The following is a 66,794-nucleotide window of genomic DNA, read 5'->3' as shown; positions in this document are numbered from 1 at the left end:
TAAATGTGTGATTTATATGAAGAACAGAATAATGCCTCTTGTGTGTGTGAAAGGATCAAAAAGTATACTAAATGTATTACTATAGTCTATATTTATTATCCCATTTACATTTTGAGAGTGACAATTAAGGGATAACCTAAAGTTTAGCCCATTTTCCACATGGCCAAAATTTATGAAAGAGACATGAATATGCATGTGTTTTTCCTTTTCTATTGGAAATGTATTAATGTTGTAATTACAACCTTAATTCAGAAAAAAAAAATTATGAAAAAATAAGTTTCTTATTTCATACACAAATACTCTTTTTAGTTCTGTAATTACCAAATAAATTAAAAGGAATTGTTTTTTTTTGTTTTCTAAAAAAGGAAAGTAAACGAATTTTAATTGTCTGTGAGTCATCAAATTAACCCAAAAGACAAATTTGCACATAATTTACATGGCATAATGAAGAATAATATTGAAGGCTAAATTGTCCTTAACCCATATATAATTACCTAATAAGACTACTCCTCAACAACCTCTAATTACGGACCTTTTTAAAATTAAATCAATCAAAGGAATTCTTGCTGGAATTCCTATTCTGTGAAAACCATAATAATATGAATATCATTATTAGCATTTAAAGGCTTAAATAAATTGCCAGATTCTTTATGGATTTTTACCCCTTTTTCTCTCTATAATTATCCAATTTCCTTTTTATTTTTTTAATTACAATCAGTTGACCATTATTAGCATATTCAATTTTAATATTTTATTCATAAGTAAAAAATAATAAATAAAATGTAATGTCAAACAGAGTGATCAGTATTTCAGTACCCATCAGAACTTAATGAATCTGCTCCTTATATCACCGTACAATTTTTTTAAATTTTTGTTACATCAAATGATTATCACCGTACAATTTTTCATTTATCGTTACACCAATTAGAAACAATCATTAATTGACAAAACTTTTCTGGGCCATCATTCTTTTAAGTACATAATGGACGGTCAAGATTATATGATCAAGAAAAATGAACAACTAAATGAGTGGGTATGGCACATCCACAGACTTTGCACATCATAAACACATTATCATTGCTTGAAGAAGTCTAAAAAAAAAAAAGATAATTAAAAAATAAAAAGGTTTCCATTATCATATATAAAATCATAATAAACAATGTGAGAAAAGAAAGAAAAAGGCTTTTGTGTTCTGTGAAGGAGAAGGGGAAAAAAGAGAGAGAAAAGCTAAAGACAAATACAGAGTGTACAGAGAAGGAGAGAGAGAGAGAGAGAGAGAGATTGTGTGTTGTGTGTGTTGAAATAAAAAAGAAAATAATAATAATAATAGATTTCTGTTTTGTTGGGGTTGAAGAAACCTTTTACTCTCTTCTGGCTATCACTATCATTGTCCCATTTTATATTGTACAGCTTTTTCTTTTCTTTGTTTTTTTTTTTTCTTCCTCTGTTCTCTCTGTTTCTGCTTTTGATCCACACCCATTTGAAAAGTTTGAATCTTTTTCTTTTTTGGTCATTTGGGTTTTGTTGGAAAGCCTCAAATAACACGAGTTTCAATTTCATATTCAAGAAAAATCTTTAATTTTTTAAACATTTTTTTTAACTCTGTGACCTCTGTTTTGAGTTCCCTGTTTCATTTTCATTTCTGGGTGTTTTGAGTTCTTTTGATTCAAAAATGACTGTGGAGGACAAAAGGAGTAGTAGTGAAGACAAGTTTCCAGTGGGTATGCGTGTTCTAGCGGTTGACGATGACCCAATTTGCCTTAAAGTCTTGGATACTTTGCTCAAGAAATGCCAGTATCAGGGTATTTTTCTTTTTAACCAAACTTTCCATATGCGTGCGTGTTTCTATCTATTTTTCAAGTATTACACTAAATACTGTGTTAAGGTGGTTTGTGATTATGGGGTTTTCAGTAATTTCAATTTTTGTATAGTTTGGACATTGTAGATATATCTGGCTCCTGCCAGCGATTATTAGATTGTGTTGTTATTGATTTTTTTTAGTTTTGATCTGTAGTTATAGAGTTATGAACGCCTTTTCAAGTTTGGTTCCTTTTCTTACATGTCATTAATGATTGTGCAGTTACAACAACCAATCAAGCAATCCAGGCTTTGAAAATGCTTAGAGAAAACAGAAACAAGTATGACCTGGTTATCAGTGATGTTAACATGCCTGACATGGATGGCTTTAAGCTACTTGAGCTTGTAGGGCTTGAGATGGACCTACCAGTCATCAGTAAGCAAAGGCTCTCTTTCTTTCTTATAATGAATGATCTTGACTTTCCCTTTTACAATTTATGGTTATTGTTGTACAATCTGAAAGGATTTAATTAAGATCAGATGTCTTTTCTTGGGATTTCATAGAATTTCTATTTATGTATAAAAATTTTAAACAACTTTTGTACCATTGTTACTCCAGGATTCTAGTTTAAAGACTGCTTTAAATTTCTTTGAAAACATTGGGTAGACTAGGTTTAAATATAATTGTTCCCTGTAATATTTGCTACAGTGTTATCAGCACATAGTGATAAGGAGCTTGTGTATAAGGGGGTTACACATGGTGCTGTTGATTACTTGCTGAAGCCTGTGAGAATTGAGGAACTCAAGAACATATGGCAACATGTTATTAGGAGAAAAAAGTTGCAACCCAAGGACCAAAGCAGGTCCCAAAATCAAGACAAGCCTCTTGATGGGGCCGGAGAAGGTGGACAAGGAATGTCGTCAAGTGGCAGTGAGGATCAGAATGGAAAAGTGAATCGGAAACGAAAGGACCAAGATGAAGACGAGGAAGAAGAGGGTGAAGACAATTTAAATGATACTGATGAACCTGGGGCTCAGAAGAAGCCGCGGGTTGTTTGGTCTGTGGAGTTGCATAGGAAATTTGTTGCAGCTGTTAATCAATTGGGTCTTGACAGTGAGTTCCTTTACATGAAGTGACGTTTTACATTTATTTTGGTAATTCAAAGTTTTAGTTCCTTTTTGTTATTCCTTAACTTTTATGTGATTAATTGCAGAAGCTGTTCCAAAGAAAATTCTTGACCTGATGAATGTTGAAGGGCTTACAAGGGAAAATGTGGCAAGCCATCTACAGGTTTTAAATTTTCCATTTGCTTCCTAAAACCTTATAATGTCAAGGATGTGACTGTATAGTCTAGAATACATTACGTTTTTGACTGGAATGACAAACAATATGGGAATATATGGGGTTAGAAATGTGTTAATTGGTATTTAGAAATATTTGGCATGATGTCCAGGTGTTCTGTGAAACAAATGATGGTGGAACCAAGTTAGTATTAAATTCATATTTCAATATATATAGCTCATGACTAGTCTGGTTGTGAATCTGACAATCTGAGTATTTGTGTCTGATGAAATTCACATTAAAAGCATGAATCATGAAAATTTAATAAATTTGGGTTTCATGGTGCCTTCAAGTTTCAAGGCTCATGATTTGCACTTTATGGCAGAAATACAGGCTTTACCTGAAAAGAATCAGTACTACAGCTTCCCAGCAAGCCAATATGGTTGCTGCATTTGGGATAAAAGATTCCTCTTACTTGCGAATGGCGTCTTTGGATGGATTTGGAGAGTTTCGAACTTTGAGTGGACCAGGAAGGCTGTCCAGCACATCTATATCATCATACCATCCAAGCGGCATGCTTGGTAGATTAAACTCCCCTTCTGGTTTAACATTGCGGGGTATAGCTTCTTCAGGTCTTCTTCAGCCAGGTCAGTCACAAAGCTTGAGTAGTTCTGTTAACACTCTTGGAAAGCTTCAGCCAACTCTTTTGCATTCAAGCCAAGGTGTGAATCTGTTTCAAGGTATTCCATCGTCATTGGAGCCCAACCAGCTGCAGAGCAAGTCCAGTGCCCACTTTGGAGAGTTTAACCGCAATGATGATTCATCAGGCTTTTCACTTACAAATAGCTTCTCAGATGCCAGAGTAACTATAGGTAGTCTAAGCAATACGGCGACTGGTCCCTCAAGCAACCCTATGATGCTACAAGCGCACCCCCAACAAAATCAAAATACTGGAGTATTTGCAACTCAATCTTCTCTTAGCGTGCCTTCGTTGAACCAGGAGTCTTTTGATGTTGGTGTTCGTGGTTCTTCAAATTTTCTGGATCATAGTAGATGTAATGAAAGCTGGCAGGGCGCAGTTCAGTTATCTAAATTTTCCACAACTTTGCCTTTGAGTGAACCCTTCAGTCATGATGCTTTATCCACTAGTAACTTCAGAGACAATATGTCATCCACAAACTCTCGGATGGTTAACAGCCCAACTGATTATTCTTCTTCCGCTGTGCTTGCATCACCTTTAGACACCAGAGTAGACATGCAAGGGCAAACAGGCTTTGCTGGTAATGTTGTTCAGAGTACAAGTTACAATTCAAGGCAGAGGTGGGAAGAACATGGCCAGGATTATAACCCCAACCTTAGTAACTCATTTAGCACCATTAATCCTCTGGTTTCTGGCAATGGTGTTTTGGGTTCATTAAGCCATTGTATAGATCGGAGTAAGAAGTTTGATGCACCTTTGGTTGGCCAGTCTCCTTCATCTTTTCAGCAAGCTGAGGTTGAAACGTCTCCATTGGAACCAAAAATGAGGTCCAATGAGGACTACCTCTTGGAGCAAACAAAGTCTCAGAATGGTTACGAGTCTTTAGACGACATAATGAATGCAATGATCAAACGGGTATGGTCGAATGTTTTTCTTTGCTATCTCATTTAAATTCTTTAATGTTTTTGTCCTAGTCAAAAAAATCTTAACTGGTTTTAGAATGTTGGATGGATTGAACTACAATATTTTTTATTCTAGGTTTAATGTCAAACATAGATAAGGTGGGTTTGCTGTTGCATGGCATGTTAAGCATATAACTTGCAGTCTCTCAGTTCATGTGCAAAGTCCAAACACTTCACTTAATCCTTTTGTAGTCACTTATCATGGCATAGCTTGTGAAGGAGTTTTGGTTTTAAAGAGCATTGTTTAAATGAACCATAAATGTGAATGAAATCATTGAGAAAGTGGCATGAAACCTATACCCGCTTTAAAGTGACGTAATCTTAAACCTGTAGATTCAGTCTTTAAATCTGCTCAAATACTTTTGTGAATTTGAGGTTATATATAATTCTACATGGCATTTACAATTCGTTCTCGTTATTCTTTTGTTATTTTTAACATAAGAGTATTGGTCATCTCTTGAACAAAGCCTAAAAAACCTTTCTGACCTCAGGATGACTTGTTTTTGAAATGTATTTTGCTAGTCTGCGCCTCTTGAAATGTCATACAAATTATTAGTTCTTCTGGGACCTGCATGCGAGAATTTACTTCAGTTTTTGGTGACTCTGCTAGCTTAAATATGGAAAGTCATCTTAATGTTGAGTCTCAGAGAATTATCACATGAATGTTGACAGGAAAAGTAGAAATTCTTTTTTTGATTCAATGCTTGTGATGTGAAGTCAGATCAAAAAAGTAAATGCATGATTAAAGCTGGTTTTTCCTACACAGCTGTTATGCTATAGGACTCTCAGCTCTTTCGACTATCTTTGAGCAATTAAAATCTACCTACATATACATTGAGAAATTTCATAATCCGGGTCAAATAGTGAGGGTTTTAAGTGAAGGAACTCTGATGCTTTGTATGTCGCAAGTTAAGTCATCAAAATTGCAGTTATTTGCATTATTGAAAATCAACTGCAAGTGTCTTGGCAATATTTGGTACCTTAACCATTACATGTAGGTGTTTGCACAAATTTATTTTGATGTTTTATTCTGAAAAGCTTGAGCTTGTTTGAGCTTCTTGACATATTTTTGACATTGGCTAATGTAACTGAAGCAGGAGCAAAATGAAGCAATGCTAATGGACGGAGAGTTCAGTTTTGATCCTTACTCCCTTGGATCATGCTTATGATAGATTGCTGCAGCTGATTTGTAGAGAAGCAGAACCACTTCAGCAAATCCAAGTCTATTCCTCTACTGGAGGAATTTGTATCTTCTCGTAATTGATTCTACAATTTCTGTCTTGTTTTTCTTCCTCTCCACCACCCCTTCTATTTCTTCGCCCAGAATGTACTTTCTTATTCTCCTTTCTTTTATTATTCTGTTACTATAGTTAGTTGGTGCTTTACATTGTTAGCAGAAATCCTAGTTGCTCAATTCTTTTTCAGCTCATCAATTCCCGCTGATAAATGGAGTCCTTTATAACCTTTCTCATAATAGTAGTAGGTATTCTATTTTCTGTTCCATTGTGTTTCCTCTTTGTAAATTGTTTACCCCATTGCTGTTTGTATACCTTTTACCTGGAGTTACCTTCCAGTGTTGCTGCTGTTAGTTTTCCTTGTACATGGAAGTTAGTGTTTATACAGAAACCTAAATATTGCACAGGGAATGTGATGGGAATTTGCTTTGGAGAGGTTGGAATGCACATAATGCATATTCACTCCCTATAATAACTTTTTAGGGGTCCAATCCAATGGAAGTGATTCAGGAAAATCTCGAAGATCTCATTTCTACCAACTTATATATTTGAAGTGTATATATAAATTGTTAAACTTTGAATCTTTTGTGTTAAGAAATAAGTTATTGAAATAAATAAAAAAATTTATTGAAAATACAAGTTTGATGGAATTAAATTTCAGTTTTAGTACAAGAATCTCATTAGGTTTCTGTCTTCCACAATTCTGAATGATTCATATCTTTTAATGTAATAGCAGTTTTGCCATGTGATCGACCAGTTGTTAACATTATTGCATATAATTTCATACTTCCTTGATTATTGCCATAAACAAAGTTTAGCAAATGTGATTTGGATTAATTGATTTCCATCAAAACAAATTTAATTATCTTTCAGATAAACATATTCTAAGATGAAACTGTTTATATGTGGTCAATAAGAAAAACCCATTTATCAATATATATTATGAAAAATACTTGATCAATCATTATATATAATTTGTTTCTTAATTACTTCTGGTCTCTTATTTAATTTGTATAATACATTAAAGAGATAATCAGTATATGGAAAGCTATACTATTTTTGGTGGTTATTTTATCTGACTCACAATTAATAATGATTAGCAATAGTTAACCAAATGATTAGCATTCACTAGTTACCACTTACTACATACAAACTATTATATCAACCAAACATGCCTTCTCCTTTTTGTTTTTTCTTCTGTTTTTTCTCTTTTTTTTTTTAACAGCAATCAAACAAACTTTATAAATTATAATGAATCAGAATTTTTAAAAATAAATGTAAGAGAGAGTTGGAAACAAAATTAGTCTTGTGCTCGGTGCAAAAGGAGTACTTCTTTCTTTGCTCTTGTTCTTCACCTTTGCTTTGCTTGGCCTACGAGGAAATGTAGGCAAGGAAACAAAAAACTTGGAATAATACAATATCTTTTTCAGTTTTACATCTACATAACTTGAAAGATTCATCCTCGTCTTCTGAACAGTCAAAAGGAGCATTTATAAAGAATCCAAATGCACCTAAACAAATACAACCTCAGTAATTCAGGTTAAATTAGATTGTAACATTCAACTCAATCAAGCTCAACAAGTTGAGCTCTTCTTTCTGCAGCTTTTTTCCTTATAAATATCCCCCACCGCAAAGCTGCTTTAAGCTTAAGCCATCCCACAACAGCCTTCCCTGATCCCCTTCCGCGTCCCTGTGTGTATGCTTGATCAATCTGAGGCTCATATGCTTGAATGCTGTAAGAGTAACATGCCTCATCAGAATGACCAAAACCACTTCCAATGCCAAATGATTTTAGCAGTCTTTGCATGTCATCGTGCTCTAACATCTCTGAACTCCTAAGACGGATTTCTTCAGTGAAGAAGTCTTCTACTCCCTGCCCATTTCTCGGCCGAGACCAGTCACCTGAAAAATAACTACCCCCAACTCCAGGAGTTCCAACAGACATGTGATCCATGCCTCCAGCTAATCCTCCTTGTGGATTATTTACTGTCATGATTGCATTATTATCTGACCTCACAAACGGGAATTCAATCAACTGAGGAACTGATGGGTGGTTATTTACAGCTTGGCTTTGTGGACCTGGTTCAGATGAGATATACGGCTGCTGCCTGTTTTGGTTAGAACTAATGTAGTGATTTGTCTCGTAGTTGTCAACTATAGGTGCAACCAAAGCTCTTTTTCCATTCTTAGCATTAGTTAGGGAGTTCAGGACTTTGCCATCATACTCTATGACTTGATGCCAGTTTTCATACGCTCGCTTAACCGAAGAATCCACTAAAACCTGCAAGAAAATTCAACATGAATGAGTCACATTCCTGTAGTGGCAAAAGGTATAATTCTTCAATTACTATGTTGTGGAGCGGATGACACTTGACGCATGTTTCAACATGCAAAGTAAAGGAAAATGACAATATGGCAACTGAACTGCTACTACTTGGTGTCTGATTTAGGACATCTTATGAGAAAAGTAGCTGACTGAGCATTCAGTATTAAAGATTAGTGATGGTCTTGTCAATCAAAAGTAATAGCAAAACTGCAGCATCATTCTTCACTGCATTATACAAATTGATCAGGCTACATTTCTGTTTTTTGTTGTAGTTGTAGATTTTATGTCTCAGGTGTTTCTACATATCTAATTTCAAAGATTTTAAGATAGGTTGTGGACCAAAACATCAAGTTAGTCAAAATTTTAACAACTTTATTTATTCTGAAACTCCCTTGTATTCCTTTAAAAATTCCCATCGCAAGATGAATAAACAAGTGAAAACTAAAGTTTTCAAATACTGAATTATATATATTGTGGCTGGAATCACTGAATGCTGACAACTAACCTTTTGACTGTGAGTAAGAGATTCCAAAGGGAAGAATTGTCCATCGGTTATAAGGCCTCTGAGTTCATAAATATGATTGAAAACGACACCAGTGCTATGAATTGCATCTGTGTAGTAAACATAAAGCCTCCCTCCCAACACGCAGGTCTTAGCATGCTCCACAGTATTCTCCCACATCCTATTGGACATTCCACTTCCAAGGATCTATTGTGAACATTGAAGCAGAAATAGAAAATTATTAACGTACATACAGAAATAAGGAATGTGAAGTGAAAGGAAAATATGTTTCTAATGACATTATCTATGGGAAAGCAAAAAATATGCTTGAGTAAAGATAATCTTACATTTCTCAGCTTCTGTGGATCCCTGACAAGAAGCCGAAGGAAATCTTCGACCGTTACAATTTGAGCCTTCACCAATTTTTTATGCAGAGCTCCATCCTTGGCTATTCTGTCCAATCTCCAAACTTCATCATGTAAAGCAGGCGGATAATGCTTCTTGTATACTGCAAATAACAAGTGCTGGGTTAGAAGAGAACATCTTGTTTAAGACAAGGTCATCTGAATTTTATTAAAATGTGGAGTTAGATAAGGTAGCACGGCAACTCAAATTCTAATGCAAACACACGAGGCAAAAAAAAAAGTGGAGACTGCACCAATCTATGTAACTTGTTGGTCTTTAAAGTTTATCCACTGCATATTTTAGGTACCTGAGAGATTGACTGGATAAACTAAAAGTCATCGTTATTTACCTCAAAGAAAGAACACAACAAAAAATTTTCATATCATATAGTAGCATGTGCATGTAAATTATTGAATGAAATTCCTTTCAATGACTTGAAATCCATATGCACAGAATGCATATGGATTCCTATTATCCGAATATTCCCACAAGTATGCCTTGCAATTGGATGTTTACGTGAAAACCCATTACATTAAATCTGTACTCTCACTGAAGTTGATAGTACCATTTAAATTTGACAGTGAACTACATTCAGTCAGGCCAAGTATTAGTGTCTAGAGGATTGCAAAGGGAACAACTCTCCATCTAATATTACAAGTTCACAACCAAAATCAATCAACAGTCGCAACATTTATGCAGTAGAAAACAACTACTTTTCACCAAGGTTATACTTTCTCAACAAAACAACAAAGAAGCAACTGAGGACCTCATTTCAGTACCAGTCCATATTTTCAGTCCAGGTAGAAAAAGGTGCCCCGTAGGTATTACCAATTTAAATTTGTTTCAACTATAGCTATATTCAATTTTCGTGTGTGTACTCTTATAATCATTCTATCCAGTGAATGTTGTTAAGTTGATCAACTATAAACAAGAAAACATTGAAAACTCACATTCTCCTCTGTGATCTTTAACAGCAAATGCCTCTGTTTTAGCCTCACGAACACGGATACCTTCACAATAACCAGGAACAACCTTAAGACCAAGCCTGAACTTTCTGCTCCTTATCCAGCTAGAATTATCGGTGAAAGTAAGATCACCAAGAGTTCCTACCCCTTCCTTGAGAGTCACCTGTAGATCGCCAGTCAGTAGAGGCCTTTTCCCTTCTCGCTCCTTTACTTCATGGCTTTCAAAGTGTTCCAGGGTCCAATCTTCCTCGGCTTCCTCATTGAAATCACCCTCAAGAACCACAATATTCAGTTTGGCTCCTGATTCTGGTCCAGTTTGCACAACACTGCCTGTGCTAGCATCTATCAGGACAACATGGATAGCTGCTCCTTGTTCCCCCTCAACCTTCCCGCCTGTGAATAGATGAGGAGGCATCCTTGTTCTGAAATGAAGCTGTAGGTTTTTTCCTTCTGGCCCTTGTATTTTTGGTGGTGACCTGCCATACGTATATTAAATTTGTGATGTTAAGCGATTCAGAAGTTTGCAAACTTTATTTCTAAAATTTCATCAAGCACCCTAGTTTCATAACTTGCTTCGCTAACAATTAGCTTTAGACCAACAAGTGCTTCGACTAGAAATATATAATATCCTTTTTACATAGAAATATATTCATTTTAACATCTAAAGTTGATAGAGGAGCTTACATTGCAGCCAATTGAGCATGGCCCATTCTTGTCAAAGCGCGCTCCACTTCTTCACTAACCTGTATATTCATTCAAAATTATAAATTTAACAATACCAGAACCTTCCAGAATTTAAATTAGAGAGAAGGAAATCCAGCCAGAAGGATGCGTTGACAAAGTGAACCAACAACAACAAGAACTGAGGATGACAAGAAAACGGCTCAAATTTCATCAAAGATTTACTAATCAAAATGAAATCAAGGGTTTCCGCATGTGTCTTCCTTGCATCTAATTTAATTGTAATCATAGGTAAGGTCTAATAGGTGACTTCAGTAATGGCTTTCTTTCAACTTGGTAGATAACAGCAGCACAATTACTTCTAAAGTTAGTATAATGTCATTTGTTTTTCATCTATATAAATTTGCACCAAGTTAGGACACATATTATTGCACAGTAAGAATATATAGAAAAAGAAAATTGCGACTCACAATTCTGCGGAACAAAGGCTCCAAAGATGAGCAAAGCCTTTGCAAACTATCCACCTTCAAAGCTTCCACAATCACACTGCATATTGAATAGCTTATATATCATGGAATGGACACACAAAGTTGACACATGACACTAGTACAAGGGTAGATAAGGCTAACAAACTGAAGAAAGTAAGCATCAAGACATTGACCAAACATCAATAAAACTAGATACAAGTTTACATAAGGTAGTTAAAACAAACTAGATACAAGTTTTATCATTTGACACAAAATATTAGTTTTTGCAGCACTGTGTCAATGCAATCCACCGCCATTGCCAACCAAGTTAACACCTAATCTATTAGCAAAATATAGTTCTTCCCGATTCAGTCAAGTCCTTAAAGTTGCAATTCTTATAAACATTACATGATTCCACATGAGACAGCCATGTTTGAAGATCGAATGAGATCCAGAGAACATAAGCCATCAGAGTCAAATGATTAGTCCCCTATGGATGGATAAGGCATCCAATTAAAAGTCACTTTTGCAACTATAAGTTAATAATTACAAGTTTAATATGAAGAAACTGAGCCAGGTAATTTCAAGTCAAAACCCCGTTTGGATTCAAATTAACAAAGTCCAGTCTACCAGATTTCTTGTAACGATCGTAAGTAATCTTTCAACCCAAGAAACATTATCAACATCAAACTATATGTTGCATAAACCATAAGCATACATAAATAACAAGAATACAAGCAAGGAACAGTCATCAAGAAGTTAATAACAAGAAGGTCAATGAATTGCACAGAAACAAACCTTGCTAAAGCAGGCATCTTTGCCTTTTTTGGATCAGGCAAGTGGTTATCTTCATCTTCAACACTCTGCTCATAACCTCTTTTATCCACTCTCCTTCCTCTTGAATTTTCCATTTATAGGACCTCAAAAAAAATAATCCTAAGAAACTTTTCCAAATATGGAATTGCCAAGCTTGTCGTAAAAGATCCACCTAATACTCAATCAGAGAAACTTGAAGCAGACAACGAGCACTGCCATTTCATTTCCAAGATCTTTATGAATAAAGAGTCAAGACTAAAAATTTCTCAGACGCCAAAGAAACAGAAAACAGCTTTTCAAGACAAGTTCTGGATCTGGGTTATTGTAATAATGATCTGTTTCATTGAAGTTAGTGGATTAGATCCAATCAAAGTTGGTATCTTTTATATTACTTTATTATTATTATTAAGATCTAAAGAAAAAACTATATAATATAAAGTTTCTTGCTTTCTTTTCTCTTTTTTTTTTTTTTTTTGGCCCTTCTTTGTTACACTATATTATACAATTGAAAAAGAATTCATATTTCAAACACAGCTGTATTAGAGCATGCATGAACTTTGAAAGTCTTGAAAAGAAAGCGCGTGAAACCAACAAAAAGATATCATATTTATGGGTTGTTTGTGGTGGATGATGGTATTATTGGTGCAGTGGCATTTGAATTTGACCGCCTTTTGCCTCCGAGTATAAGGAAGAGCAGCGGATGGCAAAGTCAAATGGTGGCGGTGGCAAAATTTGGGACTCATCCCAGGTAAGTAAGGAGGTAAGACTTGACCCACTCTTGTATCTGGTTTTTGTCATGTGTGTGACAGATTTTCTTTTTCCTTTTTTTTTTTTTTTGTATAAATATTTTTGTATTTCACTATTTTTCAGGTTGAGATTTTGTTGTCTCTTTTGCTAAAATGTTTGAGGTTGATAATATCATATTAATAAAAAGAATTAGCTGTAATTTTTCCCCTCTTTATTCTTTTTATTTTATTGTATATAATAAAACCTAATAAGACTTTATCAGAAATTCTATATATATAAATGGGTATTTTGCAAAATATTTAATTCTAATGAAAAATAACAAATAAAATTAAGAATATTAACCAAGTAAAGAATAATGATGGCTAAAAATGATAGCATGTTTCTATACCTACTAATTAACATGAAAAAAGAACTTTCTTATATGTCATGTGAGAAGAATGTATTTATACTTGGTTTGGAAGTGCTATATTGTATTCTTAAAGCTTATCTTATTTCTAACCTTAAAGTACTAAAATATAAGGTTCATTTGAATTAGAACAAGAGAGTAGTGTTCTTAGTTAAAATAAGTAAATAAAAAAGAGGTGCAGTGTTCAACTTAAATGTGAATTTTTGGAGCAGCAAGCAACAATGACATAAGGATTATTTAATTTAAGTATAGCTTTTAGGCAAAATCCCTTGATAATAGTTAAATAATGGCTGTTCTATCTAGTATTATTTTAAGTAAAGTTTTGAGAATCTTCATTCATTATTATCATAATTGAAATAATCAATCACATAAAGAATTAGAACCGATTGGTTTAAATTATTTAATTTATAAATTAATTATAAAATAAAAGATCTCAAATTTAAATTTAATATTTATCATATAAAATTTATTATTTCTGTATGAGAGATATAAAATTAAAAATAACTATTCATATTATATAACTAATACATAGATAATGAAATTTCAATATATTGTTTCTCCTCAAAGGAATTAGTTGGCTTGACAACTCTTTTAATATTTTAAGAAAATTTACTCAATTAAGATTAGTGTTAGAATTTGGAAAAATTGAGGACAGATAGGACCATGTGCCCATGGATCTGATTAAAAACCTTGATTGTACTATTATAAAGAACTTAAAAAAAAATGTTATTAAGAAAAGCTTTTACATTGTATTTGTAGGGTTTCTTTTATTGTCTCTGCTTCAACAGAACATGAGGCATTGCAGGTGATTTTTTCAATTAATGATAATGATTAATAATGTTAAGACCATAGAAGAATTAATTAACCCTAGAATATGTTGGAGATGCAAATTGGAATATCATTTCCCCAAACTGGCCTTGTTGCATGAAGATTGTCAGCAGCAGACACTTTCATATAGCTAGGATGCAACGTGAGGCCACCCACTGTCCATGATCTTGCCTCAAGACAAGAAATGGGTTCCAGGATCTGTGAGCACAGAATTGTTTACATGACAAGATGACCAAAAATAAAGCTTGCAAGACCATGTCAAAAGCACTTAATGAAGCAGTAAACTAAGAGACATGTATTTAAAGCTAACTGTGTTGACAGATATAGAACATGTTGATTACAAGTAAAAGGATGACTACATATATGATTTGCTTGCCTTCACAAGATAACTAAACAATCTCAGAGAGAGCCAGAGAGAGAGTATATTGCTTTTGCAAAACAACACAAGCAATTTGCTTGCCTCCTATATAAATACTAAGCATAGTTCACTAGTTCAGCTCAAAGGAAAAACTTTGCACTAGTTATACAAATAATTATTCTCCTTCCCAACCCAATTGGCGGGCCCGTCGCTCCCACAGAAATGTAACTTTCCTCTCCTTGATCAGCAACGCCTCAGCCCGCTCTCTAGCTTCTTCGCACGTTTCAGTTGCAGCATTACATTTTTCTGCTTCTCTTTGGTATTGAGAAGCCACCCTTTTTGCTTCAGCAAATGTGATGTTCATGTGGTGAATGTGCTCTTCTGCGACAGCCTCTTGTAATTTCAATTCCTCGGTTAGAAGGTCAACAAACTGCTTCTCCATCTCCCTTTTGAGATCAGGGTCATTATTTCCACAATCTGCGATATCACCATATTAATTATCACATCAGTGAGATCATGAATTCACTAGTCTTACTTTGAAGATGAGCAGTACAAAACACAGTAGGAAGTTTTTTATGGCCAACTCTTTTTTTCCCGAGAGATCCTAAATTCTACCTTCTATACCGGAGTATCCAGTTATCCACTGCCAACTCATTGGTGTAAGCACGCTAGCCTACTCTGAGGAAGTTTGGCAGCACTGGTGCGTAAAAGCCCAAAAATGCAAACTATTGAAAAAGCTATGAAACTAAGCTTTCTCCAAGCAGAATTTAGCGTTCTTGCATTATGTGCGCAGCTCTATCAATCTAGGCCTCTAAAGTTGAAGAAATAAATGAAGAAACCCAGCAATATAGAAGGGACCCAGTTCCTATTCCCAATCTGGAAAAGCCCATGTATAAATATAAAAATGAAATCAGCATAACTATTTCCAATGTTTATAGTATGAGCCACTCGTGTATGTGTCTGTGAAAGATAACTGAAAGACAATAAATCTGTTGTGATCTTAGCATAGTAAATGAAGTTATTCAATTGAAGCAAGTTGCTAGGAGTTGTAACCTGTGACTGAGAGATTGGCCAACCCTGCAAGGAATAAAACAGAAGCCATATCAGAAACAAAAAAAATTAGTAGAAGAAATTTTAATTTCCTCAAAACTTAAAACTCAATATCAAAAGTTCATTAAGCAAGCATAAAGAAATATGTATAAAAGAATGTATTAGGAAGACATTCAGCTCCCTTTTTGCAATTTTAAATTCAATTGGAGATTTGTCTATTATCAGATATAAAAGTTGTATGCTGCTTTAACATAGAGCTATGCCTGGTAGAATGTGCACAAGAAAGAAATAGAAACCAATAATTAAACTAGCAATAAAACCAGTAGTTCTCTCTTCAGAGAGATGATCTTCATTTGACATCAAATTCAACAATTGAGAGATCAAAGCATCCATAATCAACTTTGCATATACAAAAGAGGAAACCTAATTCACCTATCATTTCAGCAACTGATATTTCGAAACCACAAGGAATTTTTGAAAAGGATTCACAAAGTCGTCTGGTGCATATGGACAAAGAAACAAATGATCTTATGAATGCATAATGCTTACCATAGAACAAAGGAAAAAGCAACCGTATAAGAGAAAATTGCAGGGCAAATCAGTAAACAGATGGACTATTGCCATCAATTTTGTTACAAATAGGTTCTAGAGATGATAAACATTATTCTTGCACATTCTTTTAGTTATTGCTAAAATTTGGCTCTAAAAAGTATAACTTTAATTAGAAACAAATGTCCTATAGACATTGCATAGAGCTCTTGAGTTTCTGAAACTTTTGAGCAATGAGAGATCTCAGCCTCCAAGAGGCTAGAGAGTTTCAACTGAACAAATAATTAAGTTCCCTGAAGAGAGTTTCCTATTGCAATCTTCTGTTTCTCATCAGCTCTTTGCCTAAGGGAGATACTTTAACGGAAATGTTATTTTCAAGAGGACACTAAAGAGAGGAAAAATATAAAATCATCTCGAACAGAAGAGAATAATTAGAGCATTGTAGCACTACCAGGTGGCAGTTATAAGAACTGCTAATTGACAAAAACTAAATATTCTACTTTTGACATAATATACTAAAACTAAGAGAAGATTAACTAAAAAGATTATTCCCAATATTCTGCTAGTTACAGATTGGAAATTTTAAGTGCTGTGACCAAATGAGGATGCATGATCCAAGTTTAAAACAAGAAATCCATTTCAGGAAGATTAGTGTCCGACTACATAACATTCTTGAAAATGAAACCTCCTATATCAATTTCTCAAGGAAATAACCAATTGTGTTAAGACTTGTTATCCCAAGTTTAACCATTCTGGCATAAACTACAAACACGAAGTGGACAGAATTCTTCTTAGCATCAAAGTGATATTAAGTGGTAAAAATTTCTTTTGTATTAACTGGAAAAGTAAGAAGAGCATCAGCAATTTATTTCTTTGGATCTGTTATTTAAGGTGCTTTAACATACTGTGGCAGCAGTTTGCTATGATTATGACCAACCTAATGCATACAAGGCGGAAAAGAGGAAGTCCTAAAATTCAACATAAATATCCAAATAGCTTCTTGAAGCATCAATAAGCTTGGTATAAACCTTATTAATAAAATAATTCCAACTATGTTGTTAATCAATACTCCCTCCATTCCACTATAATTGTCTCTTTTTCAAATAAAAGAATTCCAATTATCTGTCAGTTTTATTTATGCAATGCAACATTAATTTTTTCTTTCCTATTTTATCTTTGTGTTGGAATAGGTGTAATAAATTTTGGAATATCTATAGAAGGGTAAATTAGTCTAATTTAGCCAGCCTTTTCCTATAATTAAACTTATTAAATGCTTTCTTAATCTGAGTGAATTACTAAAAGACGACAGTTATAATGGAATGGAGGGAGTACCATTTATCCATCACATATCACTTCATCAAACTTGCAACTCTATGCCGATCTGAAATTTATTTATGAGATCTATTATATCAAAGTTCAGGATACAAGTTTAACCGATAAAATCGAGAAGAATATGTTAACTTGGAGATCATCATGCAAGCATAACGAGAAGAAATTCCTTCCATTGATTGAGCTCTATTCTCTTACTATCATATATGATGCAGCACATTTTCAAACAGCTCCATGCTAAATAATTTGGCATAAAGAACTACAACAGAAAGGAAAAATGTAAATGCACAGACACTGTATGTATCTATTTAAGAAGAGACAATCATCAATTCTAACCAACGAATTTGTATTAGCAAACAGATCAACAAAGTACTTTTAATAAACAGGTGACTGTTCACATATTACTTTAGCAATTAGCCTTTGGCAATTGAAGTGTGATTTCCACAGATAAGCACCAAAACCCAGAACATTATTATTCAGATTATCCAGTCAAAACAAAATAAGAGGTGCCAATAGACCTGTTCATGACTAGGAATAAGTACATGGTTAATTGGACTCACCAAATGATATTCATAAAGGGCTTCAAAACAATAATCACACAACAACACAGCAAGTGCTGAAGACTCTCATTTATTAGTTATACTCAGATCATACAAGTAAAAGGCCAGATCTTGCTGATTCCATCAACCTCGAAAGCAGGTTCATCACACTTGCAATAGTCAGAAACTGATATAGGTTTAAGTTGCACATAGTTCAAAAATAAAAATAAAAATCTAGAACTAGCTACAAATGAATCTAAAACTTAAAAAGCCAAAACCAAAGTAGCTGAAGTTTCAGTACAGAAAAATAAAAAGAAAGTAATAAACAAATTGGATTCACTTTTGTTGCATATAGAACTCTGGATTGAAAAATCACCCAGATAAACAGATCAAATCCTGAAAGTAACGAAGTGGGTACAGCTACATATAGACTAAACTGAACGAATAACTATTCCAATTGCGAAGCACGAGAGAAGCAAGGATCCAAAATCAGGAAAAAGCAATAGATCAAGAACTCAAATTGATGAGAGGGTAACCATAAATTGCACCCAGATAACCAATCAAAATAAAAATAAAAATTTAAAACAACCCAGATGCAGAAACACAACAAAAAGTAACAAGACGAATCAAAGCAATAAAATTTGATTGAAAAAAATTAAAAAGGCTAGAGAGAAAAGAGAGGGATATACATACCAGGAGCAATCTTAAGAAGGGATAAAGGAGGAGGACAATCGCAGATGCAAGGAGGACAAGAAGTTTTTGAAGAAGAAAATGCAATGGTTTTCTTGAATCTCCAATAAAGAGCAGGTCCACATACACCTAAAGCTGATACAACTGCAAATATTACCAAACAACATCTCAAGCAACTCCCTGATCTCCTTGTCATTTTCTTTTTCCTTTCCTTTGCTTCTTTCTTTCTCTCAATCAATCTGTGTATTTTAGTTTGGGTTTCTCAGTTTCCCTCTCCCTCTCTCTCTTGGGATAGCGAGTGAAAGAGATGATGAGATCTAATGTGGACGCATTGATTAAATAATTAAGGAATGTGAAATGGATGCTTTTAGCTTTGCCTGTGAATTTCTGGTTAAACCTTTTTAATGGAAGAAGTCACTGTGTCATTTAACACTTCCTATTATTACTTTCTAATTAAATGATCTCATTTTCGAAAAAAAAATAAAATAAAATGATCTCAGAAATAAAAAAAATGTAAAAGAAATTAAAAACAAAAAAATTATTTGCCCCAATTTCCTTTTTCTCTTAAAATTCAATTTCTTTGAAAATACGCGATTAAAACTTAGAAAATGATGTAATGTGAAGTTTACTTTTATGTTATTTAATTACTTAAAGTGACTAATTAGTTTGATCTTAGAATTAAAACTGAAATTAAAATAATGATGCAAGGCAAATATGTGACTGTCATTTTATGTTATTAGCTCACTTGTTTTCATTTAGTTTTGAGACCATCCGTTAGTACCAACTATTAGGCAATGATTGGTCCATTTAATTTTGTTATCTCTTTCTGTTATTTGAGCAGCTTGCACTACCCTCCAAATTAGTGCAACCATATCAGTTTGTAGCCCGAGGGGTATGGCATGCTGATTGTGAATCAGAATTCTTCTCTTTCTCCCTCTCTCTTTCTTAGCCAAATATGTGATCCAGTTTCTGGTTGGATCATTTGGTAGTAGAGCAGTTCTGATCTTATTTTCTGCCATATCAAAACCTTTCGCCACGACAGTCTCTGATAACACGAGATCCCAGGACCTAAAGAAGCTTGAAGAAACCATAGAAAACATAGTAAAGGGAATGTTGCAGGAGCATAACAAGAAATAAGAATAGACTTCGGAGTTAGTGAGTAAGAAATAAGGTCCTATGCTTTTTGAGCCCAAGGCTGTCATAACTTCCATCCTTCCACCTGCTCCAACATCGGGATCAGCTTCTGCCTCAGGTACCAATACTCCTGGGCACAAAGAACCAATGCTCAATAACTTTGTGGATTTGAGTAACCCGAGTAACCAAAACCCAGCTGGAGGTGGTTATCAAATGGCCACACGCTTCACGAAGATTAAGTTTGCTAGGTTTGATGGGATGAATTTAGAAGGGTGGTTGGTTAGTTTGATCGATTTTTTCAAATCGACTATACTCCTTTATCTGCTAGAGTAAAGCTAGCTAGCAGCCATTCATTTAGAAGGGAGAGCTCTTCAGTGGCACCAGTCCTTTATTAAGAATCGTAATAAGGTGGAGGAACCTAGCTGGGATTGAGTATATTGAAGTTATTAAGGGCAGATTCAGAAAAAGGGTGTACGACCCTATGGCAGATATGAAAGGATTGGTACAGGCTGGTTCATTGCAAGATTACCTTGAAGAATTTGATATGCTGCCGCACAAGGTAACCTTATCTGAGGAATATTCATTTAGTTGCTTTCTTAGTGGACTGGGAGCTAAAATTAGAATAGCATTGAGGATGTTTGGCCCAAAGAATTTAAAGTAAGCATAAACCCTCGTGAGGATGCAAGAATCATACCTTTCAGCCACCACATCTAACAAAAACTACTACAAAAAACCCATGCCTCAAACCCAGACAAGTAGCCACTAATTCCCTAACTTTAAACCACCCTTGTTACCAACTCCAACCTCTATTCCCAGAACAAACACTGCCACTACCTTCCAAAAACCACCCTAGTCACTAATAATACAAACAACAGGCCATTCCAACCTAGAACTAGGAGTCTTACTCGTGAGGAGATTAGTGAGAAGAGGGCCAAGAACCTGTGCTTTTGGTGTGACGAGAAATTCACCCTAGGGCATCAGTGCAAGAAAAAGCAGGTGCATGTGATAGTAGTACATGACTTTCATGAGGAGGATATGGAACAAGTAACATATAGTTTCTCTTGGAATAATGATGATCCTAATGTTAATCCAAATGTTTTATTTCATGCTATGGGAGGCATCACCGATAGATTTCACCAGATTATGCGAGTCATTGGGAAATTCAAAAAGAAGTCTCTCCATATTCCAATTGACTCAGGTAACACCCATAATTTCCTTGACCTAGCTGTTATAAAAAATTTGGGTTACCCCTTGCATCTTATCTCTCATGTTCCAATCACCATTGCCAATGGCTAAGAGGTAGTCCGCAGGTCAATGTGTAAGCAGTTTACATGGGGGTACAAGGGTATGAGTTCACTGCAGATTTCTTGGCAATGCCCTTAGGCGAATGTGAGATGGTATTGAGCATACAATGGAAACTCTCGGAGACATCATTTGGAACTTTCACTCGCTGCACATGACATTTACCACTAGTAAGGGCCCTTGCAGCCTACAGGGAATCACTTCCTTCAAGGTCAAGCTCTTATCTGACAATCATATGCTCAAGGTGGTGCAACATAATCCTTCTACAATTTATCTTCTGCAGGTTGCTGAAGTAACCATATCTAACCTCTTTGAGACAGCCAACAACGAGGTATATAATGTTGTCTTTAGTTCCTTACTTGATGAGTTTCAATTTCTTTTTGGAAAACCTACATCTCTACTGTCACGACCCACTCTGGGGGCTCGTGACCGGCACTAGAGAATGGGTAGGCTTAAGGCCACCGAAACCCGTAGTAAGCCTTACCAACCCGCAAATCCATATATACAATTAACCAAATATAAAGTAGTCATAATTGTCTTGCATAATACATCATCATACTACCAACAGGAGTCAGAATAGTTATATAAATTTTAAAATTTCCTACTGCGGATACTCTAGAGTAAAAATGACAAGTATATAAGTACAAGATAATTACAAAAGTCCGAAGAAAAAGAAGTCGGACTGTCGAATGTGCGAAGGCGAAAGTCTTTAACTGTCACCTGAAAAATTTACAATGGAGTGAGTTAAAATCAAGTAATCTAAGGACTATTGCAACCTTCACATGATATAATAATTATTTAAAACAATATACCAATTTCTGAACATAATTACAATCATAATACATAATCATACCCCATAATAATAAAATGATAGAAAGGAGAGAGAGTAAATAAATAAAGACATTTTTACTTTCACGATTTCAAATCAATATATCAACCATAATAAATAAATAAATGAATAAATAAATAAAATAAATATATATATATATATATATATATATATATATATTTTTTTTACTTTTACGGAACAAGTGGCTCGGTGAGAACCCTAACTCCAAATTCTATCGTACCATTTTGGCTCTCTTAATCCAATAAGGTAGCGAGCATAGCTCGACCGGAGACCTTACCTCCACCGGTCACTTAAATTTCCAAATAAACCGGCGCCCAGAGAGCAATGCTCGACCAGGGACCTTTACTCCGGCAAATTTACTCAAATCAGCCTAGAGAGCCATGCTCGACCAGGGCAACCCATAAATATGTCCATGATCATTATCGGCATGTTCTACAAGCCACATTTCCCAAATCGCAATCACCACGTTTAATAAATATTATTGTCTAAAGAAGTCATTCAACTATATCAAAATAACGATTAACAATTTTAAAGTAAGACATCATGCAACTCATGTGGAAAACTGATAATATTTGATATTATTATAACATTACTATTAATAATATTTATATTATCTTCAATAATTCAGTGAAATTATTTATGTTGCGATACTAATAACCATATTATGCATAAACTTTCAAAATAACATATTAAATTCAGACTTAGCAATAGTGCAACGATTAAGTGACTTTAACTCACAGATTTGATGCGTTCCACAGTCCGCTCCTACGCCTCGGGTGGAGCTGGCGGGAAGGCTGAATTATCTAATAACAAAAGACATACAATTAATAGACATTCGAAAATTTTTCCTAAACTTAGACCCTAAGGTCATTTGCTAGAATTAAATTGGACTCGAGGATTACCGAAATTTGTGAACCTCCCTAAATTACTGAGATAATTACCCCCCGTAAAAGCGGATCCAGGGACTGCCAAAAACATATCGGACATGCCGGAATTTAATAACAGGAGGCCACAAGAACTGCATTAATATTTTCCCGACTCCAAAACACCACAATCCAAACAATTTAATTTGATTTATTTTTAAACTACCCAACACAAGCAATTAATAGCCACAATAACTTTCTAATATTAAAACAAAATTTTCAGAGTCTAAAATAAAATTATACCGAGTTAAAAATTAAAATATTTCAGCGTCTAGAAAACACCGGTCGGGCGGTCCACCTTGATGTGAATTCAAATCCGGAGCGCCAAAGCTCAAGTTGCGGGGAGTCCGGAGTACAAGAGTTTTGGCTAGGAAAGTGGGCCGGCGGATCGGGCCGGAAAGTCAACGCTCATGCGACACTTCCCAAGGCTTGCCGAGGACTTTCCAACGGAGGAGGGTTGCTTCCGGGGTTTTCGGGGGTGAGAACTCGTTTCCGATGCCGGATCGCCGGCAAGAGAGGCGAGCGGCAGCCCCCCTTGTTCTTGACAGCCGACGGAAAGGAGGAAAGGGAAGGGAGAGCTGCTGCAGAGCGGGGAAGGAGGAAGGCGGCGACGGCTGAGTGGTGCCGGCCAGGAAGAGAAGAAAATGGGGGAAAGGGGAAAGGAAGAGGAGGAAGGAAAGAGAGAGGGAGAAGAAAAGAGAGATTTTTTTTTTTAATATATATATATATATATATATATATATATATATATATATATATATATATAATTATTATTATTACAACTAAGGGTGTTACATTCTACCCCCTTGAAGAAAAATTCGACCTCGAATTTTAAACCATGGCCCACTTAGGATTGAAATAAATGAGGGTAGAGGCTTCTCATTTCTGCGGTTTCCGGTGTACACTCTTCGACAAATGATTTCGCCACAAAACCTTGACCATCGGAATAATTTTTGAGCGCGGTGGCGAACTTGAGTATCCACAATCGGTCGCTCCTCGTAAGTCAAATCTTCACCAACTTCCACATGTTGCGGTTGAAACACATGCGAAGGGTCCGAAATATACTTTCTTAACATCGATATGTGGAATCACCGGATGCACGCGTGCGAAGTTCGGTGGCAAGTCTAGTTTGTATGCCACATCTCCAATTCGCCAATAATCTCAAAGGGTCCCACATAACGAGGGTGCCAATTTGCCCTTCTTGCCGACACACCACGCATAGGAGACACCTTCAAGAATACATATTCCCAACACCGAATTCCACGTGCTTCCCGCTTTGGATCCGCATAACTTTTCCGCCTACTAAAAGCGGTCTTGGTCAGCTCGCGAATAACCGGAATCTTTTCTGAAGTGATTTGAACCAATTCTGGTCCTGCTAACTTCCGTTCGCCAACTTCTTCCCAACATACGGGGGATCTACACTTTCGACCATACAAGGCCTCGAAAGGTGCCATTTCGATACTTGCATGATAAATTTATTATACGCGAATTCGACCAGTAGATACCAATCCCATTGACCACCAAAGTCTATCACGCACATCCGAAGCATATCCTCTAAGGTCCGAATAGTCCTTTCTGATTGTCCGTCCGTCTGAGGATGGAAGGCCGTACTGAAGTCCAACCTGGTACCAAGTTCCTCTTGTAACTTTTTCCAAAACCTTGAAGTAAATTGCGGCCCCTTGTCAGACACTATGGAAACCGGGACGCCGTGAAGACTGACAATCCTTTCCAGATACACTCTTGCATACTTAGCTACATAATAGGTAGTCTTTACCGGAAGAAAATGCGCTGACTTAGTCAATCGATCCACAATTACCCAGATGGAGTCATAACCAGCAAAAGTCTTGGGTAAACCTGATACAAAATCCATAGTAATCCTTTCCCATTTTCACTCCGGTATAGGAAGCGGTTGCGGTAAACCGGGCCGATGCTCTAATTTAACTTCGACACGTCGGACATTTGGAGACAAACTCGCTACATCTCTCTTCATCCCGCTCCACCAATAATTTCCTTTCAAATCATGGTACATCTTTGTGGAGCCGGATGCTGCTTGTAAGTTATACGGTGAGCTTCTTCTAAGATCTCCTTCCGAGATTATCCACATCGGGAACACACAGCCCTAGAGCCCATCAGCGAGGGTGCCATCATCATTTATAACAAAGTTATTAGCTCGACCACTGCACATCTTCCAAGATTTTCCGCAATCATGGGTCCCGATTCGAGCCATCCCGATTCGCCCACAAGCACGGACCTAATCCAAATGTGCTAATAATGCACCCGATTCTAATATCTCCACCTGTAACCCTTGATCATACAGTTCATGCAACTCTCTAACGAGCGGTCTCTTCTCTACACTGACATGAGCAAGACTACCTACCGACTTCCTGCTCAAAGCATCAGCCACAACATTCGCATTACCCGGGTGGTAGAGAATATTACAATCATAGTCCTTCAGAAGCTCTATCCACCTTCTCTGCCTCAGGTTTAAATCCTTCTGTTGGAAAATATACTTTAAGCTTTTATGATCCGTATAAATCTCGCACGTCTCTCCATAGAGATAGTGCCTCCAAATCTTTAATGCAAAAATTACTGCTGCCATCTCCAAATCGTGGGTCGGGTAATTTTGTTCATGCTTCTTCAATTGCCTAGACGCATAAGCTATTACCTTTCTATTTTGCATCAGGACATAACCCAAACCCACTCTAGAAGCGTCGCAATACACCGTGAATCCACCAGTCCCAGAAGGTAAGGTCAACAGGAGTCAAGTCAAAGTCCTTCAACTTTTGAAAGCTTCTCTCAGCGTCCCACTTTGAAACTGACATTTTTCCGAGTCAACTTAGTCAAAGGCACCGCTATCCTCGAAAAGTCTTGCACAAATCGACGGTAGTAGCACCGCCAACCCTAGAAAGCTACGCACTCCGATCCTTTGAAGTTGGCCTCGCCAATCGATCACTGCCTCCACTTTCTTAGGGTCCACTTGAATACCCTCTTTAGACACTATGTGCCCTAGAAAGCAACGCTTTCCAACGAACTTCGCACTTGGAGAACTTAGCGTACAATTGATGCTCCCTCAAAGTCCTAAGTACTATCCTCAAGTGCCACGCGTGCTCCTCTTCGCTTTTGGAATAAACCAAGATATCATCAATGAATACGATGACAAAACGATCCAGAAATTCCTTGAACACTCGATTCATCAAATCCATTAAAAGCCGCAGGGGCATTAGTGAGTCCAAACGACATCACCGGGGAAACTCATAATGCCCATAACGCGTCCTGAACGCCGTCTTTGGCACATCTTCACCACGGATCCTTAACTGGTGATACCCCGATCATAGATCAATCTTGGAGAAATACACCGCTCCCTGAAGCTGATCGAATAGGTCATCGATGCGAGGAAGCGGATCGATTCTGAATCGTCGCCTTATTTAGTTCTAGGTAATCGATGCAAAGACGCGAAGGTGCCATCCTTCTTCTTCTGAGCGAGCAGGAGCACCCCAAGGAGACGTACTAGGTCTAATGAAACCCTTATCTAGGAGGTCTTGCAACGCTCATTTAGCTCTCTTAACTCGTACGGTGCCATTCGATAGGGCGAAAGAGATAGGTGTTGTACCCGGTATCACGTCGATCTGCAATTCTATCTCTATTGGGCGGCAATCCGTGGTTCTTCCGAAACACATCGAAACTCGCGAAACCACCGAACGTCTTGACGCAACCTTTCCTTGCAGAGGTATCCCTAACCAAAGCCAAATATCCACGACATCCGCGAAGCATCCGCTAGTCAATCGCCGACACAAGATTCGTGGGAGAAGGTATCCGCTCACCTTTAAAATAGAACTCCGAGTCTCCAGGAATTCAAAAAGTCACTTGTTTCTCCGGCGATCCAACATGGCGAAATGCAAAGCTAACCAATCCATTCCCAAAATCACATCAAAATCCATTACATCTAAAAGAATTAGGTCAAGTAACCAAATCTCGACCCTCAGCGGACACGGCATCGAATCGGAAGCCTAACGGTAGGACATCCAATCTTAAGGCAAAACTAGGCGATACGAAAGAATGGGTAGCCCCGTGGTCTAACAAAACTCTAGCTTCAAAATGACAAACAAGAATAGTACACGACACCCACGGCATTTGAGGCTCGCGCATCTTGAGGTGAGGTGAACACTCTCGCTTGCCCCGACTGTTGTTGAGACCCTGAAGCTCGACCTTGAACCTTGCCCCCAGACCGGCCTCCTGAAGATCTACCTCCAAAACTACGGCCTTGCTGGCCAACAAACTGAGATCCATCTTGAAAATGTCCCGGGGTTGCAGGAAAAGCTGGTCGGGTCACACTAGCGGACGACCCTTGTGGAAAAGCTGGTCGACTGAAATAGCGAGGACACTCTCGAGCCATATGTCCCATCTTACCACACCTAAAACAGGCTCCACTGGACTTTAGGCACTGTCCCTGATGTGACCTACCGCACATCCGACAAGTGCTGGCCCCAGAACTAGTGCTACTGTAGCCTGAACTCTGCCCACTACCACTAAAGCCCTGACCAGGTTTGAATCCTCGGCTACTCCTCCGATTATGCCTACCCTTTCTGTGGATGCGGTGACTGCCCCGGTGGTACCGCCAGAGTAACTTCCACTACCATAGTGGCATGACCCTCAACCCTGGTTTTCTTCTTCCTACAATCGTCAGTCCCTTGACTAAACCCTCGTAGCGTCATCTCCATCTGCCTCGCCATGTCAGTAACTTCTAGGAAGCTGCTCCTCCTAGATTGAACCAAGGAAACAAACTCGGGCCGAGCCTGAAATGTATTCTTGTTCTTTTGCTCCTCGATCCCCGTATATGGTGCATACCTACTCAATTTGAACAAATTGTCCGGTGTACTCGTACCACAGATGATTCTCCTTGACTAACCTTTCAAACCTCTCCTGACCTCTCGCCTTACTCGAAAGGGATGAAGTACTCTTCAAATCTGTCTCTGAATTGCCTCCATGACAACCCATCCAGAAAGAGGCGGATATAATCTCTGAACCACTGGGATGCTATTCCCTTCAAGGAAAACCCGGCCATCTCGATGGTCCTCCTGTCGAGCGGTGCAAATCAGACGCCCTCTTTTCAACCTCATCCAAAAGTCCAGAGGGTCTCTAGCTGTCCCATCAAACTTCACAGGTCTTAACTTGGTATACTCAGACATAGGGACATCGTCCGGATTCCTAATACCGGACCCACTAGCACGACTTCTGCACCTACTGCTGGCCGAAAGGCTAGCAATCGCTCTAAGGCCCTCCGTATCCAGTCATCTTGACACAAAAGCCTCCACCGGGATTTCACCCGACACCATGTACCTCCGAGCCTCGCCCGATCTGGTTGGGGCCGCCGAGGCCTACCTCGCCTACGGTACCATGGGCCGGGTCAGGAGCCGTCTGAAAAACGCATCTTCACCTTCACGGGGCCGATCTTTGCAGTTGCAGATCACTCGGGTTCTGGCAAGAGCTCGAAAATGAACAACAAGCTATTAACCCAACAGACTCTCTAACTATAGCGCAGATACTAGAATCAACGAAACATGCAAGGACATACTCAATTTTTCCTAGTTTCCGCAGTAGTTTAGAAAGCTAACCTAGGTCGAAGGAAAAACTAAATCAGAAGCTCTGATACCAACTTTGTCACGACCCACTCTGGGGGCCCGTGACCGGCACTAGGGAATGGGTAGGCTTAAGGCCACCGAAACCCGTAGTAAGCCTTACCAACCCGCAAATCCATATATACAATTAACCAAATATAAAGTAGTCATAATTGTCTTGCATAATACATCATCATACTACCAACAGGAGTCAGAATAGTTATATAAATTTTAAAATTTCCTACTGCGGATACTCTAGAGTAAAAATGACAAGTATATAAGTACAAGATAATTACAAAAGTCCGAAGAAGAAGAAGTCGGAATGTCGAATGTGCGAAGGCGAAAGTCTTTAATCACGAAAATTTACAACCGAGGTCTAGGGAGTGAGTTAAAATCAAGTAATCTAAGGACTATTGCAACCTTCACATGATATAATAATTATTTAAAACAATATACCAATTTCTGAACATAATTACAATCATAATACATAATCATACCCCATAATAATAAAATGATAGAAAGGAGAGAGAGTAAATAAATAAAGACATTTTTACTTTCACGATTTCAAATCAATATATCAACCATAATAAATAAATAAATGAATAAATAAATAAAATAAATATATATATATATATATATATATATATATATTTTACTTTTACGGAACAAGTGGCTCAGTAGAACCCTAACTCCAAATTCTATCAGCCATTTTGGCTCTCTTAATCCAATAAGACTGGCGCCCAGAGAGCATAGCTCGACCAGGACCTTACCTCTAGTCTGGTCACTTAAATTTCCAAATAAGCCGGCGCCCAGAGAGCAATGCTCGACCAGGGACCTTTACTCCGGCAAATTTACTCAAATCAGCCCAGAGAGCCATGCTCGACCAGGGCAACCCATAAATATGTCCATGATCATTACCGGTGCGCACGCGGTCCTGATGTAACCCATCAGGCGGCATGTTCTACAAGCCACATTTCCCAAATCGCAATCACCACGTTTAATAAATATTATTGTCTAAAGAAGTCATTCAACTATATCAAAATAACGATTAACAATTTTAAAGTAAGACATCATGCAACTCATGTGGAAAACTGATAATATTTGATATTATTATAACATTACTATTAATAATATTTATATTATCTTCAATAATCCAGTGAAATTATTTATGTTGCGATACTAATAACCATATTATGCATAAACTTTCAAAATAACATATTAAATTCAGACTTAGCAATAGTGCAACGATTAAGTGACTTTAACTCACAGATTTGATGCGTTCCACAGTCCGCTCCTACGCCTCGGGTGGAGCTGGCGGGAAGTGTCACGACCCCATTCCCTAGTGCCGGTCACGGGCCCGCACTCTCTCTCTCTCTCCTCCTTTCTTCTTCCCCGATTTCTTTCCTTTCAATATCGACATTGAGATATTTGAAACTGTTTTAGATATACGATTTTAACTCACTCTCGAGACTGACAGTCTCCATTTATATTTTTTCGGATTCGACTGTTAGTTCTCCATGACTCTTATTGATAACCCGACTCCTTCATCATCGGGTGAAGTATTGATTTGGTATGTAAAATGGTAAATCTTAGATTCTCCGCAGTAGTAATAGTAAATGTATCAGTTGTAAATTTTTCTGAGCTTCGGGTCTCACCTAGTTTTTCTGGCAGACCGAAGTAATTTTGCAAAGTGTAACTATTAAGATAAATTGTGACTTTAATAATATTAATTTGAGATGAGATTTGTTTAAATCCGGTGAGTGTCGGGCTTACTACGGGTTTCGGTGGCCTTAAGCCTACCCATTCCTAGTCACGGTCCACGGGCCTGGTGGGGTCGTGACAGGAAGGCCGAATTATCTAATAACAAAAGACATACAATTAATAGACATTCGAAAATTTTTCCTAAACTAAGACCCTAAGGTCATTTTAGAATTAAATTGGACTCGAGGATTACGCGAAAATTTGACAAAACCTCCCTAAATTACGGATATTTACCCCCCGTAAAGCGGGTCCAGGACTGCCAAAAACATATCGGACATGCTGGAATTTAATAGCAGGGCCACAAGAGCGCATTAATATTTTCCGACTCCAAAACACCAAAATCCAAACAATTTAATTTGATTTATTTTTAAACTACCCAACACAAGCAATTAATAGCCACAATAACTTTCTAATATTAAAACAAAATTTTCGAGTCTAAAATAAAATTATACCGAGTTAAAAATTAAAATATTTCGCGTCCGAGAAAACATCGGGGTCAAGGCACATCGCCAGCGATGTGAATTCAAATCCGGGCGCTTGAAGCTCAAGTTGCGGGAGTCAAGATACAAGAGCTTTGGCCGGAAAGTGGCCGGAAGGCGGCGGATCGGGGCCGGAAAGTCGCTGCTCACGCGACACTTCCCAAGGCTGCAAGGGACTTTCCGACGGAGGAGGGTTAGCCCGGGGTTTTCGGGGGTGAGGAACTCGTTTTCGATGCCGGATCGCCGAAAACAAGAAGGCAGCCCCCCTTGTTCTTGACAACGACGGAAAGGAGGAAAGGGAAGGAGGCTGCTGACGGGAAGGGAGGAAGGCGGCACGTGCGGGAAGAGTGGTAAGAGAAGAAAATAGGGAATGGGGAAAGGAAGAGGGAGGAAGGAAAGAGAGAGGGAGAAGAAAAGAGAGATTTTTTTTTTAATATATATATATATATATAGAATTATTATTATTACAACTGAGGGTGTTACATCTACCTCCCCATAGAACCCACAACCACAGAATTCCACTTGTAGAAGGAGCCAAGCCTGTCAAACATTCCCAAATGCAGAAAAAAATTATAGAAAATATGATCACAATATTGTTGCATACTGATGTTATCCAGCCAAGTGTCAGCACATATTCTTCCCCAATTATCTGGATTAAGAAAAAAGACAACAGTTGGAGGATGTGCATTGATTATTGAGAATTGAATAACATAAACATTAAGGACATGTACCCCATTCCAGTTATAGAGGAGTTGCTGGATGAGTTACATAGAGCCACCATCTTTTTCCAAAATTGACCTTGCTTTGGGCTACCACTAAATTCTATATGCAGTCCCCCGATATCCAAAAGACAGCTTTTAGAACTCACGATGATCATTACGAATTCACTGTTATGCCATTTGGGCTCACAAATGCCCCATCAACTTTCCAAAGTCTCATGAATGAAATCTTTAGGCCCTATCTCAGGCGGTTTGTATTAGTATTTTTTTATGACATCTTGATCTATAGTAGGGATTCTCAGTCTTACTTGCACCATTTGAGGGAGGTGTTCTTCAAGCTTAAAGAACATCAGCTCTTTGCCAAAAAGAGTAAGTGTGTGTTTGGTAGCTCAATTGTAGAATGCTTAGGGCACTTGATCAGTAGTCATAGGGTTTCTACTGACCTCAAGAAGATAAGACAGTATATACACGGCCTATGCTGGTTAATGTGATGCAACTATGAAGGTTCCTAAGCCTAGAGGTTACTATAGACGGTTTATCAAAGGGTATGAGTTGATCAACAAGCCTTTAACTGATCTTTTGAAAAGGGATGGGTTCTTATGGTATGACATGACACAACAAGCGTTTGTAACCTTAAAGAATGCTCACTTCAGCTCTTGTTTTAGCGCTGCCATCTCTTGGCAAGGAATTTGTAATAGAGATAGATGCTTGTGATGTTGGCATAGGGCGGTGTTAATGCAAGAATTTACCCAATTGCATACATTAATAAAGCTTTAGCACCCAGGCACCATTCTCTGTCAGTTTACGAAAAGGAGTTGCTTGCTATTGTTTATGCCCTAAACAAGAACTGACCACCATAGTCTCAAGTTCTTATTGGAGCAATGCATATAAACAGTCCACCAGCAGAAGTATATTGCAAAGTTACTTAGTTATGATTTTGAGATTGTGTATAAGAAGGGAAGGGAAAATGTTGTTGTTGATGCCCTCTCTAGGGTACCGGCTGTAGAACTCATTGTCCTTACAGTATCCACTCCTGCTAGTAGTTTACTTCCCAAAATTAAGAATAGTTGGCAGCATGACCCCAATGTTTAGCTTCTAATTCAACGCTTATAACAAAGAATATTGGCTCACAGCTCCTACACTTGGCATGATGGGTTGCTCAGATAGAAAGGGAGAATAGTGATTGGCAATAACCCAATATTGAAATTTAAATTGCTTAAATTGATGCATGACTCTACTGCTGGTGGGCACTCGAGGCTTCAGGCTACTACCAAGAGCTTGCAGCTGTTGTTCTATTGGGAATGGCTAGAGAAGGATGTTCGAAACTATATAAAGGGGTGTGATGCATGTCAAACTTGCAAACCAGAGAATGTTAGTTCCTGGGAGCTACACCGGCCACTGCCAATGCCATAAGGAATTTAGATAGATATTAGCATAAATTTTATGGAAGGATTGCCGAAGTCTCAAGGGAAGGATGTTATTTTGGTGGTCTTTAGATCCTAAAAAAAGTAATGAAAACTAAAACTATATGTTTATGGAAAAACTAAAGAGAATTATGGAAAGAATAATGGTGGCAGGTGTAGAAAGCAGGTAAGAGAAAACTCTCTTTCTTCTTTCTTCCTTCCTCCATTAGGTTTTTTTGCAGAGATATATATAGAGGAGAGTCCTCATCTAAATAAATTTATTTAGAGATGAGTATACTAATATAAGTCTATCTAATAGATAAGACTTAAAGTATCTTAATCTCTACCAAATACTATCCCATAAATAACTCTTAATATAAATCCTAATAACTATACAAAATGACTAAAATATTGTCACGACCCGATCTGTGGGCCCGTGACCGGCACTAGGGAATGGGTAGGCGTAAGGCTACCGAATCCCGTAGTAAGCCCGACCACTCACTAACTTAATTACATCTCATCTAATATCATTGGTGTTACAATTTCTTAACCATTAAATTCTACATAATTAATTCAGTCTGCCAGAAGAATTAGGCAAGACCCGAAACTACATAATATTACAAACGATAAGTCTATTACTTCTATTGCGGAGAATCTAAGATTTTACAAGTCAAACATACCAAATCAATTACATCACCTAATGATGAAGGAGTCAGGTTGCTAGATAAGAGCCGGGGGAAGGCCAACAATCACATATATCTGAAAAATAGTAAAATTGAGACCGTTAGTCTCGAGAGTGAGTTAAAATCATATATCCAAAAACAGTTACAAACATTTCAATAACACATTTATTTAATTTGAAATAAATACTAAGTCATGCAAAAATAAACATGTCATGCCATGCTTAAATAAAACTGTAATATACTCTTTCCCATAACTTCTCATACCAGACCAACCCACTGAAATGCAAATAGGGATCAGCCTACTACGGAACGAAGTACCTCAGTAAAACCCTAATCCCAACACTAAACATCTCGACTCTCTCTCATTCTAACAGAATTGGCGCTCAGAGAGCGAAACTCGACTAGGGTCCTTAAATCTAGTTCAGTCACTTAATTATCACTAACACTCTTAGCCTTTCGGCTCTCTTACTCCAATAAGACTGGCGACCAGAGAGCGAAGCTCGACTAGGGTCCTTAACTCCAGTATGGTCACTTAGGTTTCCAAATAAGCCGGCGCCCAGAGAGCAATGCTCGACTAAGGCAAATCCTAATTTACCTTTTTAAAATTTACAAACCTTTACCCCTTTGCTATCAGTCTCGGATTCATATCGGTGCAATCATCAAATAGTATGTACTACAACCGTCCCATCCCGAGTCAACACGAAACAATAAAATCATAATGCAGAAAATGAAACTTATATAAATAGCGATTAAAAGAACTGATTAAAATATTAAATTATGTAATCAGAATTATTTCGTAAAATCTCAGCATAACACATGTAAACAGACATATGACTTTAACTCACAGCTTTGACGACCTCCTAGCTCTGCTCCAATGCCTCGGGTGGAGCGAGTCGAACCGACGGATTATCTAATCACGGAAAATAATTAATCAATAACATTGAAACATTTGATCATTCACCCTAGGTCTAAATTCCTAGGACTAACTGTCTAAAAATCTCGACTCGGATAAATTCTATCGAAAATTCGGCAGAACCTTTCCTACAATATGGACATTTACCTCCCGCAAAACGGGTCCAGGACCTGTCAGAAAATACTTCAAATATTCAAAACTTTATTTTAACGGGAGTCAGGTCCCCAAGACTTTATTATTTTTTCCGACTCCACCACACATCACAAATCACGACCTAAGGCAGACAGTCTGATAAACAATTATTTTAACTCACAATATTTTCTAATGCTCAATACAATTCAATAAATACATAAATTTTACTAATAAATTCTAAAATCAACGGGCCAGAGAATTACCGAGATGCTTGATTGCTCAGTCGACTCGCCTCCAGCCGCCAAAGTCCGATCAACGATTCAAATGCACCAACGGACTCGAAACGATGCGCTGATGATGATCCTCACTTCTGATCTTCCGATCCAACCCCCGATCATCCGGAGAGATTTACGGATGATCTCGGCCGTCGATTTTCAAATGGAGTCTGATCGCCATAAAACCGGTGCCATTGGAAAACTTGAGCTGAGGAGAGTCCGGATATGTTCTCCATGCTGGAGCTTGCCGAAAAAAGCCAGAAAACGCGTTTGCCCCTACTTTCCTCACTTCAACGAATCTTTTAATTCCGGCCACCAATTGCGTCGCCGCTGCCTCCAAAATGAAGCTCACTCTCCGACAAGTCGATCGCCATCCTTGGTGCCGGCGGACACGCCATGAACAGCACCGACAACCGCCTCTTCTTCCTCACGCTTTCTGCCATTCCTCGCCGTCTGCAGCTGCTGCCACCACTGCCACTGCACTCGCTGCTGACCACCGCACCTTCAGTCGACGCCACCTCGCTCGGGCGGGGCCTCCTTCGCCGTCCGCCATGGATGGCTGAAGGTCCTCCTTCCTCTCCCTCTTCTTCCCCGGCACTCCTCTCTCCTTCTCTTTCTTTTTCTTTCTTTTCTTTTCCTTCCTTATCGGCAATTAGTCTCTGGACTTTTCTTCTTTACCATTTAATCCCTCAACTTTTTAGTTACTAATAATTTCATCCTGCAAAATTTTCAATTAATCCTTAAACTTTTCTTTAGCTTTTCAATTACGCCCCTAACTATTTAATTTGGGCTAAATTAGAATTATTGAAAATATACAATTATATATTTACCCTTACTTTTAAATATAAAATTATCAAAAAGCCCTTGTCGACATATTTAATCACAAAAATATCAAACATACAAATTTTCATTAAAACCCCATATTAATAAAATTATACTTTTAATCCTTATTCCAAATTAAATTTCTAATTTAATCCTAACACACAATTAATTTAATTAATCAATTTGCTAAATATTTTTCAATTAAAATTTAAACCATTAGCTAATTAAAATGTCATTTTTCCCAATAATTCTTTTACAAATTCTTTCATAACTCTCAAATATAGAATTTAATTTATATATATGCATTTGGGAGCAAATTTTGAATAACCAAAAATATAATTTATTTCTCAAAGAATTTACTTAATTAATTTCTTAAAAATCAAACTCCTTTATTTTTCTAACATTAAAATTTCCATTTAAATCATTCCAATTTAAACCAAATATAAATAAAATAAAATTAATTTTAAATAAAGACTCATTTATATTATTAATATTATTATTATTAAAGAAAAATTTCGGATAATACAAATATCCCTTGTGCGTTGTAATTAGCAGTCCACGAGTCTTAATCTTGGGCCTTGACACGAACATGTCCAATTAAGCTTATTTTAGCTTTATATTTTCCTCTTTTTACTAATATTCCTCAAAATAGACAATCGAGCTTAAGTGAGGTAAAAACACATATTTTCACCATTTTATATATAAAAACATATCATTAAAACTTTAAAATACCCTTAAATATCTATACATAATTTGGACCGATCAAATACCCCCATACTTAAACATTTACTTGTTCTCAAGTAAATAGCAACTAAGCATTAACTTTTACAAAAATCATGAAGAACATCCATACTCAGCTTAAAGATATTATTCAAAAGAATCTCACTAATGCAAAGATCATGTCAACCCAAGAACATTTGAATCATAATAATTTTCTTTAAAAATATAAACTCAATCATTGTTAATCAAAAGACTCAAGCATCCAATCCTTTACACCTGTTTCATAATAAATATTCTAACTCATCCTCAAAGGATATAACTATTATACATAATCCAAATTATTATAACCCTATTCAAAAAGGCAAAACCTTCATTCAAAAAATAAGAGATCAATAGGCATTTATTACTTATTTTTTAAACTCTTATACTTTTTTTTCTTTATACCCCTTGGATTTTAATTTTTGATACTTGGGGTATTTGTTTCTTTCTTGAGATGTTATGCCTTTTTACACAAATATAAACTTGGGTGATGAATGCACCTGGTTACTAAACAAAACATATATCAAGATGCTTTGCATACTCATAATCTCAATCGTTTTTTTACGCGAAAATCGACATTGGTCATGAAGATCCCCGGTTACTAAGCAATTAAAATTAGCGGAGTAGAATTATATCACTTAGAGCTTTAACTTGCCCATATCATATTCTCATAAACTTAGGCAAACCAATTTAATAACAAGGAAATAGTAACCTAAATCATACACTTCTAATCATATGTCAAATATTGCTAAACTACTCATTATGTCCATATGCAAAAGATGAACACTTGATCATTTAAGTGCAAATAACTCATGAGTTCACATTTATACATGTTAAAAACTAACTCAAGAGTTCAAGAATCTTAACATAATAGCATTCTTTCATCGACTCTTATATAGAATAATAAGAAAAAGCTGAGTAGAAAAATTTAAAATTTTACAAAAGATTAATCAAAGTTGCTAATTCTCATGGCATATGACGTATAAAGTTTAATCGAAGAAATATTCTATTTCTCTCCCCCATACTTAAATTTGACATTGTCCTTAATGTCATTGCATATATAAAAATAAAGAACAAGAAGAGAGGAAAAAGATAGAATACTCCTCTAGAATTTTACAATGTATAGTAAGCCATGAACTTGAATTGCAATCTCCAACCATCTAAACCTTAGAAGCACACTTAAATACACATAATTGATAATTATAAAAGAAATAAAGAATTAAAGAATTAAAAATAATAAAATATCCTAAATATACTAGAAAGATTAAATCCTAAGATAATTAAAAGTTAGGTCCTAAAAATAAATAAATACAAATTTTAGAATAAAATTTAAAATAAAGTTATAAATCAATGATATGATTATTTATGTGGAGGATATGGATATGTGTTTAATTTTTAAAGAGGGTATTTTAACTTAAAAATAACTTTTTTTATTATAATCAATCCCCAATTTCTTAAATTTAATTATTTTAACTTTCGCTCAAAAAATTATTTTCTCTTTTATTTTTTCCAGCGGCCGCCTCGCGGACTGCGTCGTTAAGCTGTTGTTGTGTCTGCCTATACTGCGGGCCTGTCCGTGCACACTACGTGCCTATGCTGCAGGCCCGTTCGCGAGCTGCCTGCAGATTTGCGGGCCCATTCGTGCCTGCTGCGCCTGCCCGCACGGGGCTTCACGCGCCTCGCCTACGCTTGGGCGTGTGGCCAAGGGCTCGCGGCTGGCCTCCTCACGACAACACCCACACCTCGCGGTAGCTTCCTCGCGGAGCGTCCCGCGACCCTCAGCTAGCTACTACAGGCCCATGTCGTTCCTGCCGTGCCTTTGCTACCGGCCTGTGTCATCTCTGCCATGCCTCTACTACAGGCACGTGTGAAAATTTGCTGCCGCAACGGGGATCAAATATAAACCTACAAGATAAACATAAAATAAATAAAAAATAGAAAAATAATAAAAAATAAAAATAAAAATAAAAAAATAACTTAAATGCATAAAAATAAAAGTACAATTGTTAAGTTTATTATCTATAGCTAGACATTCCTGATTATGTCCATGGTGGGCGTTCCTCTGAGCACTCCACCTCTTCGTCATAAGCCATTCCTTTCAAGTATGGCTTCATACTTTTAATGCGAACATCTAAAGTGTCACGAAAGCTCTTGTCAATTAAGAATGGAATATCATCATATAATTGTTCATAAACAAGAGAATCTAAATAATTATATGAACGCTTATTGATAGTAGATTTAGGAGAGAAAGTTAGAGAATCAAACACTTTAAATTCCACAGTTTCTCCTAAAACTGTCATGGTAAGTTTTCTATCATGCACATCAATCACAGTTCTAGTAGTTGCCATGAAAGGTCTACCAAGAAGTATGGTTTGCTCTTTATCCCTTGCTGGTGTATTTTTCATGTCAAGCACTACAAAATCAACAGGAATTATTAACTTACCTACTTGTACTAGCAAGTCTTCCACTATACATCTAAGATATTTTATCGATCTATCAGCAAATTATAGAGACATAGTGGTAGGTTTCAACTATGCCAAGCCAAGTAGTTCATACATCGAATACGTCATCAAGTTAATACTTGCTCCTAAATCTAACATGGCTTTCCTAACCTTTTTGTTACCTATTGTAATATCAATGGGGAAGCTACCAGAATCCTTCATCTTAAGGGGCAATTGATGTTGAAGCATTACACTTGCTACTTGTACTTTTTTGTTGTTCGCATATCGCCTTTTGTTGGTGTTCAACTCTTCAAATTTATTTGCATAAGCTAGCATATTTCTGATAACATCCAACAAAGGTAAATTAGTATTAACTTTGGAGAGCATCTCAATACTTTCAAAAAAATTTTAATTCTTTTTGCTCTCTTTGGGTTGGTTTAGAAAAGGAATAGGGGGTCTATAAGGCTGAGCTGCCTTATGAAATTCAGGTCCACAAAATACTTCATTTTCTTTCTTTCCAAGACTAAGATTACGCTCTACTTTTTCTTCCTTTTGCATGCTCTCCTTATTGATTTGCACTAATCCATCATTTTTAGGTGTAACTGCATAAGAAGAAGAATTTCTTTCAGTTTTCATAGCAATATTATCGACAACCTCACCTGTTCACTGAAACGTTTAGAAGCTCAAATGATAACCTACCGGTTATTTTTGAATAAAAGTAGTGACGAAAGGGGGAAATAGCTCAGTCGGTTAGAGTGCTGGTCTTTCACGCCAGAAGTTGCGGGTTTGAACCTTGTTTTCCCCGCCCGATCATGCCAACCAAAAATGGAAGAAGTCAGAGTTGGAAAAGGATGAAGTTCTACAATCAGTGAAGCACACTGACTTTCAATGAATAGGGGAAACACCTCATTCTTAGTTGATCCTCATTTAATCCAAATAATGAAAAAGTATGAACTATAGCATAAAATTCTCCAATGATTATTAATGCATCATCACTAGGCATATCATAAAATGAAGGAAGCATATTAAAATGAATGCTCTTAAGTTCATAATTCCTAGATGCATCACCTAGAACTATGCATGAAGTAGTGTTACCAATTGTAGGCAGTACATAATCTTTCATAGCCATTCGCCTTTCAGCTCCTACTTCACTTGGTGGGTTTGCCATGATATCAACTTCTTCTGTTGATTCTTCTTCTAGTTGTTTCCTGCTAAGCATACAAAATAAAAGAAAATTTCAGATATAAAAAATAAATAAATAAAATTTACAAATAAAATAAAAATGAATAAACAAAATAAATTACAAAACACAAAATACACAAACAAAATAAAAACACAGAAACTTGATAAATCATAAAACACAAAGCAAACAAACACAAGACACTTTTGATAATCAATCAATATAATAAATTTGGACACTGTTTCCCGGCAACGGCGCCAAAAACTTGATGTTTCTTTTTTAGTACTCGCAAGTGCACGAATTGTTCCTATAGTAAGGATAAGTTCACCACGAGGTCGATCTTTCAAGGCACCATGAGGCCACTTATTATAAAGACTAATTATCAATACAAAACAATAAAAGTAAATCTAAACACTCTAAATCAGTATTTTGAGAGGGTAATATTCATAAAGTAAAGTAACTAAACAATAAATAAATATGCAATGCAAATGTAAATGTAAATGTTTATGATCTAAAACTATATGCTAAAGATAGTATTTAATCTAGCCATTTACTTAGTAATCTCCTTATTTTACTTTAAGCCTAGATCTAATGAATGAGATGGTGATGTGTCCTTTTCCCTAAGTCACTCAAGCTAATGATGCAACCTAAATTTCTTATACCAACATAGATTAAAGTAAAGATGATGTTTCTAATACTTTTAAACCTAAATATTTTCATAACAATTATTATTGCTAAATTAATATGATGGTTAACTAACAATAATAACTGAAACTAATAAAGATATGAAGGTAAAGAAATCATTCATTAAATAAATAAATAATAAGGTTCATATAAAGTAAAAAAAAAAAAACACTTATGAAAACTAGCCTAACATATTAAACATCTAGATTAAAAATTTCTTCAAGTAGGAAGAAGATTAGTCTTTACTTTCAACTTCTTAAAAAATTTCTTAGATCCTAAAAAGAGTAATGAAAACTAAAACTATATGTTTATGTAAAAACTGTAGAGAATTATAGAGAGAATAATAGTGGCAGGTGTAGAGAGCAGGTAGGAGAAAACCCCCTCATTTTTCCTTCTTTCCTCCATTAGGTTTTTTTGCAGAGATATATACAGAGGAGAGTCATCCTCTAAATAAATCTCTCTAGAGATGAGTATACTAATATAAGTCTATTTAATACATAAGACTTAAAGTATCTTAATCTCCACCAAATACTATTTCATAAATAACTCTTAATATAAATCCTAATAATTATACAAAATGACTAAAATATCCATTGGGCCTTGTAATTAGCAGTCCATGAGTTTTAATCTTGAGCCTTGATACGAACATGTCCAATTAAGCTTATTTTAATTTCATATTTTTTTCTTTTTACTAATATTTCTGAAAATAGACAATTAAATTTAAGTGAGGTAAAAATACATATTTTTACCATTTTATCTATAGAAATATATCATTAAAATCTTAAAATACTCTAAGAAATATATATTCATAATTTGGACCGATGAGTAAGTTGCATTTACCACCTGATTCTTGTGTCCACCCAGTATTCCACGTCTCTCAACTCAAGAGAACTACGCCAACTAATACTCCTACCTCTACTCAGTTACCTCTCCCACCTGAGGTGCCTCGTTTGCCAATAGCTATTTTGGATACGGGACAACTAGGCTGCCACTAAGGTCCTTATTCAATGGTCTGACAAGCTACTTGAAGAAGCCACCTGGGAGTTTTTATTTGACATTCAACAACGATTTCCACAGGTTAACCTTGTGGATAAGGTTCTTTAACGGCTATATCATTTTGAAACCCGAAGGGTATGACTAGGACTGAGCATGGATCTCGGTGATTCCCGTCCGAACCGAATAACCGTACCGAAAAGTACCATAACCGAAAAAAATGAAAGTTTTTATAACCGAATTACACCGATCTGAATTTTTTACTATTACGGTATGGCACTGGTTCTTTAGTAAAAACCGTACCAGAACCGATCCGTCTTGTACTGATCCGGACCAAATCGTAGAACCAAATTTTTACATATATTTATAAATAATTATTTATATTATATAAATAATACATATATTAAAAAAGTAATACATATACTCTATAAAAAATTATTTTATATTTATCATTTATATAATTCAAGCAATTGTTATCGAAATATAAAAAATAATACATATTAAAAATAACTATAATATTATAATATACTTTATACTCTATAAAAAATATAAGTTATATATATTAATATGTCACATAGTATATTGATACTAGTAATCTAGTATACATACTATAATACTAGATTTAAAATTTATTTACTATCTATAAATTTTGACAAGTTAATTAAAAAATTACTTAATTTAATAAAAAGTTATATAAATTAGTAAAAATTATAAAAAGATATTATTATATAAATATAATATTATTTACTCTATATTTATTAATAAATTAAGTTTTAATTATATAATATTTTTATTTTAAGAATAATAATATTAATTATACTAAAAGAATTAATTTATATAAATATTAAAATTAAGAAATAAATATTTTAAAAATAATTTTATATTATTATACTAATAAAACTTAAAAATTAAATATTTAGAAATAATTAATTTATTAACTTTTAAAATATTATAAATTAATATTAAAATACAAAAAATATTAAATTATATTTATAAATTTATTTATTTTTTTGAAAAGGATCAAACAAAACTTGAGAAAAAATTGTCAAAACATCTTTTAACAATATAGAAGTTCTTTAGTTCCTACAACAGCGGAGGTCCTCATTTGTTGTCAAGATTGGATTAGAAGTTCAAATAAACCTATCCAACTAGAAGAATCAATAGAGGATATTGAAATCATAGAGTGAGGTAACATCTCTTTACTTCTTACATACGTTTGTTTATTGTTGATGCTGTTAAGTCTTATTGACATTATTTTTTATTTTTATTATAGAAATTATTCAAGATCCTGAGATTGGTGAGTCCCTTATGCCAAGATTAAATGTGAAGTGCTAATTTTGAGGGGAGGTAATAACATTCCTTTGCTAATTTTGGACATGTATTTTAGTGCTACATAAAGTTTGTAAATTTATTTATTTTAATGATTGTCATCTGTAAAATATTTTTATGCTAGCAGTAATATATATTTTAATGGTTTGTATTTGAATATTGAATGATTTATTGTATTTGCAAGTGATTGAATTGCGAAACAGGTTGTTCAAGAATGTGATTGCAATTTTAATTCAGATTTTCATGCTACTTTTTTTAGGTTGGTAATCATATTTTCTCTAAATATATTTGATTAAAGATGAGATTAAAGTTGTGTTTTTAAAATTTTTTAGAACCGAAAATAGCACCGAACCGAACTGTATTGAACCGTAAAATTGGTACAATACGGTATTGGATCCTTTTATGTTTGGTACGGTACTAGTACCTTCAATTTTAAAATAACCGAGGTTTGGTATGGTACGTGTGATTTATAAATAACCGAATTGGACCGATCTGTGCTCGGCCCTAGGTATGACATCCTGATTGTGAATGAGAATTCTTCTTCTTCTCTAAAATTCTTCTCTTTCTCCCTCTCTCTTTCTTACCCAAATCTGTGATCCAATTTCTAGTTGGATTAAAATATACTGAAATTGGAATTGAAAATTATAATGGAAGAAATAATAATGTTCAAAGCATAAATATTAAAGTAAACCTTAATGAATAAACAACATTTATATTTTTTGATAAAAAAGAGCTGGTAATGTCTCTAATCATCATTTACATTTATACTTTTTATATTTTATTTATTTAAAATATAATGTTTTAACTCCATAAATACGGTGGTTGGAACAAAGATATATTTAATTATTAATTTCAACTAATAATATGCTTGTGCTAATGCACAATTATCGAGTTGATGATATAAATTTTTAGTTTGAAATATCTTATTCTAATAAAAAATAGTACATTATAAAAATAATTTTATTTTGTTATTATTCTATTTTAATAGCAGTTAATATTATCATTTTACTTATATAACTTTAAAATTTAATGGTTATAAGAAATAATTAAATTCTGCCACGTGGAGTCTCCTAGAAAATTTGGCTTTCTTTATAGCATATTGCTCATGCAAATTATTTTATTTATTTTATATTTAAAAAAATTATATTATATATTAATTCAAATTATAATTATATTAGTATGAAAATAAAATTTATTTTTATTTATGATACTTTTATTTTTATTTTTATTAGTCTTTTACAAAAATCATTTATACACTCTTATAAAAAATTATTAACTATTTTTATGATCTAAAATTAAAATTTCTATTCTTTTACTATTTTATTAATTTTTTATATATATATATATATATATATATATATATATATATATATATTGTATAGAAAGATAGTAAAATTTATTATTAATTTGTAGTAACTATAATAATTATTATACTATATAATTCTTATATTTAAATAAGTTATAAATATCATATTTATTATTAAACTTTTATAAAAATCATAGTTAATATATTTCTGAATGTATCATATGTCATTTTCTCATTAGAAAATAATATGATATGGCTTCATAGAATTTTTCCATATGGAAAAACTTGGTCTTCTTTATATATATATTATTAATTATAGATTAATAGATGTTTACTCGTTATGACCGTTATTATTATTTCAATTATAAAATTAAGTTTATAGATACAAATTTTAATAAAATTTTTGATATTCAATATAATTTATAATATTTTAAAAAATAATAACAAATTAACTATTTTTAAATGTTCCTAATTTTTTTAAGATTTTAAAATTTTATTAATACAATAATATAAAAATTATCTTAAAGATATTTATTAACTTAATTCTAATATTATATAAATTAATACTATCAATATAATTAATATTATTATTTATTATATAATTAAAAATATTAATTTATTAGTGAATAAAATAATTAAAAATATTATTTTATATAATTAGAATCGTTATCTAATTAGAAAACTAATTTATTAGTTAATATATTATTAAAATATAATTAATATATTCCTTTAAAAATTATTTTCTAATTAGATAATCTAATTAATTATTAATATGTTATTTTTTAGGATTAGAATTAGTGTTTAATTAAGAATGTAACTTATTAATTAATAAATTAATAAAAAAACCATAAAATTACAAATAAACTTGAATCTAATATATCAAAATAAGTATATATGTCAAAATTAAAATCCTATGCTCCAGAAAATAAGGCATACGTGTCAAAAAATTTTGAAAAATCAATCTAATTCTTCATATATGGCACATTGAATACATCAATATTTAACAAATTCAATTATAGAATCACTAATAAACAATCTTATTTGCAAGTACAACGTATAATATACATCTATTAATTAGCAATTAGACTAATTAAGAGGATGACAGAAAAACATCTCCTGCAATTAATTGACTGTCTCATTATGAAATTATCTGCAGACTAGTTTCTAGTTTCTAGTCATTCAATGAATTCATAAAATGTTCCAATATGATATTATTAGATCACAAATATAATTGTTAGATAGATTTCTTTTCCAAGAAATCATTGAACAACTTGTTATAATTTCATGCAATATCAACCCTTAGTTTTAAATCTGCATAGTACTCATCTATCCATCTCCCAATGATTTGTATTTCCTGCTTCCTCATCTCCTTAAGCCAGTTCGGGTCATCTTTCGTTGCAGATCGAAAATCAACATGATGAGCTCCTAAAAGAAAATGGAAATTGTCATGAGTGAATCATTGTTCAAGCTACTCATTTCAGTGTTTAGGCTGCAGCACCTTGTATAGATTGTTAAAAATAGTAAAGGAGAAACATTTTACATACCCTTCTTTGTGACAATGGCAATGATGCTGGAAGATATATTTTTCAGGACACTGCAGAGAATGAAAAGTTATTGATGAGATCATTGTGGCATCATCAAAAAGTTTATACAAGTAATGAAATATACATGATGAAATTATGTAAAGAAGTCAAGATTTTTTTTTTTTTTTTTTGTGGAAGGAAGAACTATCATTGATCTACACTGAGTTGGTATCTGGTGTCATGGAAATCATGAAGATAATTATTCAAAACCATGGAAAATCAATTAAGGACTAGAAATACTGACCCTCCTCTGCTCCAGGGATCTTGCATACCATTAGAAAATATGATGTTACTGCCAAATCTCTTCAACACTTTATCAATTCTCTACGCATGAGAAACACAAGAACAGACACATAAAACTCCAAGAGAGATGCATGCTCATGTGCTTTGTCTTGGCTGCAGCCAAATATATCATCTGAGAATATTTGATAAGGAAACAAAAATAAATGAAGAAAACCTCACTTTGCCACCAAATTCAGTAGTGATCCAATGCTGTCGGGGCATGACACCAAATTTTTTCTTGCATTCTTCTGCAAACTCTTTGTAGTCATAACCAGATGGTGGAAACATGCTCTCTTTAGAGCAAGTCATTGGCATGACCATCTCAGTACATGCCTGCACCATTATTGAGGAAACACTAGCAACAATCATTGTCAGCATAAATGTTAGGTAGATTACATTAGAAGTTAGCTGATAATGGAATTAGGTACCAACTTAGAAAGTAAGTTCAAGATTTTGTAACTTTGATTTCTAATATTATCAAACACTATGTATTGTTATTATGCACTTCACAGAGGAATCAAATGCTATTGAAATAATTGAGCTCTAGTTGTTTATATTTTCAACTGCCTCACGATGTCTAGGAATCAGATTAGTTTTGTGATCAATAACTGGGGCAGCCTTACAGAGGTAACTTGAACTATACCTGCCAATTCCAACCATGAAGACCGTGAGCATCAGGTACATTTTCTAGCTGAAAGCATTTTTCTCCACGAGAGTAGTTGTAGTATAAGCTTGCAGCTGCAAAAACCCTGCTAACCTTGGATGCCCCAGCTGGAAATCCATCTATAATCTTGCACATCTTCGTTACGGACAACAAATTGTAGAGCTTAGGAAGCTAAATTTTGTAGTTACACTTGTGTCTAACTGAACCAGTGCAAATCTTACCTCCTTCACAGGGTAGGCAGGTAGTGGCTTCATAAAATTTGCTTCAGTAGGATAATTCACCATGGCCGAGTAAACATAAGCAGACCATAGCCAGTCCCAGACTGAATCCAGTGAATGAAGATCTCTGTACATTTGAAGAGTGGATTATCACCATGGTGACTGATTGTGCACAGAAAGGTGAATTAACCATTTTTTTCTTACTGATAGCATAAAATTTTTTAATTATTTGTTAATGTTGGTTTTATTAACCTGTGCAGACCATATCATGAAACAGACTTTTGTATTCATCAACATGCAAAAAGTAAAAAAGCAGTACTTGCTTTCATTTTGAAGATGAGCCAGATCGTTATGTAAACGTCGAACGATTGCCTAAATGTTCCTAAATAATTACACAAGTTAAATTCACAATTGAAGTCTATAGGGTCATTCTCTCTTTATGAAGCATCAACCATTTTCTCTCATAGAAGTTAGAACATTGTTCACTATTACATCAAGTGTTATGTGCCTAAATGGTGTAAGCCAGGAGATTGAAATGATTTTCTGCATATCTAGATTCACTAGTTTGAGATTGTGGCTTATTTTAGTTTAGAATATTTCTTCTAGGAAAATTGAAAGAACTTAATGTCGATAGTACCACCTTTGGATAAATGATGAGCACGCAAGTTGAAAACTTACTTGCAAGTTCTGAAAGTCCTGCTTAGTTCAATTAATCCTTCTTTCTGTGATGATAGCGTCTCCAGCTCTGCCCAGCTCCCTTTTATCACTTCATAGCAATTCAAGCTTGCTTCCTGCTCATATTTATTTTACCAAGGAAATGTCAAGAAAAACATGGGAATACGACAGGTTTTCAAATCAATCTTTCAGGAACAAACACAATAATGCACAAAGCGAGAGAGAAAGAGAAGACCCTAAAATCTTGGGACACAGCATCATAGAAGCTTGACCATGGAGTAATGTCATCAAACTGCAAAATGGGGGCTGAAGATGCTAATGCCCCAATGGCTATATGAGGGTACTTCAGTCTGAACCAGGTTGCCAACACTGAGAGAGAGGGAAGGGGGCTGAGTAATTAGAATTAAAAAGGAATTAATCTGAATGGTGCTAAGAAAATAAAGCAACAATACAACCTGATATATTTGATAATTTACAAGTAACAACCAGCAGAAAAACACTACAAAGTGCATTAAATGCTGCTCCACTAATGGCATTCATTCTTTCAATTACACTACCTACTTCAGGCAACAACCACAGAATGGGAAAATTTATAATTCACTGCAAAGACACCACATAAATTGGCCACATGGCATTTAAAGTCCAGAATTAATAAGACAAACATTGAAGCATCAGAAGTGTAAGAAGAATTTTGAGTTTACTTCCTCCATAAGAGCCGCCAAAGACTACCACTGGAGATGCCTCAGAGGAAAGATTCTGCTTCAAGCTCCTTATCAGAACTGCAAAATCAGCCAATGCTTGCTGTGAATTCAAGTACCCCAATGTCTCTGCTGACTTGTACGAGTCCTTTCCAAATGGCATTGACTCCCCATAAAATCTATGCTGAAAAACCACACAGAAACAAACCCATCAAATAGTCATGTTCCCTTCTGGCTAAACCAATACCAAAATTGTAAGAAACCATGCTTTGAAGAACACCCATGTGCTCTTTTGTGATTTTTAAATCAATAATTGATTTTTTCTGTTATTTCCTTAACACCCATGAAAAGTCCTTTTAGTTCTAGGAAACCAACATGAGCATTACTAGTAGTTTAAGGAAATACAAAATGGGTTTTGGTGTCTTCCCTTTGGGAGAACACCAAAAATTATGTTTTTTCTAGTGCTCTGAGCAATACCCAAATAGTGAATTTGTGCTCAGAAGTAAACGAGGTGATGCTTTCAAGTGCTTCTCTAGCTACTACTAGATACACTTTTGGTGTTCTAAGTAGTTATACTTTCTCTGCTTTTCAACAACCAGTAAAACAAAATTTTAATCTCTTAAGAAAATGAAGTACTTCAATGAAAACAAGGAGAGCCCGGAACTTTGGAGCAATATCCAGCAAGAAACCAGTGTTAGCAGCAAACCACTCAATGTCGCCTTCGTTCCCAGTGTAGACAAAGATAGGAGCTTCCTTATGCCAATATTGGCTACTGATAAGGTACTTCTGGTAGAAAATTTTATAGCCATTTGGCTGGAATGTAAAATGGTCCAAAAGTTGAGGAAAGTAGCGAGTCTTGTAAGGGATCTTTGGCTTCGTAACCTTTGGTTGTTTGGTTAAAGTTTGGTAATTTGCAGCTCTTGGAATCAATGCAGACATTGATTTGGCATTTGGCATTGTTCCAAGAACAAGAAAGACTAGTACCAAAAGAGATGCACAAGGAGCCATTCTTTCTTCTCTCTGGAGAGCAGATGAATGCTGGTTCTTGTTAGAAGAAGAAAGGATTGGAGATTATTGTATCTAGCTTTCTTTATTATCCTGATATTTTCTCATTCACTTTTGGTTAATGTTAAGCAGGAAGAAGTAAAAAGAGTAAAAAAATGAACTGATAAAGGTCCAGTTGACAGTTTATTGGCGAGGAAGTGAAGTTTTTGGCCTTGTATAATTGTGTGTAGCAATAGTATAATACTAATCAACCAGCTGCCATGCTGCAGATGGTAACAGCAGGTGATGGATGGGACAAATTATAGAAATTGGCTTCTTCCTCCTGACTGCAGAGTGTTGATTAATAACAGGATTATGTTCTCTTATAATCAGTTGTGAGTGAGATCTCAATTACTATATGTTTTCAGTCTTTCATCATTTGTAATTCATAAACAAACATGATTCAGTTGTGCTTCTTGAATGTTTAAATTATACACTAAAAAATATTTGTGGATACTTTAAGAAATCTACATGAATTTTCAGTTGTTTTGTCAGTAATTTTCAATTGATTTTAAGGTTGAAAATTCATGCACAAGTTACAGGTTATGCAGTTAGTATTTTCATTTCCATAATTCAATGGTTGCCAATACAAAAGGCTTCATTTGTTTAGTAGATTTTTTGAAGGTTGTTTTCTATTATTTGGCTATGATATAAAAGAAAAATTATTTAAATATTATTTTCTAGTTTTTTTAAGTACACTGAATATTTAAAATTATTTTAACTGTTAATAGTTGATTAATGCTAGAATTTCTAAAACTCTTTTTCTTTTTTGAACGTTCGCTCATAATTTTGTTTGTGAAGTAACTTTGCAGAGGAACCTTAGTTGATGTCTTTATTTAACAAAAGTCCATTGTTAGAGAAGAATTGTCATTATATGTTCAGTTTTTTGTTAGCAAAATCACTGCCTAGCTTGGACCAAATCAAAGCAAGTCATAATTACTTGTCTAAACCTAATTTCACAATAAATATACATAATTGTTCCAAAGGGTATAAGAAAAAGTTCAATGGAACGCAAGGACGCCATAGCCAAATTTGACCATTTTTCCTTATTCTTTAATTGCTATAAAAGGGAAACTGAAAGAATAAAAGTAAAAGGTACAGTTCCTTCCTAAAAGATTTTTAGGGTTCTTACAGGTTATAATAAAAGCTTCATAGTGATGGGCCACTCAATTATTAGGATTCTCGAGACACTGGCCCCCTCATGCATTATTGATGGAACCAAACCCCAAGCATAGGGACCATGTCCTTCAGTCCATGTCAATTTTGAGGTGTTTAAGAATCAGATATTAAAAGCTATCTGTTCAGTTCAATTGTCAATTTCTCTCTTCAATTTGTTTAAGATAGATTAGTATAATGGAATGACAATGTATGTTTCAGGTCTTTTCAGAATTAAAAAGACTGTCGGTTAGAGGTAATCCAGTGAAAAAGAAACTCCCAATCTAACAGCGGCAGGTAAAGAATATAATGGTAATGGAAACTCAAACTAACCATGAACATTGGATTGAAGCAGAAAAGAAAGCTACTGGGCTCAGAAAGGGTGCTAGGACTGACTTTTCTTCCATGCTAAAACTATCCTGAGGAGAGCTCCCAATAGAATATCAGGGGTATTGAGGATGGTGAAGGAAGTTGGAAGGCATGTTTCAAATGAAATTGTTGATGTGTCTTTTCCTCAACTAATTCTTGATGGTATGGTTCCTCTGAGTTACAGATGGTATGATTCATGCCTTTACAGAGCATATCATTGGTGACTAAATCAATGAAGTTATTTTCCATTTTGCCTTCTTTAGCTCTGGTTGGGTTGGATCCACAGCAAGATTTTCTCAACAATTCTAAAACCATTTTTCCGAAGGAAGATGCTTATCGTGCTAATATGAGATTATTTTATTGATGGGATAATGCTTAAAGAGTGTAAAATCTGTCAGAAAAGATTATCCGTGCCAAGGGGTAGAAACATAACCATTTATCTCTTCTGTCACCTCGTAAAAGATAGGCAACATTTACCTCTCCATCTTATCTTTATATGAAGGCTGTTTGTTAGATATTTATTCTTTAAGTCTCTCGTTATAAATAAGAATACTATTTTTACCTGTTTTAATCAATATTCTCGTCTTTCTTTCAATATTAATTAGATTGTCAGAGTGGTTCTCCAGGCAAAAAAACCTGGATACCATAACTTGATGTATTTTGCAGATTTATCAAGAACAGATCTATGGATAGATTGGAAATTTTCAGATCTTATCATTTGGTGCGATGAGCGTGAAATGATTTTGTCTACTAGTCATCCCCATAGATCCTCTCTATTCATGGAACTATAATAACTTGAGAGCCTACTACAAGTAAGATGCTAGAATGTTTGTTTCTAATAATTTTCTTTGCTTTAATTTATTCAATAAAGGGCTAGTACATAATTTGTCTAATAATTTAGGTTAATATTTCTTTTCTTCATGCATATTTTTTATATGGCATTCAGTAAGTCCTTCATTCAAGATCTAATTATTTCATATATAATCAAGATTTCAAAAGGTTTTCATAAAAATATCTCCAAATCAATCAGAGATTCTCCAAGAAGAGGTTTAAAGAATTAAGAAATCTTTTTAGAAGATCTTCATCAAACGATCTTCAAAAATACTTCTAATAAGGATTTTGAAAAGAGGTATATAAAATCTCAAAGAGATCTTACAAGAGAAGATTTTTCAAAAATCTCCAAAAAGATCTCCAAGATAAGATTTCTATAAAATCTCCAAAAGATCTTCCAAAAGCAGAATCTCTAAGAGATTCTTTAAGAGAAAATCTCTCCAAAAATCTCCAAAGAAAATCTTTAGAAAATCTCTAAAGATTCCAAGAGAAGATCTAAAAAGAAATCTACTATAAGAAGATCTTCCGCAAATCTCCAAAAGAGAGAATTATAAAATCGCCCGAAGAGCTATGGGATCAAACAAAAAACTATGAGATCGCTTAAAAAGCTATGAGATCTCCCATATATCATAATCTCATAATCTCCATCAGTTATCATAATCAAGCATTGTGTTCTTCACTTGAAAAATAGAAGATCATGTCTCAACCATTCAAGGTGCTTATCAGTAACTTTTCCATACATATCTCTCCAATGTAGCTCTTTCATATAGATCCTCCCAATATAGATCTCCCGCGTAGATCTCTGCAATATAAATATCCATCATCGGCTCTATTGTATAGATCTCCATAACTATTGCAGCTCTTCAAGCAACATAAGTCTAACATCATCGATGTGATGTACAACTAAGCTCTAAATTCGATAAGTTTTCATATTTCGAGTCTTTTTAATTCGAAACTTTTGGTGGGACATGTGATGCATACCTGTCAAAAAAGATCACCCATCGCAATGGTAGAGACAACCACTCACCTCCTCTATCACCTCCTAAAAGATAGGCAACCTCCACTTCACTATGTTATCTTATCATGAAGGTTATTTTCTAGGTATTTATCCTTTAAGTCTCTTATTATAAATAGAGAGGCCATTTTCACTTGTTTTAATCAATTATACTCTCATCTTTCTTCCAATATTAACTTGATCGTCAGAGTGGTTCTCCAGACAAAAAGCCTAGACACTATAATTTGATGTCTTTTGTGGATTTATCAAGAATAGATCTCCTATGGATAGATCATAATGACTAAAAATCGACCAAATTAGATTAAGCACATAATGATAACCGAACATAAAGTGTAAAAAGATACATATTTGCATTGGTTAGTCTTATTAGAACTATTCATCCTATTATTAATCTTATTATGTGTTATATTGAATAAAGAGTTTGTTTTATACTATTGGAATAAGTATTAAACTTTGAGCAAATGTCACAGGCCCAGCTCAATGCCTATATTTAGAGACCGTGTGGCATTTGTTGTCAAGGTAATTCAACAAGCCAGCCAAGGATAATTGGGTAAATCCATCAAAAGAACATATTAAGAATGCATTCCAGCGTGAATGAAAATATAGCGACAGGCAATATATGAGGCACGCAGATAAAATATAATTTGGAGCTACTTGTTTTATTCATAATGATTATAATCGATACAATGGGACTGTTTAAACATGCATTCTTAGTGTAGGTACAGGAGAGGACCTACACGAGACGGACGCGAGACTAACCTGATGAGTGACTAGTTGTACGGAAAAATTGACTAATTTAAAACTTTAATTAAATTAGAAGAGACTCTTACCAATTATAATTTAAAACTTTTTCTATTATGTGATTACTTTACACATTTTAGAAATTACTAAAAATAAAAAAAAAGAATACAATGGAATAAAAGACATTATTTTTAAATTTGTGAGCTATGTTGTGGTCAAAAATATATTTGTAGATAAAAATATTAGCTTGGAAAAAAGTTAGTTTCATTTATCTTAATCATTCTAAACAACAAATTAAATCAAAGAAATTAATAATCTAATACTTATAGCTATGGCTAGCCATTATTGGGTTCAATTCGGTTATATAGTTAAAAAACGATTGAAATCAAATTAAATTTTAGTTCTTTTATAATAGAAGAGACTAAAATTATACTAAATATGAATAGCATCAAATCAAATTCAACTAATTTTTTCCGATCAATGCAACTTAGTTATTAAATGGTATTTTGGTTTGAATATATCTGAATATACATTTACTATTTAATTTACAAATATAAGTATTTGAAATTTACAATCAAGACATTCTAAAAATGAAAACAAACTGAGTAAATATAAGTATTATATAGTCTATACATAAAATAACCACCCAATGGAAATTATAAAGGAAAACTTCACGAAACTATTATATAGTTTAACGTATTTTTATTTTAAAATTTGTGTTTTTTTTCATTTTAATACTTTGTGAATATAATCGTTAATAAATAATAGTCAAATTACATAACACCGTTAGCAAGTGCTGATGTAGCGGTTGGAAGAACAATAGATATTACGTGCCATGCCAGAATCTCCTAACAATACTATACAATTTAGTTGTTATTTGTTAACGGTTATATTTATAGAATATTAAAATGATGAAAAAAAAAAGACCAGACATCTTAAAATAAAAATACATGAAATCATAAAATAGTTTAATGAAGTTTTTTCAAATTATAATATAGTCAAAATTAAATATCTCTAATTTATTTTTTTTGAAACCAATGTCTATATTTTAGTAAACACTCAACATCGATAAAATTAAATATCTAAAAAAATAATAAATACTAACAATTGACACTTCATAAGATGAAAATGAACATAAAAAATGAAATGTAAAATTTATATTATATTCTGTTCATTTTACTTTAATTGACACTAAATAATCAAGATTTTTGTATATTGGTAAATTATATTCAATTTAGTTGAATTCAGTTCTAAGATTTTTAAATTATCATGATATTTTTCGATCTAATATTTAGATTGAATCAGCTTGAAATTGAAACTAGACCTGGCTAAAGGCTCAATTCGAGTGAACCACACTTGTCAAACCTAGAGCCAGCCTTTGTGAACCGATCCAAAAGCTTAAGGGATAATGGTTGGTTAAGATTTAAAATCACATTGAACCTGAACCAGCTTTGAATCAAACTAATTTAAACGGATCAATCCTTAAAAGATTAATAAAAACCAAATAATTTTAGAAAAATTTAAATTTTTATTATGTTTAGATTTGATCTTTTTGTATTTATTTACAATTATTAAATATATATAAATATATCCTTTAATATTTTTTAAATATTTAATTAAATTTTTAGCATTTAAAAGATAAATAAACAAAAATAATTGATTCTTAACTTTCACAAAATATATAATTATTATAATAAATATTATGAAAAATATAAATTAAATAGTTTGATGAATTTTTAAAAAACAAATATTGTATTATTGTTTAATTTAAAATTTTAATTCTTTTCACTTGAATCAGAACCGAAACTATAATGAACCTGAATTATAAAACTGATTCTATACAAGTTGGACCTTAACCATAAATCAGATATTGTATATGCAGTCCGTTTGAAATGAACTTAAAATCTGACGATTCAGGTCCGATTTCGAGCCGGGACAAGCCCTTGGCCAGGTCTAACCGAAACCAAATACATTTACTTGAACGGTAACATTCGGTGTGGTCGTGCAGCGCCCCTAAATGATGACACAGATGAAATTGACACTGGCCATGTGAACCCTTTTTTTCTTGACGACCAAGTCTCCTCTCCTTCCTTGCTTAGTTTGCCTTCCAATTCAGTCCCAAAACTTTCACTCATCAAATACTTGATAGAAAACGAACACTCTAGAAACTCTCATCTATCGACCATTCATATGCATAACATGTAAGGCCCTTAACCCTCCACGTCTCACTCAAATATCACATTGTATAAAAACCCTTTCTTTTTTCTCTTCTCTCTCCCTAATCCCTATATATTAGCCTTATCCCTGGTATCGGTTCAACAAACCCACAAGTTTTAATAGGTTAGAGAAATCTACAAACAGAACCCAAGTTTTTTTTTTCCAAGATTTTACTCGCTATAAAAAGATGGCTGCTGCCAAGAATGAGATGGAAGTGGTGAAAGGGCTAGACATAAAGAGGTACATGGGAAGATGGTATGAGATAGCTTCATTCCCATCAAGATTTCAACCCAAGAATGGAGTGAACACAAGGGCCACGTACACTTTGAATGAAGATGGTACCGTGCATGTGTTGAATGAGACATGGAGTGATGGCAAAAGAGGGTATATTGAAGGTACTGCTTATAAGGCTAATCCTAAAAGTGATGAGGCTAAACTCAAGGTCAAATTTTATGTCCCACCATTCTTGCCTATTATTCCTGTTGTGGGAGATTACTGGGTTTTGTATCTTGATGATGACTACTCCTATGCTTTGATTGGCCAGCCTAGCAGGAATTATCTTTGGGTATGTATTATAATATGATGTTGATATTCATTTCTTTGTTTAATTAATGTTTGAACTGGAATTATAAATTATTTTTGTCTGTGTTTTAGATACTTTGCAGGAGAACTCATCTAGATGATGAGATTTACAATCAATTGGTGGAGAAGGCTAAAGAAGAAGGCTATGATGTGAGCAAACTCCATAAGACACAACAAAGTGACCCACCACCGGAAGGAGAAGAGGGTCCCAAGGACACCAAAGGAATTTGGTGGATCAAATCCATTCTCGGAAGATAGGAATAGTTCATAGAGATTTGGAGCATGGTATATGATTAAATAGATTTTAGTAGCCATCAAATATGCATTTGGATCAGTAGTTTACTGTGTGCTAGTTTCCTGGCAATTTTAGGTTCTGTAAATTGTCAATCTGGAATCTTTTAATAATTTTTATATTTAATATAGAATCCAATGAGTGTGCTGTGGGGACGCATTTTCGGGTCTTATCTTATCTTAGCCAAGAATGTTCATTCTGATGTGACAGCTATGGACCATGATAGTAGTATACACTTCACCGAAATCAGATCAGATTCCCTCTAATCTTCACGAATCACAACCTCTCTTAAATGTAGAATCCTGAAAATGATTGAGCAGAAAATGGCTGAAATCTGCACTAATAAATGCTTAAAAGGAGCGTAGATTCTTAAAATGCTAAAGGAACCACTAAAATATAAAAAAGAAGAGTAATGCAAATAAATGAGAAATCAAGTCTCCAATAACTTAGTTCTGAGGGGAAATTGCCTTCACTATAAAGAGAGGAGAACTGCTGTACAATTCTGCATCTAAATGAATATTGAGTTTTGCCACCTATGTTAATTTATTTTGTGATTTCTGCCTTGAATTGTCACTAGGAACCAATGCAAATAGTAAATATTTTCTGCTCAAACTTTCACATCATAAGGTCTCTAATATTGCACCCTTGGAATCTACAGTTGAGCAGGTGCCTGCCTGCACAGCTAACTCCCATTCTCAATTGGCAAATCCCAACTCAAGACAACTGTCAGCTTCATATCATAATTTGAAAAATTAATGAATCTTGCCATCACACAGTTAAATTGAATAGGCTACCTATCTGCCTCGGAGCATATTCTGAAAAAGTCCAATATTGCCTCACTAAATCATTAAAGGTGAGCTAGTATTTCAAATTCTTACATATCATCAGCAACTGGAAAAAGGAATTTAAGGACGCTCGTAACTAACCAATCCTAACAACAGGCTTTTCGTATTTTGATAAGCTTACAAAAATCTAACAAGTCCTTGCATTCACCATGTCAGTAAATCCTACGCATATTGACCGTAAAGTGAGTGAAACCCTTAGGCATCCAATTACACAAGCAAATCTATGATTTGCCAGCAGACACAGAGCAATGAACAGCACAATTGTTTTTGTGAGAACCTTTATCAGGTTTGTGCCATTCCTAAAACTCATTAAGATTTAGGTTATTGTGTCTTCTCTTTTAAAACGTGTTTCTCATGGGCAAGGAGTATATATTACACCAGAACATCTCAAACAGAACAAACAAAGAAACATATATTACTTGAAGAAATAAGCTTGAAAGAAAGAGAACTGCATACATACAGCACCCATGAAAGTGAACTATGCTACCCGACAAGATGAGAACAAAACTATAAAGAGAAACTCTAGTGTCAATGTTCTAGTTTCCTTTCTTTTTCATCCAAGAGACAAAATATCCAGAAGCAGATATTCCATAGTATCACACAAAACAATTGATAAATGATATAAACATATTACAATCACTTTGTCGTCTGCCACCTTCAACATTATAACAAGTGCAACTGATTATATTTTGCAGCTTGCTTCGACAAGTTACAGTATGGTACAACATTGATTGGTTTTTTTCGCCTGCTTGTAAAACATCTGCAATAACAACCACCAGAAATTTTATGTTAGCAACCCCAATATTATAGCTTATTTTCAAACAACAACCAAATAAACTTGAACCAAAAAGAAGCAAAGGAATATATTTTGCTGGATTAATGGATTAAGGATTCATAGTTCAAAGAGTCAGTGTTATGATCACGGCTATAGTATAAACTATATGATTATCCAATACATTGAAAGAAAAAAATATATATATATAACGGATCATAAGAAAATTAGAGATCATGCACAAAGTGAAGAAAGAATAATAATAAACAGCACAGAGGAAACGCAAATCACCAGAACCATGAACCAAAGCAAAAAATTTTACACACTATAAAGTGATATATAGCAAAGAACGGTAGCATAAACAAATAAATTAAGTGATCCATTTCACTTGCAAATGAATTCTGCTACACCATTAAAATGAATATGAATCTCTTGTTGATATGACATGTATAAAAACCTACAATATTATGTCCTGAACAAAAAATTATATATTGCAACAAGTTTGCCAGCTCATGATCTTAGTTAGAGAGTCAACCCTATCCTAACACAACACCTAGCTAAAAGTTGAGAGGAAATAGGTAGTTTGAAATTTCCTTTAAGAGAAGGTGGGCTATATTAACTTCCAAATTCAAATTGTTATCTGTGTTGTGTTAGGATAGGTTTTGGCTCTCCAACTAAGACTAATGAGTTGGCAAACATATTGTATCGTATAATCTCTCTCTCACTAATAAAAAAGAACTCATTACTTCCAAAGATGCTCTTAAACAATATTTATATTTTGAGATTCATTCCACTTCCAAATGTTTTCACGCAATAGGTATATATATACAAAGGAAGCTGCTTCATAGAACTCCGCGAAATTATCATGCAATTCACGGACAGATCTAGAAAGTTTTACCCGAGGGGCCACACTAGAAAGAATTTAAAATAATGAGAGAATTCTAGAGATTCTTTTATCAGAATAAAGATTAGATAAATTCTAGAAATCATTAACTGCCTTTGTTATATAATTGTTTAATTATATGTTTCTTGGAAAAAGGTTTATCTATTATTCCTTATTAGATACTTCTATCCATTTAAATTAGGAAAATATACTTTTACATATTTTTACTGGAATTTATTTATTTCTATACGGTACAAAAAAAGTTTTGGAATTTGGGGGTGTGCGTGGGAGCGGGAGGGGGAGGTAAGTATGGATTGCAAATGAGTTCCAACAGATTTCATGTAACTCGTTTTTCCAAGGACTAGGTAAGAAAAAACATTTGCTGCACCCACCACACTTCATGACAAACCAGAAACAAAAACATTAATAAGAGGCAAAGGTGTCAATTTACAACTGGTGTACAGGTGGTGGTAACATGACTAATACCAAGGTATCTGTAGAAACTAAACTAAATTTGATTAATATTAAATATAGAACCTCTTGGGTGTCCTGCAGAAGCTAAATAAATTCAAATATTCCCATCTTCCCCCAAAGCAACAGTTTTCCTATCTCCTTCTTCAAATATGGAAAGCAAAAGTAGCTTTCTGGATTTACATTGGACTCTCAAATAGTCATCAATACCTCACTTGAATAATAGTATTCAGCTTCACAGACCTTTCTAGTGTTAATAACCTTGGTAGCCTATGACACTTGCTTGTGGCACAAACTAACTTCTGTCAACTTTAGAAATTCACATGCCCTAGTGATACATGGATCAACAGTGAAGTGAAAAAGGTAAAAAAAATTTACAGAAGCACATCCTGAGGAAGACTAAAATAAAAGCTTAAGAAGAGTTAAACACATTTGGTAGAGATAGAAAGAATTGTACTAGCAAAATAATAATGACAGTATAGAAATATGTGCAGATGTACCTGTGATGCAGCACTCAGATCTGAACTCTTTTCAACTAGACTGTCTAGTTTCTCGCCTCGAGCAAGCACGCTGTCAATAGTTTTATGCTGTAGCAAAAGCATTTTTTTAAAAAGAAATGCATATACATGTCAGCGAGAGATGAAATAGGAGAGTAGAAAGAAAGCCAGGTTGAAGTACAGATAAATGACATGGAAGTATCATTTAGATGTGAACAACGGGAAGAAAAATAAATCAGTCCTTCCAACAAACAATCCAAGTTTTAATAATTTCCAATACAGCAGCTAATGTAAGAATAAAATCAGTGAAGGAACAAAGACCAGTGAGAAGGCACTTTCATTTTTCAAACAGTTGTATCACTCGGATAGATGGAGCAATATACACTCAATCTGTTTTCCTCTATGCAAGGGGGAAAAGAGAGAAAATAATACATATGCAAGAATGACTGTGTTCGAAATCTGATTCATTTGCTTGCTTCCCTAAACTTTTCACCTAGCTTGTTGCATCGCAAAATTTCACATGAACTTCTGGCCCAAGAGCGCAGATTAGAAGGAATATGAACAACGAAAGAGCATACTCAAGTGGTGCGCTTATGTAGATAATATAATTTGGATCATTTAATATGAAAAGGAAAACTATCTCAGACAACTAATCTAAAGAATAGGCTTGTAGGAGAGATCAAAACACTAGGTGCAAATTGAACTTTCTTGAAGAATTTCATCAAGCATGACCTGAGTGTGTATAGTCCAACCAAAACTAAAAATATTTCAAAGAATTCCTGAAAATCCTGAAGCAATATCCTACAGATAAGAGTTGTTCAGGCATAATCGAACGTGGGTAACTTGTATATCTAAACTAGGAATCATTAATTAATTAAATAATCTGTCTGCATATAAAAGATGAATTTCGTTTAAAATTACCAGCCAAAGCAACAGGGGCTACAAATACAAATCTTATATTTGGCATGCATCAGATATACAACTCATTACAAATAACATATGGTGCCATTCCAGATAACTATAATAAATCAGCAAAAAGAAACAAAAACCTAAGAAATGGTAATCAGAACTTGTATGATATTGACTATCCTCCAAACAAGGACCATCAAGGCATAAACTAATTTCTATGTTTCTCAAAAAGAAGCATGAAACTGACAAGAGACAGCCCCAATGCCTTCCACCACTTTTCCAGGTAAAAGTGGTTAAAATGCAGCCAATCAGCTTTACGCGGAAAACAGATAATCTTCCTTGTCTAATAAATCTCAGAATGGCTAATGTTAAATCCAAGAATTAAATAATTAAATACCAATGCTTCAACGAAAAAACAAAAGTAATGAGGTTGTTAACATAATTACAAGAAGGAAAAGCAGAGTCTCAAATGGTTTCATATTTGAAAGAAGTAGAGATACTTGTTGCACGGTATCACTAATGGCATCAAAAACTTTTCCATCCACAATCTAACATCTAAGTTTTCTACAAACTAGGTAGCTTCATATCAAAACCAAGTTACATGTGCCACAGCAGAAATCAGAAAACTCAAGTTACCAGCAGTAGCGGGAGGGGAGGAAAGGAAGAGGGAACAATCAATTATAACTGTATCTTGCTGGAAAAGGAAGGGGCAATAATAAAATCCTTCGTAGGAGGAAGGCTAATAGAACAGGAAATGCAATCGTGTAAATGATCAAGTACATGTAAACTGCAGCAACTATGAACTCACCAGGATAATTTTTGTCTCATCCAACTCCCTCTGAATTTTCAATAACTTGTCTGCCTCTGCAGGATCCTGAAAATATTAATGAAAAGTGAAAAGGAAAAAAGATTAACAACTTTCACATTTTTACTAACATTAAATAGCTGCATTACAAAATTAACTGTAAGAATGTTGACTTACTTGGAACTTGGCCAAAGCTTCATTCAAATATGGCCAAGGTTGAGTGCTATCTGCCTGTGCAGTCCTCCATGAATCACCAAAATTCTTCTGATACTCATCTAAAACCTGCACATATAACAGTTTCTCAACTTACCAAGAAACCAAGAAGATCCCATCTAAATATAATCTTTCCTAAAGCACACAATGGAACATTAACAAACCATTGTGAAACAGCTTGCGGTAAAGAATAATTAGATTGGATTTTTAGTGCTTAGAAAGTTTTATAAATGCTGTAATTTAATCTAAATCAATGAATGGACAAACAACAATACAAGCATGGGTATTTATACACCCCAAACTAATTCTAAGCTTTTACGACAAAGGATTCCAAATACTTGTCCTAATTCAAACATCAAAGAAATTCACTGTCCTAAACCATCGCCAACAAGAATTCAAGTAAGATTTTTAAACTAACAAAAGAAAGAAAAACAATAAAAAAGACTCCTAAGACATCTTAAAAATACAAAATTGCCCTTAAAATTTTGAGAATGTAAAACATAGAACCAGCTGCTGCTAATCATTTGAGTAGATATATAAATTCCAGAAAATCCTGGAAAGCATTCTAATGTATCCAAATTAACCATATAAATAACATAAAGGGATCATAATCTAAACTTGTTGATTCTTTTAAATTGCTTGTCTTGAAAATCATATGTTGCCAAGCAAGCTACTCGATGATTCAATTTTCAATTCCAAAAGATAAGTTATTACTTTATAAATCAAAGTATCAATTATCAAAATTCAACAAACAATAGCACCACAGCTTCATAATATCAAAGAGAAATAGAAAAAAAATATAAACTTTACTAATTCATCGACACGTGGCAAATTTTACCTGAGTGAGAAGGGAAAACGAACTGCGAACGGGATAATGATCGTCCATAAATCCCAATGCACAGAGTCCATTTCTGTTATAAGCATGCACCTTATACTCTAACACAATTGTTAAAACAAAACCAATTACATTCTTTATTGAGATCAACCACATTGAAAATACAAGAATAATATGAAATTAGGATAAGATCGTTGTAGAAGAAGCTACCTTCGTGTTGAACAGACTGGCGTTGGTCAGGAGGAGTGCGTTTCGCGACGGTACGGCCGACGAAAACGATGAATTCTTTCACGCTTGACCTCTGAAAGTAACCGAAATGGCTGACATCTGCTGCGTTTGCTACTATCACCGGATCCGATCCCTCCGGTATGCACTTCAATACCAAAAGTGCCGTGATCTTCATCTCCTCTCTCTTTCTCTCTCTACAAAAACAAAAAATAAATATATTTTTTTATTTTCTCACGCCAACGTGAAGCTGTGTCTGTCCGGTGTCGTGTAACAATCTCTCTATCTCTCTGTTTTTTTATTCATTATTATTTTCAATTTTTTGGGATCGCGAAAAGGAGAAATGTGTTTCGGGGTCTATTTGTCCGTGTTTGTGTCTACTTTTAGTTGCTTCTGAGAGGTTAAGTGGTGAGATGTTATTGGCCCAATTATGTACATCAAAGGAATCTGGACCGTAAATGGGAGAATCGTGTTGTGGGCTGCTTAGAATTGATGCGGTGGAAGCAGCCAGTAATCATAGAAAGTGTAGGGCCCGGGTATTTGTTCGTTCCGTCCACCAACAAAAGCGCTAAGGGTATGTTTGGCTAGAAGGATAGATTGAGAGGAAGGAGAAAATAAAGGAGAAAGGATTAGAAGAAAACCTGTTTATCTTTTCATTTTAATTTTTAATCTTAAATAAAAAATTCTTATTTTCTTAAATTTTATAAAACTTATAAAATATGTGCTACTTACTATTATAAAATTTATTTTATTTGAATTATATTTTAAGTATAAAAAATATAAAATAACTCTTCATTTTTATTGGAAAATAAATAGGAGAAATTTTAGATATATATATATTAAATTTATTTTTCAAACCTTTTAATTTAAATTTTATTTAAAAAAATAGTATAAATAATTTTTAATTTTTAGATTTTTTAAAATATTTGATATAATTAAACAAACCTCAAGTTCTCTTTTTTTTCATTAGAGAGACAAAAAGAAAATAACGATATTACCTTTTCACTTATTTCACTAATAAATAACTAATTATTTATATTATACATTATTGTAATCATTTTAATTATTGATAATAATATTAAAATAAAAATAAAATTTAATAAGATATTTATTATTTTTAACTATCTATAATATTTAAAAATAATAATAAATTCAATATTTATAAAACACTTCTAAAAGGTTTTTGATATTTTAAGATTTATTTGTTTTAAGAAAGTTTATTAATCTAAATATATAAAATCACTGAAAAGATATATAAAATTATCTTTAGTATTATATAATTATATTACTATTTTTAGGATTAGAAACTATTGAATAATTAGAAAACTAACTTGTTAGTTGATAAAAATATTAAAATATAATCTAAAATATTAGTTTTAAGACTAAAAGATTGTATCTAATTAGAAAATAAATTTTTAATCAATATAAATATTATAATTATAATTAAAATACTATTTTTATAAATTAAAATTATTATTTAATTAAAGATAATAATTTATTAATTAAAAGAATACAATTATTTATAAAATTTAAATTTTATATATCAAAATTGAATACATTTGTCAAAATATAAAATTTATATACCAATAGTAATTCCTCTCAAAAAAATGTAATATACATAAATCCTTTAGTGATTTTCTTTTTTTTTGCCGGTAAATGGAGAATATTTCCTCTCTTTCTCCGCTACCAAAAAATTCAAAGAAAACTCAACCGTTTATTTTTTTTTATATTATTTATTTACTTCCATTCATCGTTTTAATCAAACACAATTTAAAACTATTAGAAAAAGTTTTCTACAATTTTACCGTTTTATGAAAAAGAATTTTAGTAGTCGGTCCAATAAATTCTATTAGTTTTATGAAATCAATAATTTGATCAAAACAATAAATTCCAATTACAGTTAGAGAGAATTCCAATTCAATACATAAATTTTATATAATTGTTGATTTAGTACTTTCTTAATCTAATGCGAAGATAAAAATAGGAATACTGAGTGTCAAAATGTAAATCTAAGCAAATTTAAAAGAAACACACAACAGTGGGTATTAATAAGATTCTGAATGTGTTGTCTAAAAGAAAAATTAAATTTGAAGGATGAAATCTTCTGCTTAATACCTTAAGCCAATGTCGTATGATACAATATTGTCCAATTGATTTAAAAAAAGAAAAAAAGAAATGCAACTGTCTTATAATTAGATCTCATAATTATTCCATTGCCTTTCTAAACGATTGTTCGTAATATATCAAAAATTAGTATTTTATCTTTTAAAATATTTATTTTTGACTTAATGATATAATAATTTAACATAATAAAATGAGATGGTATTAGAATTAATTATTGAAAATATAGAGATCTACTAGTATAATTTGGTAAAATTCAGTGATATTAAAATATTTAACCTATTAAGAGTATTTTGGCATTTTTTTTTTTTAAAGTTAACCTCTATTTTTTGATTTTATTCAAAGTTAATTTCTATTTTTTATAAAAGGATGTTTAACGGAGTCTAAAGATAAAGATGTTATACTTGATTATTAAAAATATAAAAATCTACTAGTGTAATATGAAAAAAATCGGATACTTTAAAATAATTAAGCCTTATAATTAAAATGTGGCCTAAAAGAGACCATCTAAGGTTTTCTCTCACATGATATTATAATTTTTTGATTCATAAGATATTATCTTCTATAATTAATTATATAAATCGTTATAATAACAGATTATGGGTGTAGAAAAGTACGTCGGCAGAAAAAGAATTTGTTGTTCCATGGAATTAAATAGTACAAGTCAAGGATGCTATTGGTGTGACTAATGGCTTTCCACTGAATATCCATTCATGTCAGTCTCAAGGCCTTCACCAAATTATAATATTTGTTCAACGCATAGGCTCATTGATTGTGTTCCTAAACAAATAATGGAAGCCATCTCTAATCCAAGGGCTTCTTTCTATATGAGGCATAAACTATTTGTAAAAATTCCTACAAGCTTGATTGGGTCTAAGGACAGGCATTATTCTAACTAGGACATGTGTTGAGTTATATTGAGATCTTGGGTAGCTCAAGAACTCTGCTCTCATTATCCTTCTTAACATGCATACATCATCAATTCTCTTTCTTCTTACGGTCTATGGAGTAGCCTGTGAAAATAGAAACTTCCAAGTGAAATCCTAATTCCCATTTAGAAAATATTGATCATGTGTCTTCTTTCTAGTCAAGAGCTCAATAAAAGAATTCAAGGTTCCAATAATAGTTGCAACTTTTATGAGCAAGTGAATAAATGATTTGGACTTTTTCCACTATCCAAATGCTAGTATTCATCTTCATTTGGTTTAAGAATTAAAGTTTTTAAAGGTATGAGCATTGGCAATAGTTGTGATCCATTTTCTGCCTAATTCTACAAGTGCTTTTAACGGTTAGTCAACTCGACATTTTTTCATATATCCTTTGAAATTTATGGAAATCTAGAAATACATTGGTGTTCAATAATGATTCGAGAAATCATTGATCATTATTGTTGATTGTCTTAGTCTTGTTATCTTATTAAAGCCAACATGTATGAGCAATACCCTGTCTTATCTTACCTAGCCCAACTGCTTTTTGCTCAAGGGTGCACCAATAATGACCTCCCCTAAGCCCTGC

At 34.2% G+C, this 66,794-nt stretch overlaps 6 protein-coding genes across 9 annotated transcripts; 2 read left to right on the top strand and 4 right to left on the bottom strand.

The window, feature by feature from the left end:
* The first annotated feature begins 1,010 nt into the window (after positions 1-1,010).
* LOC8282518 (two-component response regulator ARR12) lies at positions 1,011-6,472 on the top strand. 3 transcript variants are annotated; one of them, XM_015721992.2, is made up of 7 exons: positions 1,011-1,802; positions 2,081-2,233; positions 2,507-2,911; positions 3,012-3,088; positions 3,465-3,726; positions 3,820-4,694; positions 5,836-6,472. In XM_015721992.2, the coding sequence occupies exons 1-7, from the start codon at positions 1,673-1,675 to the stop codon at positions 5,908-5,910; spliced, it is 1,977 nt and encodes a 658-aa protein (XP_015577478.2). In that variant the 5' UTR covers positions 1,011-1,672; the 3' UTR covers positions 5,911-6,472. The 3 variants fall into 3 exon arrangements, with proteins under 3 accessions (XP_015577478.2, XP_002523510.3, XP_015577477.2); XM_002523464.3 differs by having other exon boundaries at positions 1,013-1,802; positions 3,465-4,694; XM_015721991.2 differs by having other exon boundaries at positions 1,014-1,802; positions 3,465-4,694; positions 5,839-6,472.
* Positions 6,473-7,288: 816 nt separating this feature from the next.
* LOC8282517 (calmodulin-binding protein 60 E) lies at positions 7,289-12,978 on the bottom strand. The gene is made up of 7 exons (XM_015721993.3): positions 12,121-12,978; positions 11,326-11,401; positions 10,859-10,917; positions 10,160-10,650; positions 9,152-9,312; positions 8,808-9,011; positions 7,289-8,257 (listed from the first exon to the last, which is right to left on the bottom strand). Exons 1-7 carry the CDS (start codon positions 12,231-12,233, stop codon positions 7,541-7,543), a joined length of 1,821 nt encoding a protein of 606 aa, XP_015577479.1. The 5' UTR covers positions 12,234-12,978; the 3' UTR covers positions 7,289-7,540.
* A 1,413-nt stretch (positions 12,979-14,391) lies between these two features.
* On the bottom strand, positions 14,392-19,044 carry LOC8282516. Its single transcript, XM_002523462.4, has 3 exons — positions 18,638-19,044; positions 15,531-15,554; positions 14,392-14,954 (listed from the first exon to the last, which is right to left on the bottom strand). Exons 1-3 carry the CDS (start codon positions 18,828-18,830, stop codon positions 14,653-14,655), a joined length of 519 nt encoding a protein of 172 aa, XP_002523508.2. The 5' UTR covers positions 18,831-19,044; the 3' UTR covers positions 14,392-14,652.
* A 26,392-nt stretch (positions 19,045-45,436) lies between these two features.
* On the bottom strand, positions 45,437-49,782 carry LOC8282514 (lysosomal Pro-X carboxypeptidase). 2 transcript variants are annotated; one of them, XM_002523460.4, is made up of 10 exons: positions 49,094-49,782; positions 48,461-48,641; positions 47,995-48,128; positions 47,763-47,875; positions 47,088-47,211; positions 46,846-47,001; positions 46,383-46,535; positions 46,165-46,244; positions 45,882-45,931; positions 45,437-45,762 (listed from the first exon to the last, which is right to left on the bottom strand). In XM_002523460.4, exons 1-10 carry the CDS (start codon positions 49,463-49,465, stop codon positions 45,620-45,622), a joined length of 1,506 nt encoding a protein of 501 aa, XP_002523506.2. In that variant the 5' UTR covers positions 49,466-49,782; the 3' UTR covers positions 45,437-45,619. The 2 variants fall into 2 exon arrangements, with proteins under 2 accessions (XP_002523506.2, XP_048227482.1); XM_048371525.1 differs by lacking the exon at positions 49,094-49,782 and adding an exon at positions 48,935-49,077.
* Positions 49,783-55,776: 5,994 nt separating this feature from the next.
* Positions 55,777-56,875, top strand: LOC8282513 (temperature-induced lipocalin-1). The gene is made up of 2 exons (XM_002523459.4): positions 55,777-56,394; positions 56,484-56,875. Exons 1-2 carry the CDS (start codon positions 56,017-56,019, stop codon positions 56,667-56,669), a joined length of 564 nt encoding a protein of 187 aa, XP_002523505.1. The 5' UTR covers positions 55,777-56,016; the 3' UTR covers positions 56,670-56,875.
* A 1,067-nt stretch (positions 56,876-57,942) lies between these two features.
* LOC8282512 (VAMP-like protein YKT61) lies at positions 57,943-63,549 on the bottom strand. Its single transcript, XM_002523458.4, has 6 exons — positions 63,144-63,549; positions 62,937-63,034; positions 62,063-62,167; positions 61,889-61,954; positions 60,175-60,261; positions 57,943-58,308 (listed from the first exon to the last, which is right to left on the bottom strand). Exons 1-6 carry the CDS (start codon positions 63,334-63,336, stop codon positions 58,258-58,260), a joined length of 600 nt encoding a protein of 199 aa, XP_002523504.2. The 5' UTR covers positions 63,337-63,549; the 3' UTR covers positions 57,943-58,257.
* Positions 63,550-66,794: the final 3,245 nt, after the last annotated feature.

Source organism: Ricinus communis, chromosome 3, assembly GCF_019578655.1.
Source record: "Ricinus communis isolate WT05 ecotype wild-type chromosome 3, ASM1957865v1, whole genome shotgun sequence".
Taxonomy (NCBI): Eukaryota; Viridiplantae; Streptophyta; class Magnoliopsida; order Malpighiales; family Euphorbiaceae; genus Ricinus; species Ricinus communis.
Note: the sequence above shows the minus strand (reverse complement) of the source record. Positions and strands in the feature narration are given on the sequence as shown.

Bases quoted from the DNA above. Each gene is read 5' to 3' on its own strand.
- LOC8282518 (XM_002523464.3), top strand. From the start codon at position 1,673: ATGACTGTGGAGGACAAAAGGAGTAGTAGTGAAGACAAGTTTCCAGTG. The intron at 1,803-2,080 runs GTATTTTTCTTT...ATGATTGTGCAG, and splicing joins CAAGAAATGCCAGTATCAGG to TTACAACAACCAATCAAGCA. The intron at 4,695-5,835 runs GTATGGTCGAAT...ATGTAACTGAAG, and splicing joins TGAATGCAATGATCAAACGG to CAGGAGCAAAATGAAGCAAT.
- LOC8282517 (XM_015721993.3), bottom strand. From the start codon at position 12,233: ATGGAAAATTCAAGAGGAAGGAGAGTGGATAAAAGAGGTTATGAGCAG. The intron at 11,402-12,120 runs GTTTGTTTCTGT...TTCAATATGCAG, and splicing joins AAGATGCCTGCTTTAGCAAG to TGTGATTGTGGAAGCTTTGA. The intron at 9,313-10,159 runs GTGAGTTTTCAA...TGTTATTTGCAG, and splicing joins TAAAGATCACAGAGGAGAAT to TATACAAGAAGCATTATCCG.
- LOC8282516 (XM_002523462.4), bottom strand. From the start codon at position 18,830: ATGACAAGGAGATCAGGGAGTTGCTTGAGATGTTGTTTGGTAATATTT. The intron at 15,555-18,637 runs GTATGTATATCC...TATTCCTTGCAG, and splicing joins CCTTCTTAAGATTGCTCCTG to GGTTGGCCAATCTCTCAGTC. The intron at 14,955-15,530 runs GTTACAACTCCT...GTGATATCGCAG, and splicing joins GGCCAATCTCTCAGTCACAG to ATTGTGGAAATAATGACCCT.
- LOC8282514 (XM_002523460.4), bottom strand. From the start codon at position 49,465: ATGGCTCCTTGTGCATCTCTTTTGGTACTAGTCTTTCTTGTTCTTGGA. The intron at 47,876-47,994 runs GTCTTCTCTTTC...AAATATGAGCAG, and splicing joins CTGTGTCCCAAGATTTTAGG to GAAGCAAGCTTGAATTGCTA. The intron at 47,002-47,087 runs GTAAGATTTGCA...TCCGTAACGAAG, and splicing joins CTGCCTACCCTGTGAAGGAG to ATGTGCAAGATTATAGATGG.
- LOC8282513 (XM_002523459.4), top strand. From the start codon at position 56,017: ATGGCTGCTGCCAAGAATGAGATGGAAGTGGTGAAAGGGCTAGACATA. The intron at 56,395-56,483 runs GTATGTATTATA...TCTGTGTTTTAG, and splicing joins CTAGCAGGAATTATCTTTGG to ATACTTTGCAGGAGAACTCA.
- LOC8282512 (XM_002523458.4), bottom strand. From the start codon at position 63,336: ATGAAGATCACGGCACTTTTGGTATTGAAGTGCATACCGGAGGGATCG. The intron at 61,955-62,062 runs GTAAGTCAACAT...TAATATTTTCAG, and splicing joins AAGCTTTGGCCAAGTTCCAA to GATCCTGCAGAGGCAGACAA. The intron at 58,309-60,174 runs GTACATCTGCAC...TTGTTATTGCAG, and splicing joins ATCTGAGTGCTGCATCACAG to ATGTTTTACAAGCAGGCGAA.